General features: G+C 55.1%; 3 protein-coding genes across 5 annotated transcripts in view; 2 read left to right on the top strand and 1 right to left on the bottom strand.

The window, feature by feature from the left end:
- PLPBP (pyridoxal phosphate binding protein) overlaps positions 1-3,303 on the top strand; it is a 12,104-nt gene extending 8,801 nt beyond the window's left edge. For all 3 annotated transcript variants that reach the window (XM_081221139.1, XM_081221137.1, XM_081221138.1), the window contains 3 exons: positions 21-163; positions 961-1,059; positions 1,922-3,303. In XM_081221139.1, the coding sequence (XP_081077265.1) occupies positions 21-163; positions 961-1,059; positions 1,922-2,056 (377 nt within the window). In that variant the 3' untranslated portion in view covers positions 2,057-3,303. The remainder of the gene's footprint in view (positions 1-20; positions 164-960; positions 1,060-1,921) is intronic.
- Positions 3,304-23,641: 20,338 nt separating this feature from the next.
- Positions 23,642-58,775, top strand: ADGRA2 (adhesion G protein-coupled receptor A2). The gene is made up of 19 exons (XM_081221135.1): positions 23,642-24,326; positions 36,621-36,692; positions 46,796-46,867; positions 47,128-47,199; positions 47,333-47,404; positions 47,683-47,846; positions 48,246-48,459; positions 49,109-49,273; positions 49,863-50,061; positions 50,543-50,692; positions 50,821-50,982; positions 51,683-51,907; positions 52,091-52,307; positions 52,873-53,081; positions 53,863-53,990; positions 54,268-54,391; positions 54,832-54,977; positions 55,608-55,697; positions 55,919-58,775. Exons 1-19 carry the CDS (start codon positions 24,064-24,066, stop codon positions 57,186-57,188), a joined length of 4,014 nt encoding a protein of 1,337 aa, XP_081077261.1. The 5' UTR covers positions 23,642-24,063; the 3' UTR covers positions 57,189-58,775.
- A 176-nt stretch (positions 58,776-58,951) lies between these two features.
- On the bottom strand, positions 58,952-63,452 carry BRF2 (BRF2 general transcription factor IIIB subunit). Its single transcript, XM_081221136.1, has 4 exons — positions 63,236-63,452; positions 62,464-62,523; positions 60,989-61,310; positions 58,952-60,156 (listed from the first exon to the last, which is right to left on the bottom strand). The coding sequence occupies exons 1-4, from the start codon at positions 63,387-63,389 to the stop codon at positions 59,418-59,420; spliced, it is 1,275 nt and encodes a 424-aa protein (XP_081077262.1). The 5' UTR covers positions 63,390-63,452; the 3' UTR covers positions 58,952-59,417.
- Positions 63,453-69,124: the final 5,672 nt, after the last annotated feature.

The raw sequence follows: 69,124 nt of genomic DNA, 5'->3' as shown, positions 1-69,124 counted from the left end.
TTCTGTTTCTTTTTGTGAAGGCAAACACGGCCTGCCCCCTGCAGAGACGGTGGCCGTGGTGGAACACATAAACGCCAAGTGCCCCAGCCTGGAGTTCGTGGGGCTGATGACCATCGGGAGCTTAGGGCACGATCTTAGTCAAGGACCAAACCCAGACTTCCAGGTACTCGGGGCCCGGGGTGGGGCGCTGCTCACGTGCTGAGCAAGCATCCGGGGAGGTGCTGGAGCAGGGCTGGCTGCTGCCGTCAACTCCACAGACATCCCGGACGTTGCCTGTCATGGTATATTATTACCCTCTTCTGGCACTCTCCTCATACGGGACACAGAACAGGTCCCCAAACCTCCACAGACCCTTCTCGGCTCACTTTGAACCTGCCTGACACAGTCTTTAGAGAAAATGAGCTCTGACTTCCTCCCCAACGACTGACAGCTTTCTTGAAAAGGAGGAGCATTTGCTAAAAAAAAAAAAAAAAAAAAAAACCCTTTCAGTAACTTCTGGCAATTTTTTTAAAACATTTTTCTTCTATCCTTTTAAAAAATTGTATTTTATTTATTTATTTTGGGCTGCATTGGGCCTTCGTTGCTGCGTGCAGGCTTTCTCTAGTTGTGGCGAGCGGGGGCTACTCTTCATTGCGGTGCGCGGGCTTCTCATTGCAGTGGCTTCTCTTGTTGCGGAGCACGGGCTCTAGGCTCACGGGCTTCAGTAGTTGTGGCGCGCGGGCTTAGTTGCTCCACGGCACGTGGGACCCTCCCGGACCAGGGATCGAACCCGTGTCCCCTGCATTGGCAGGCGGATACTTAACCTCTGCGCCACCAGGGAAGTCCACTTCCGGCAATTTTAACAGGCCTTGAAACCATGAGGAATAAAGAATCTCTGTCAGAGATGTTGAGATTTAGCCGCTTTCAGGCATCCTCAGAGAAGGCAGGGACAAATGGATGTCACGCTCGTCTCTCTGTCAGGTGTTACTGTCCCTCCGGGAGGAGCTGTGCAGGAAGCTGAGCATTCCTGCCGACCAGGTGGAGCTGAGCATGGGCATGTCCGTGGACTTCCAGCATGCGGTGAGTGTCCTCCCCAGTGCCCTCGGGTGCCTCAAGTTCGGGTCCAAAGGGCCCCAGCAAGAATGTGTTTTTGCTACAGAAAATACCTCATTGTAGCGTTAGGGCGCCCAGGAGTGCTGGTTCTCACCTATACTAACATCCCCAGCCCCTTCTTTTTTGAAATGAAGTGTATAGAAATTATAGCCCCACACATAATTGTTTAACTTAATTCCCTAAGTGGAATCTAAAGGAAAGTAAGAAGACATTAAACTACAACTTCTTAAAAAGGCATTTCCCTGTGTTCATGCTTGGGCGTGGTTACATGACAGTAAGTCATGACGAAGTAGTACGATGCCTCATCGTCCGTGTAGATGCACCATGATGGTAGCAGCTCTAAGTATGTTCTCATAGGTGTGCTGTGTTAACAACTCACATCCGTGACCTTCTGGGGCAGTGAATAACTTGATAAAGTGTTCCAAAAATCACACTATAAACCCTCCTCCAGGTAGACAGTAGTAGCTCTTGTGGAAAATAGAATATACTAAAACAATGCAAAAAACTTTGTGTTTATAAGTAAAATGGAATTAGATCCTGTGCTCAGGAGGATCTAAGCCACGCCACATAGCTTGCGACATCTTAGTCCCCTGAGCAGGGATCGAACCCGTGCCCCCTGCAGTGGAAGTACGGAGTCCTAACCGCTGGACCACCAGGGAAGTCCCCTTACTTATTTCTTAAACACCCTCTCCTGGTGAACCACTGCCCCATAGTCCTCTGCAGGTGCGTCATCGTTGTCCTTCCGAGAAGCCCCTCAAATGCGGCGCAGCTTCCGCGTCTGCCGCGTTTCATTATTTTAAACTCAGCCCTCGGTTCTCCTTTCCCACAGATTGAAGTGGGATCTACGAATGTCCGAATAGGAAGCACCATTTTTGGAGAGCGAGATTACTCCAAGAAAGCTGCCCCGGACAAGCCTGCAGCAGAGCTGAAGGCCCCGGCAGCAGAGGTGGCCCGGGCACATTGAGCAGCGGCCCAGCCCAAGGGCCGGGTCCAGGAAGACTAACTATGCACTACTCTGGCCTTTCACTTCCACGTGCCCCACGTCACAGCACGACCACACCCTCCTCGGGACCCGGAGAGAGCACGCCGATGATTATGTGCGTCGATGGAAACCATCTGACTTAGTGTCTGACACAGGAAGCTCACTTCAAGCAGTGACTTTGGATTGGATTGGAGGAATCCAGACTTTCCTGCAGAACAGGTACCTGGGCACTAGTCAGGAGTTGAGTTCAGGCTTGAACATGGCCCAGGAGCACCAACCAACCCATGAATGCCTTTCCCAGGTTACAACTTGGTGGCTAATGCCTTTAATCACCAAAGTCAGAGGGATTCCCACCTGTCACCACTTCAATAGAAAGTTCCCTGTTACCAACTTCGTACAAACCCCACTGAGCAGCCATCTCTGCTACTCCGGAGCAGCATGGTTTCTGCCCCCAGTCTCCACCCCACCCAGTAAACGTTGGTCTCCACTCTGGAATGGCAGTACAGGTAACTTCAGGACCTGCCTTGAGTTAGTCCTCCAGACCCACATTGTGGCTGATGAGAGCTGTGTCCTCGGCCACCGTGTGGTGCTGACCCTGAAAATTACAGGGCAACTAACATAAGCGGTCCTTGGGCCTTTCTAACATCCTCCTCCAGAGACAGGACTTTGAGCTTTTGCCCTGGGCCCTACGGTGATGACCATCAAATGATACGATTGTTCCGCCACCATAGTCCCCATTATGATGATTTCTTATCTCATAGCTCCCCAGATATGAAAGATTCCCTGAAAGCCAGTTCAGGCTCACAGTTTCAACAAAGCCTGGCTTTGAGGTTCCTGTTCCTGGGAGCACTTTTTAGGCATATTTATAGCCTCCCCTCACAACCATGTTTATAAGGCAGAATTTTGCAAGTCTTGACGTTAATAGAGTAGCTAGCTCTTCAAAACCCAGAAAGCACAATTCTCGGACAGTCACAACAGACAGCTGTAGTCTGGGTCGTTGTTTTCTAGGCGGCTTTTTCTTACTTATTCAAGCCCCCGTCTTTAATTTTATGAAACAACTTCCATTAAGCTCCTGCCGAAATGAAATTTTGTAAAACTTAAACCATTACGATTCCTGTACTGTTGCAATCAAAGCTATAGTGTGATATTTCAGTCTATTAAATAAAAAATGTGAGTTTGAATTATGCCATCTATGCCAATTACAAAGCGATTAAAAGATTTATTTTCTACATCTGGTGTAGTGAGTGAGTATAACAGGAGGGGGGCCTTAGACCCGATAGGAAGCCACTGTGCCCGTCACTGGCATCGTACAGCTTTGGAGAAGGGCTTCCTGTGGGTCACAGATACAGCCAAAGCCAGACTGCGGATGAAAGAGGGATTCTGAACTTCTAAGAGCAAGAAAGTGAAATGTTGGCATTTCAGGAACTGCAAGAATAAAGAGGTTGCCTCTTGCTGTAAGAAACTCTTAAAACTGCCTCTAGGTGGCGACATTGGCTAACCTGAGGGGCAAGCTTTGGCGCGCCACTGTCCCCAGACTACTCTGGAAGAGGCTGTCACCCAAAATCTCACCCCTTATTTTTTTTTTCAAATTTGCCTGGGAGGAGGTACAGGGTAGGGGGCCCCGGAGCCCAGGATTGCGCCCCGCCCACTGCTCACAGCATCCGCCACCTCCTCCAGGCTGCCCTCCGGGTTCTCCAGTCGGACGCTGCCGCCCGTCACCCCTTCTTTTAAGGCAGAAACAGAAGGCAGGGAGGACACGATTCTCCCAAGTGATGTGGCCAACTCTTGCAGAGTCACAGGGTTCTTCCAGATACTGCATTTCTTTTCGAACTCTGCTGAGGGTCCTGTGGGGTGACTGTGGAACCTTTGGGTGAGAAACGGGTCTGAGCAAGAGAGCCCTCTGGCTTGTGCCTGGAAATCAAGAATAACGAAGGAGGGGAGCCCGGAGAGATGGACTCAAACCCAGATCAGGAAGGGAAACCAAAGTATGTCTGTCCGGTGTGCCCACCACAGGCCGGGACCTTTTGCAGAGAGAAAACACAGCAAAGTTGTGACTTTGCCTTTGGTTACACGGGCCGGGCATGAGTACTCACAGATTTGCATAAAGCCGTGACAGTATCCACAGCAGGTTTCCTGAGTCACAACAGCACTCTGTCCTGGGTCGGACCCACCCAGGCAGCCTGTCTCTGTGACGATCCTGTCAACCTCCGGCCCTGCTCTGCCGGGTGCCAGACACTCAGAGGCTCCCAGTAATCCATCAGGGCTCTGTCCTCTGGAAGTTCCTCACAGATTCATTGCATCTCTTAACAAAGCAACCTCCTAGTCGTCAAACTGCACTCCTCTCCCCCCTTTTTTAATCATTCGTGGCACATAAAGCACCATCCCCTACATCCGCTCGTATTGCCCTCACGGCAGCTGGTAGGGTGATTTAGGCTGCTGGGCGGCGTCCCTTCGCACACGGCACAGAGGCCCAGAGGAGGTTCAGTGTGCTCCTCGCCTGAGGTCAGAGTGGGTTGGTGGCAGGACAAGAAATAAACTCAAGACCTTTGATTCCTGTTCCAGAGCTTGGTCACCACACCACACCACATTGGTCTCTTCTGTTGTCTCGGGCTTTAATAGTTAGTAAGCGGCATATTCTTAGATTTATAAGCTTCATTTAGTTTAGGGTTTTTTTGGTTTTTGGTTTTGGTTTTGGTTTTGGGTTTTTTTTGTTTTTTTTTTTTTTTTTGCTTTTTTGCTTTTTTCTCAGCAGTGCCACACAGCTTGCGGGATCTTAGTTCCCTGACCAGGGATCGAACCCGGGCCACCACTGGACCGCCAGGGAACTCCCTATAAGCTTCATTTAAAAGAATCTTCTTGGGCTTCCCTGGTGGCACAGTGGTTGAGAGTCCACCTGCCGATGCAGGGGACACGGGTTCGTGCCCTGGTCTGGGAGGATCCCACATGCCGCGGAGTGGCTGGGCCCGTAAGTCATGGCTGCTGAGCCTGCACATCCGGAGCTTGTGCTCCGCAATGGGAGAGGCCACAACAGTGAGAGGCCCATGTACCGCAAAAAAAAAAAAAAAAAAGAATCTTCTTACCATGATAGAAACGTATGTTTTCCAGCCTGCAGTCGTTGTTGAGAACTGACACATCTTGATGCAGAACAAACTTTGAAACCACAAGTAGAGGGGATGAGAAGGAAGGAGAGAATTAAACGCAGCCTGAGTGGAATCAGCCTTCCCCTTCTTTTACCCTATTTCCCCCCAACAGATTCAAACTGTGCCACAGGCTGCAGGGCTCAGGGTGTGCCGGACTGTGTCCTGCCCCCAGGCTAGATGGGCGGTGAATTGTGTTCCCCAAGGCTGGGCCGGGAGGAAGGAGGTCAAACGGGACGTTCTGAAAATCCAAGACATCTAGTTCTTCAGACAAGAACTGGCCCTGGGCTTCCCACCACAGCACTGGAGGAGGAAGGCCTCGCCCCCTGTCCCTGGAGGGCTTCTATGAGGATGGATGTGCAGTGGTGCAATTGAACTGATTCGCTCCGGGAACTGCGGCTCTCTTTACCATGAAATCAGTTGAATACTATTACATCAGCCTCGTGACGAAGAGCGAAAGAATCCAGCCGTCCACGAGGCGTTTTACTAATCTGCTCCCCCCTCAAGAAGCTTGTTTGAGGTAAAGAGAGGGTCCTTCTTTCCCACCCACGTTGCTCCCACCACATCCAGCAGCACCCAACCTGCACCCAGTTTGTAGATACTTGGGCTGCGTGTGGCTGAGAAGCTATTCACAAGGTAGAGTTCTCCTAGAAGCACCTCAAGCTCCCAGGGGACCTCAGAACACTCTTTTTTCTATCAACTGCAGCACAGTGAGCTGACATGGCACGCAGTGAGGACAGAGGTGAGGGGTGTTTTCGGCAACACTCTTGTATTTAAAATGAACACAAGCTCCGGCTCCTGATTTGAGACCACAAAGGAGCAGAAGTCATCCTTGGAGTGCCGACGGCCTTCTAGAAGGTTCTTTCCGTGAGCTGGCTTACTGCGCTCCTGCTGGCGCTCCCCTACCCCTGCACCAGCAGAGGCACGCCGCTCCCCAGCTTCAGAGCTAAGCTTGACCCAGCTGCCAATCTCCAAAATAAAATCAATGTGTGACCTTATTCACCAGCTGTACCGAAGAAACTAACTCAAACTAGGGCCAACTTTGAAGCCAAAAAGGGAAGATGAGAAGTTGGGAGAGTGAGAGAGAAAGAGGAGGGGGGAAGAAAAAACTTGGCTGGACATGAAAGGTGTCTTGTCTGTCTGTTCCCCATTAGGCGCAATTCTCTTGCAATCTGCAGCCTCGACATAATTCTCTTGACCAGAAACTCTCCAGAGAGATAGTGTCAGAAGGAAAAACAAACAGAATAGCGTCTCTGACAGCAAAGTCACTTAAAAACCTATTTGGGGGTGGGGGTAGGGGGAGAGATGTCAGCTCTTAGGAGAGGGCGCTCCTCAGCAGGCCACATGCGGAGGACCACTCGCCCTGGGACAGACAGGCACAGGAGGGGGTGCCCAGGAGAGAGCTGGTGGGGAAGCGAAACCCCAAGGCCTCTGCCCTCCCAGCCCCTCTGACGCCACACGACCCACCTTGCCTGGATTTCTCAACTGTGCACTCAACACAAAACCCCACAGTGCTGGGCTTTGCACAGCCTGCGTTGCACTGAGGGGACTTCAGAAGGATTACCTTGGGAAGAAGTGGTCCCAATTTGTCCTAACTCCACTTCTTGTTTCTGACTGCCACTAGCAGCCAAAGGCCGAGAACCCAGCTATCCCTATAAGCTGGCAGCCAGCTACCCAGGCTGCAGGGCCTGTCCCCCCCAACCCCCTTCGACCTGCCTTTGAGCAAAGCCTTCACGTGTTCAGAGCCCCACCCTTGCCTGCAGGAGCCTGGGGGTTAGGATTCTGGAGTCGGGGCGCAGAGCGGGAGAGGGCACAGTTCTGCACTCAAGTTTCTGAGGCAGGCATCCTGTTATAGGAGAGGGCTTTTTTTTTTTTTTTTTTTATAAGGAAGAAAAACTAATAAGAGGAAAAAAATAAGAGCTTTTCCCCTGCCTTTCGGACTTGTTTATTGCTGGGATATCTGATTTCAGCAGAGGAAGCCGGCACTGAAGCAAGGTTTTTATTGGCCATGAGCAAGAGGCATTCAGGGTTTGCCTTTGATTCGGCTTCTCCAGAACTGGAGGTACAGAAGAGCCCTTGCTGCTTTGATGGAGCAGCTCCATACTTCGGGGTCCCCCCAACTCCCTATTTCTGCAGTAGCAACAAAAATGCCCTTTGGAGGACGACGGTGGAGCGAGGGGGACCCAGAGTGGAAGGTGGCCTCGTGCACATTTCAGAAGAGAGAGCAAAATAGGGGACAAAGGCTTAAAAAGCTCTGAAATTGGCTCCAGGGCTGTGCTCTCTGCCCCCCTTCCCCCAAGTGGGGACCTGGAGGAGGGAAGGTCTGGTTTGCATGAAAGCTCAGTGTCTCTAGCTGACGGGGCTAGACAGGCTGCTCGGAGGGCCAGGCCTGATGGTTTCAATGTGTGGGGAAGATACAGCCAGATCTGCAGAGGGGGCCCTGCCAGCGGCACTCAGCTGGGCTGGCAGGCTCTAGGGAGGGGCTGGCCAGCTGGGCCACAGGCCCTCGGGGCTGCTGCCGATCCCCCAGGGCTCTCCACGGACACCTTTGTGCCCAGACGGCAGCCGTTTGGTGTCTGGAGCTCCAGCCACATTGATCTACCCTCCGGAGCTGGCTTCCTGCCTCCTGCTGGCTTCCAAAGGGGGCACCTCCTCCCTCACAGAAAGAGGGGGTGTTCCTCCACTGGGGGGCCTCTGGGTGAGCCCAGCCCGCTCATTCTCTCCCTTTTTTCCTCCCTGCATCCTACATCTATCTTTCCCCCAGATCCCCCCGCCCACCTTTCCCCCACAAACCACTGGTGATGGGAAGGACCCCGAAACTGAGGACTCTTGAGGGTCTTCGCTTTACTGCTTTAGCCATCCATGGGCAGGAGCTTGCTGCTCCGGGTAACGGGACTTTGGGGCCCGCGCGGATGGTGGAGGGCAGCCCCTCTGGCGGGAAGAGGCTTCTGCCCGGGTATGGCCCGCTTCCCGTTCCAGATCTGCGACCAGAAGGTCCACAGGAGAGCCTCCCCGGGCCTCACAGCATCTGTGTGTGCCTGTGTGACGGGTCGAGGGCCTGTCTCCATCACCGAGCACGTGGCCCAGCCGAGGTGGGCGCCGTCCCCGGCGCGCTCCGCTCACCTGTGAGGTCCAGGCCCGCTTTGGCAGCCGCTGTGCCGTTTGGCGCTCTGAACTGAGGCCCAGGGCCTCCCTCTGGCAGGGGGTGGGGAAGCGGGAACAGGGCTCTCACTGTGTCCGCTGCAAGGAACCCGGGCATCAAAAGGATTTTATGCAGTGAGTTTGGGAACATACTCCCAGGGAGAGGAGCTGCCGGAAGACGTGCAGAGGAACCACGCTGGGGCCGGGGAGTTGTGGGCGCACGCACACGCACGCACGCACACGCATGGCCACGAGGCTTGCTCCAAGATTGACACCCGTCTGTGTCTGAATCCCAAATCTGGTCCTCGCCAGCCAAATTCCCGTGGGCCAAAGACTAACCCCCTTGGCGCCTTGGTTCCCTCATCTGTAAATAGGGCCTCATGGTGTCCTTGTGACCGAACCTGGCACAGCGTAGGCGCTCAGGAGGCATCAGGGACCAGCACTGGACCCAGCCGGCTGGGCTTTGCAGTCTGTTGCAATCTCCACGAATCATCGGGGCAGGACGCTGATGGACGGAGCAGATAAGGACTGTCGGGAAAACTGCCTCCTCCCTTCAGAAATGAAACACGAGCCTCTGAGGCCGAGGAGGAAGGGGACCCTCCGACAGGCAATTAAAGCTCGGAGAGCCCGGCAAGCTTCCCTCGTGGGTCTCTCACCAAGTCCTGCTGACATAAGGAGGCTGGATGGGGGCAGTGGGAAGGCCGGCTTCCCCTTCACAGGCTGGCCGAGCGCGGACACCCAAGCCTCCCTTCCAGTCCCCCTAGCTTGAAAGGAAAAGCCCAGCTGGAGACTGGGGCACAAAAACAGCAGAACCAGCCCAGAGTGAAACCAAAACTAGACACTGGCTCACTCACTCTGGGCGCCGAGGCCCTAGCCACGCACCCTCTCTCTCTGAGTGCAGCCCCTGGACAGGAAGCCCAGAGCGAGGGTCCTGCTACTGCATGTCTCCCCTCCACCCCCATGGGCCTTGCAGGGCCCCAAGGCAGCCTGACAGGTCTTAGAGAACAGAGCCCACCTCTCGCAAAGAAGCCTGACCTTGGCCTTCCAGGGAGAAAGAGAGATTGTATGTACAAAGAGGACAGGAGAGGAAAGGAGAAAGAAAAGCACAGAGAGGGGGAAAGAAGCAGAGGGAGGTGACAAGACAAACGGCGAAGGGCCGGCTCCAGAGCCCCCAGCCCCTGCCCCACGACGGGCCAGCCAGGCACCAAGAGGACAGCTGCCGCAGGGAACTGGGGTTCCACGCAAAGACTGACTTTTCCAGCAAACTGGAAATCCACTCTGCCAGGCTGTGTGTGAGTAACGTTTCTCTGAGGCTCCCCTGTGACTGGAGGGGCTTCCCACGTGCTGCAAGTGGCGGGGAGTGACCCATGGGAAGGGGGAAGTAGTTTTGGGAGAGGGCAACAGTGGCCCAGAGCCTCAGACGTGGGAATCTAAGGACAGACACTGGGTGGGGAAGCTCCTGACAGCTGGATTTGCAAACCCATGGTCACGCAGGGATGCTCTCCCAGGTCCGAGGCCTCCTGCCCCAGCTGCTCCTACAAAGAGCAGAGAACTAAAAGCAGGACTGGGTAACAGCTGCCTCTGGCAGCAGGACTGGAAAGAGGCCCTTGCTTCTCATTATAAGCTCTTCCGTGCTATTTCATTTTTTCACCATATGCGTGTATCCCTTTGATAAAAATAATTTTTGTAAATAGTGGTGAGGGCTGGAAGCAGGCTCAGCTCTAGACAAATGCTTGAGGTTTGCCTTGACCTCAGGCTCCCTGCCTCACGCTTTGCAGAGGGAGAGCCTCCACCTGTCCTAGCGCCCCAGGGTGACCCCAAACACTCCAGGCTAGTATGGGTCGTCCTCCACCTCTCCAGCCACCCAGAATAATGCTCGCGACCTCCTCCAGCAGCTTTTGGCTCCTCTTCTGTTTTCTTCAGCGCCGCTTCAGGCCTCCCTGGGGTGTGATGGGCACAGATGTGTGAACCTCGGTGCTGGGGCGGGGAGACCAGAGACTGACACCCATGCAACTCATCCACCACAGCGCACGGGAGCAGGTGCGGCAAGTGCAGTGAGAGTGGTGTCCGGAGAGCCGGGGCCCAGCCAGGCTGCTCCAGTGAGCGTCCCTGTTACAGCACAGAAAGGAAGAAGACCAGCAAGCCCTCCTGCCACACACACACACACACACTCTCTCTCTCTCTCTCTCTCTCTCTTCTTTTGGCCAGAGCTGCTTCTCCTCCCTCCAGGGCCTGAATACTCTGACCCCAGTGGGGCTCAGGGAGAGGGGTGCTGGCCTGCAACTGGGCCCCATCCTCTCGGCTGCCTCTGGAAAGAAAAGGCTATGGATGGAGCAGAACAGAAGCAAGAAGAACTACAGTCCTGCAGCCTATGAGAGGGAAACCACATTCACAGAAAGACAAAAGGAAACGGCAGAGGACTGTGTACCAGATGAAGGACCAAGATAAAGCCCCAGAAAAACAACTACATGAAGTGGAGACAGGCAACCTTCCAGAAAAAGAATTCAGAATAATGATGGTGAAGATGATCCAGGACCTCAGAAAAAGAATGGAGGCAAAGATCGAGAAGATGCAAGAAATGTTTAACAAAGACCGAGAAGAATTAAACCACAAACTAACAGATGAACAATACAATAACTGAAATGAAAACTACACTAGAAGGAATCAAGAGCAGAATAACTGAGGCAGAAGAACAGATAAGTGACCTGGAAGACAGAATGGTGGAATTCACTGCTGTGGAACAGAATAAAGAAAAAAGAATGAAAAGAAATGAAGACAGCCTAAGAGACCTCTGGGACAACATTAAACGCAACAACATTTGCATAATAGGGGTCCCAGAAGGAGAAGAGAGAGAGAAAGGACCCGAGAAAATATTTGAAGAGATTATAGTTGAAAACTTCCCTAACATGGGAAAGGAAATAGCCACCCAAATCCAGGAAGTGCAGAGTCCCAGGCAGGATAAACCCAAGGAGAAACACACTGAGACACATAGTAATCAAACTGACAACAAATAAAGACAAAGAAAAATTATTGAAAGCCACAAGGGAAAAACAACAAATAACATACAAGAGAACTCCCATAAGGTTAACAGCTGATTTCTCAGCAGAAACTCTACAAGCCAGAAGGGAGTGGTATGATATACTTAAAGTGATGAAAGGGAAGAACCTACAACCAAGATTACTCTACCCGGCAAGGATCTCATTCAGATTTGACGGGCAAATCAAAAGCTCTACAGACAAGCAAAAGCTAAGACAATTCAGCACCACCAAACCAGCACTACAACAAATGCTAAAGGAACTTCTCTAAGTGGGAAACACAAGATAAGAAGAGAACCTACAAAAACAAACCCATAACAATTAAGAAAATGGTAATAGGAACACACATATCAATAATTACCTTAAACATGAATGGATTAAATGCTCCAACCAAAAGACACAGGCTCGCTGAATGGATACAAAAACAAGACCCATATATATGCTGTCTACAAGAGACCCACTTCAGACCTACGGACACATGCAGACTGAAAGTGAGGGGATGGAAAAAGATATCCCATGTACATGGAAATCAAAAGAAAGCTGGACTAGCAATACTCATATCAGATAAAATAGACTTTAAAATAAAGAATGTGGGCTTCCCTGGTGGCGCAGTGGTTGAGAGTCCGCCTGCTGATACAGGGGATGCAGGTTCGTGCCCTGGTCCGGGAAGATCCCACATGCCGCGGAGCGGCTGGGCCCATGAGCCATGGCCGCTGGGCCTGCGCATCCGGAGCCTGTGCTCCGCAGCGGGAGGGGCCACAACAGTGAGAGGCCCACGTACAGCAAAAAAATAATAAATAATAAATAAATAAAAGAATGTTACAAGAGGTAAGGAAGAGCGCTACATAATGATCAAGGGATCAATCCAAGAAGAACATAAAACAATTATAAATATATATGCACCCAACATAGGAGCACCTGAGTACATAAGGCAACTGCTAACAGCTATAAAAGAGGAAATCGACAGTAACACAATAATAGTGGGGGACTTTAACACCTCACTTACACCAATGGACAGATCATCCAAACAGAAAATTAATAGGAAACACAAGCTTTAAATGACACAATAGACCAGGTAGATTTAATAGATATTTATAGGACATTCCATCCAAAAACAACAGATTACACTTTCTTCTCAAGTGCACATGGAACATTCTCCAGGATAGATCACATCTTGGGTCACAAATCAAGCCTCAGTAAATTTAAGAAAATTGAAATCATATCAAGCATCTTTTCCGACGATGACGCTGTGAGATAAGAAATCAATTACAGGGAAAAAATGTAAAAAATACAAATACATGGAGGCTAGACAATACATTACTAAATAACCAAGAGATCACTGAAGAAATCAAAGAGGAAATCAAAAAATACCTGGAGACAAATAGACAACAAAAACACGACGATCCAAAACCTATGGGATGCAGCAGAAGCAGTTCTAAGAGGGAAGTTTATATCAATACAAGCCTACCTCAAGAAACAAGAAAAATCTGAAGTAAACAATCTAACCTTACACCTAAAGGAACTAGAGAAAGAAGAAGAAACAAAACCCAAAGTTCGTAGAAGGAAAGAAATCATAAAGATCAGAGCAAAAATAAATGAAATAGAAACAAAGAAAACAATAGCAAAGATCAATAAAACTGAAGGCTGCTTCTTTGAGAAGATAAACAAAATTGATAAACCTTTAGCCAGGCTCATCACGAAAAAGAGGGAGAGGACTCAAATCAATAAAATTAGAAATGAAAAAGGAGAAATTACAACAGACACCGCAAAAATACAAAGCATCCGGGCTTCCCTGGTGGCACAGTGGTTGAGAGTCTGCCTGCCGATGCAGGGCACATGGGTTCGTGCCCCAGTCCGGGAAGATCCCACATGCTGTGGAGCGGCTGGGCCCGTGAGCCATGGCCACTGTGCCTGCGCGTCCGGAGCCTGTGCTCCGCAGTGCGAGAGGACACAACAATGAGAGGCCCACATACCGCAAAAAAAAAAAAAAAAAAAAAAAAAACAAAGCATCCTAAGAGACTACTACAAGCAACTCTATGCCAATAAGATGGACAACCTGGAATAAATGGACAAATTCTATAAAAAGGTGTAACCTTCCAAGACTGAACCAGGAAGAAACAGAAAATATGAACTGACCAATCACGAGAAATGAAATTGAAACTGTAATTAAAAATCTTCCAGGGGGCTTCCCTGGTGGCGCAGTGGTTGAGAGTCCGCCTGCCGATGCAGGGGACACGGGTTCGTGCCCCGGTCTGGGAAGATCCCACATGCTGCAGAGCGGATAGGCCCATGAGCCATGGCCGCTGATCCTGCGCGTCCGGAGCCTGTGCTCCGCAACGGGAGAGGTCACAACAGTGAGAGGCCCTCATACCCCAGGAAAAAAAAAAAAAAAATCTTCCAGGGCTTCCTGGTGGCACAGTGGTTAAGAATCCGCCTGCCAATTCAGGGGACACAGGTTAAGCCCTGGTCCTGGAAGATCCCACATGCTGCAGAGCAACTAAGCCTGTGCACCACAACTACTGAGCCTGTGCTCTAGAGCCCTTGAGCCACAACTACTGAGCCCGTGTGCTGAAACTACTGAAGCCTGCGTGCCTAGAGCCCGTGCTCCAAAACAAGGGAAGCCACCGCAATGAGAAGCCCGTGCACTGCAATGAAGAGTAGACCCTGCCCACCACAACTAGAGAAAGCTCGCAAGCAGCAGCAAAGACCCGATACACCGAAAAATAATTAATTAATTAATTAATTAGAAAAAATCTTCCAACAAACAAAAGTCCAGGACCAGGTGGCTTCACAGGTGAATTCTATCAAACATTTAGAGAAGAGCTAACACCCATCCTTCTCAAACTCTTCCAAAAAAATTGCAGAGGAAGGAACACTTCCAAACTCATTCTATGAGGCCACCATCACCCTGATACCAAAACCAGACAAAGATACTACAAAAAAATAAAATGACAGACCAATATCACTGTTGGATACAGATGCAAAAATCCTCAACAAGATACTAGCAAACAGAATCCAACAGCACATTAAAAGGATCATACACCATGATCAAGTGGGATTTATCCCAGGGATGCAAGGATTCTTCAATATACGCAAATCAATCAATGTGATACACCATATTAACAAATTGAAGAATAAAAACCATATAATCATCTCAATAGATACAGAAAAAGCTTTTGACAAAATTCAACACCCAGTTATGATAAAAACTCTATAGAAAGTGGGCATAGAGGGAACCTACCTCAATATAATAAAGGCCATATATGACAAACCCACAGCAAACATCATTCTCAATGGTGAAAAACTGAAAGCATTTCCTCTAAGATCAGGAACAAGACAAGGGTGTCCACTCTTTCCACTCTTATTCAGCATAGTTTTGGAAGTCCTAGCCATGGCAATCAGAGAAGAAAAAGAAATAAAAGGAATACAAGTTGGAAAAGAAGAAGTAAAACTGTCGCTGTTTGCAGATAACATGATACTATACATAGAGAATCCTAAAGATGCCACCAGAAAACTACTAGAGCTAATCCATGAATTTGGTAAAGTTGCAGGATACAAAATTAATGCACAGAAATCTCTTGCATTCCTATACACTAACACCAAAAATCAGAAAGAGAAATTAAGGACACAATCCCATTCCCCATGGTAACAAAAAGAATAAAATACCTAGGAATAAACCTACCTAGGGAGACAAAAGACCTGTACTCAGAAAACTATAAGACACTGATGAAAGAAGTCAAAGATGACACAAACAGATGGAGGGATATACCATGTTCTTCGATTGGAAGAATCAATATTGTGAAAACAACTATACTACCCAAAGCAATCTACAGATTCAGTGCAATCCCTATCAAATTACCAGTGGCATCTTTTACAGAACTAGAACAAAAAAATCTTAAAATTTGTATGGAGACACAAAAGACCCCGAATAGCCAAAGCAGTCTTGAGGGAAAAAAATGGAGCCAGAGGAATCAGACCCACTAACTTCAGACTATACTACAAAGCTACAGTAATCAAGACAATATGGTACTGGCACAAAAACAGAAATATAGATCAGTGGAACATGATAGAAAATCCAGAGATAAACCCATGCACCTATGGTCAACTAATCTATGACAAAGGAGACAAGGATGTACAATGGAGAAAAGACAGCCTCTTCAATAAGTGGTGCTGGGAAAACTGGACAGCTACATGTAAAAGAATGAAATTAGAACACTCCCTAAATTGGGCGATTGAGATTGACATGTATACACTGATGTGTATAATATTGATGACTAATAAGAACCTGCTGTATAAAAAAATTAATAAAATTAAATTAAAATAAAAAGAAACATTCCCTAACACCATACACAAAAATAAACTCAAAATGGATTACAGACCTAAATGTAAGATCAGACACTATAAAACTCTTAGAGGAAAATACAGGAAGAACACTCTTTGACATAAATCACAGCAAGATCTTTTTTGATCCACCTCCTAGAGTAATGGAAATAACAACAAAAATTAAAAAATGGGACCTAATGAAACTTAAAAGCTTTTGCAAAGCAAAGGAAACTACAAACAAGACGAAAACACAACCCTCAGAATGGGAGAAAATATTTACAAACGAATCAACAGACAAAAGATTAATCCCCAAAATATATAAACAGCTCATGCAGCTCAATATTAAAAAAACAAACAACCCAATCCAAAAATGGGCAGAAGACCTAAATAGACATTTCTCCAAAGAAGATAAACAGATTGCCAACAAACACATGAAAGAATGCTCAACATCACTAATCATTAGAGAAATGCATATCAAAACTACAATGAGGTATCACCTCACACCAGTTAGAATGGACATCATCAGAAAATCTACAAACAACAAATGCTGGAGAGGGTGTGGAGAAAAGGGAACCCTCTTGCACTGTTGGTGGGAACGTAAATTGATACAGCCACTATGGAGAACAGTATGGAGGTTCCTTAAAAAACTAAAAATAGGGCTTCCCTGGTGGCGCAGTGGTTGAGAGTCCGCCTGCCGATGCAGGGGACACGGGTTCGTGCACCGGTTCGGGAGGATCCCACATGCCGCGGAGTGGCTAGGCCCATGAACCATGGCCGCTGAGCCTGTGCGTCCAGAGCCTGTGCTCCGCAACGGGAGAGGCCACAGCAGTGAGAGGCCCGCGTACCGCAAAAAAAAAAAAACAACTAAAAATAGAATTACCATAAGACCCAGCAATCCCACTACTGGGCATAATTCAAATAGAGTCATGTACTACAATGTTCATTGAAGCTCTATTTACAGTAGCCAGGACATGGAAGCAACCTAAGTGTCCATTGAGAGATGAATGGATAAAGAAGATGTGGCACATATATACAATGGAATATTACTCAGCCATAAAAAGGAATGAAATTGGGGCATTTGTAGAGACATGGATGGATCTAGAGACTCTCATACAGAGTGAATTAAGTCAGAAAAAGAAATATCGCATATTAACGCATATATGTGGTACCTAGAAAAATGGTGCAGATGAATCGGTTTGCAGGGCAGAAATAGAGACACAGATGTAGAGAACAAACATATGGACACAAAGGGGGGAAAGTGGAGAGGGGGTTGGTGGTGCTGGGATGAATTGGGAGATTGGGATTGACATGTATACACTGATATGTTATAATAGATAACTAGTAAGAACCTGCTGTATAAAAAAATAAATAAAATTCAAAGCAAAAAAAAAAAGATTACTTAGAGATAATGGAGATAAATTTAAAATATAGTCAGCTAAAAGAGTTGAAAATAGATGCCTCTGCGCAAGCGGAAATGGGGGAAAAGGTAGTGGACTGCCTTCTGTTTTCATAGAAAACCTTATAATACTTGTTATTTCTTTAAGCCATGCATATGTATAACTTCTGTTTTTAAAAGAATATAAGTTTCCTGATGGCAGGGACAAAAAAAGAAAAAAGGATGGAGCAGCCCCTGGGTCGCGGGGGGAGGTCCTAGAAGAACAGATCACAGACCCCAAGGAGCCCCGGAGCCAGATGGGAAGCCAGGCCATGATGGGCACGGCCGCCCCAGCCTAGCAGAAAAGCCCCTCCCTCCGTGCCCTGACGAGAGGCCTCCTGGGTCCTGATCCACCTGGGAGACCCGGAGCAAGAGAGACGCAACCGTCCTGAGCTCTGAGCAGCCAGGCAGCTCACCGCGGGGCTTCAGGGGCTGGCCAGGGAGAGGCAGGAGCAGAAGGCGCGCCCTCCCCCCTCCCAGCCTCCCCCCTACTCCCTCCAGTGACACAGCACTCTCACGCTGGCCTCGGACATGGCCTCCCAATCCTCGTGCTCCTCCCGCCAGAACCATCCTCCGCCCAGGAGCCAGAGAGGAGATGTAGAAGTCCAATTCAGATGGAACCACTTCTCTTTTCAAACCCTCTAGGCTTCTCTTGTCACTCAGAATCAAGTCCACATCCTTCCTGTGGTCTTCAATACCCAACATGATCTGGACACGAGGTCGGGAGTATTGTGCCCTCTTTCTCTCCCTCTGGCTCCCTGTGCTGCGGCCGCACTGGCCCCTAACTCTTCCTTGACTGATCACAGCTGGCGCTCTCCCACCGTGCTGCCACTTGCCATGGCCTCGGCATGGAGTGCTTTGTCCCCCAAAATCCATGGGCCTGTTCCCTCATTCCTTCAGAATTCTTCTCCAAGAGCCCCTGCTCAGAGAGGTCTTCCCCATCATTCTTTTGTTTTGTTTTTTTTTTGAAGTATAATTGATGTACAATATTATATAAGTGACAGGTGATTCACAATTTTTAAAGATTATACTCCATTTAGAGCTATTATAAAATAGTGGCTCTATTCCCTATGTTGTACAATATATCCTCATAGGTTATTTTATACATAATTGTACCTCTTACTCCCCTACCCCTGTACTGTCCCTCCCCCCTTCCCTCTCCCCACTGGTAACCACTAGTTTTTTCTTTATATCTGTGAGTCTGTGTCTTTTTTGTTACATTCACTAGTTTGTTTAATTGTTTAGATTCCACATATAAGTGATATCACACAGTATTTGTCTGTCTCTGACTTATTTCACTTAGTGTACTACCCTCCAAGCCCATCTACGCTGTTGCAAATGGCAAAACTTTATTCTTTTTTATGGCTGAGTAGTATTCCATTGTGTGTGTGTGTGTGTGTGTGTGTGTACACAACAGCTTCTTTATCCTTTCATCTGTTGACGGACACTTAGGTTGCTTCCATCCTCCCATCATTCTTTGTCCCCTTACCCTGTTTAATTTTGCTTCATTGGTCTGATCCCCACCCACTAGATTATACATATTTATTGATGTATTTACATATTATCTGGTTCCCTCTGCTATAACGTTAGCTCCATGAGACCACAAACTTTACCTTCTTTGCACTGACTGCTGTATCTTCAGTGCCCGAAACAGTATCGGGCACATAGTAGATGCCCAATAAATGTTGTTTAAATAAGTAAGATCTCAGGAACACTTTGTTGAACAAGTTAATTAAATGTCTCTTCTATTTGTCGGGCACTAAAACTGGCTGGGATTCATAGAAATAAGGAAAATACTAGCTCTTCTGGGACCTTCCATCCTAGTGGAAGACTCAAATATGTAAACAGTGAATTATAACACAGGACAAAACTAAGCAGGTATCAATAACAAAAACAGCAGCAGGCCCTACTAACATTTACTGAGTATGTGAATGTGTCAGGCTGGAGTGTTTTCTGACTCCAATCAACTCTCCCATTCTCCAGCACCTACTAGGTGTCCTATAATTTAATTCGATTTTGACACCGACTGCTCGGCACAGACCACACAGGCTAAGGGCTCAGTCCCACGAGACCGCCTCTACTTCAGATGCCATTTACGAGTCCTGGGTCACCCTCCTGGCTTTAAATCAGAGATTTCCATGACCCCCTCTTCAAGTTTGATAAGTTGCTAGAACGGTTCACAGAACTCAGGAAAACACTTTACTCACATTTGCTGGTTCATTATAAAGGATACAACTAAGGAACAGCCAAATGGAAGTGATGCATAGGACAGGGTATGGGGAGAAGGGGCGTGGAGCGTCCATGCCCATCCTGGGTGTGCCACCATTCCAGCACCGTGACTGTTCAGCACCCCAGAAGCTCTCTGAATCTCAGTGTTCAAGAGTTTTTATAAAGTTTAATCTCCAGTTCCCCCATCCTGTTCCCAGAGGCCAGTGGGTGGGGCTGAGACTGCCAACCCTGGAATCACTAGGTCTTTCTGGTGACCAGCCCCCATCCTGAGGCTAAGAGTACCACCCTCATGAGCAGAAACTCCGGTGTGTCCCAGAGAGGCTCCAGGTGAAGAACAGAAGATAATTCTGTCATTCAGGAATTGCAAAGGGTTTTAGGAGCTGGGGGTCAGGAACAAAGACCAAATATATTTTTATAGTATACCACACAGGCACCGTTGACATATAACTGACATCATCATCACAGTCCTCTGAAGTAAATATTCTTTTTTTATCCCCACTTCACAGATGAGAATACTGAGGCCTGGGTAAATTAAGTGAGTTGCCCAGAGTTATGTGATCCATAAAATGGAGCGCCCAGGATTTGAAACTTCAGAGTCTCATGCTCTTAGGCACGGCACTCCTAGTGCAGGAGGTTACCCATCATCTGGGTGAATATGAGCAGATTTCACTTGAAGGGGAAGTCATATTTTCATGGAGACAGAGATTGTGATGCCCTCCTATGAGAGCGTCTAAAGTATACACAGGTACCCTGTATGGGGTGGAGTCTGATCTCCAAAGGGAAGCCCTTGCAGGCCCCAATATTTATCTCGGTAGCTTCCCACAATTCCTATTCATTCCTTCCGGTTGAGGCATGGGCATTTCTCTGCCCTGAACGCCCAGTGTGACTGTTCCAATAGGACAGGCAGCTTAGCATAGTCCCCCACAGGGAGGAGAAGACAGAGAGCTCAGAGGACCACCCAGGAGAGCCATGGGGGTGGGGGGAGGTGGGAGACAGGGGTGGGCTTCACAGGTTCTGTGCCTCCGTGTCCTTCTAAAGTAAAAGAGCTCTGGAGGGCTGCCACGTTTGCATGATCGATCCAATTATGGGCCATGAGCTCATCCACTGTTACCCTGGGTCTGTGTTAGGATCCTGCCTCTGGAAGATGAGAAGGCACAGAGAGATCCGGGAAACCTGATAATTAAATGTGAACATCCCCGGGATGGAGGGCACCCTGACAGCCAGGAGAAGAGACCAGGGCCTGGAGCTGGGCGGTGTTAGCTACTGCTGGCTCTGATTCTATACGTGTTTATAGTCTCTCATAGTCTTTCGAGAGAGACTATTTTCTTCTAGCTGAGGAATGGAACTCCTTGGAAAGCTTTTGCCTTCCTGGACTCTGCTAGAAGAATTAGGGCTGGGGGCCCTGTTTCTACCACCAGCTATGGTTTGGAGGTGGACATCTGTAAAGGTTCAGCTCAGAGAGGGCCAGGGAATCAAAATGAGAAAACCTCAAGGGGAAGTGAGGGAATTTCTTGGGGGTGATTATTGAGAGTCCCCTCCTCCCCTAGACATTATAGAGCACGGCAGTTAAAACTGGACTCTGGAATCCGGAGTTCCTGGTTCAAATCCTGGTTCCATCACTTCTGAGCTGTGTATCCTTGGGCAAATTACTCTTAAGGTGCCTCTTCCCCTCTTGTCTGTTAAAGCAGCCATCCTCACCCTGTTGTGAGGAAAAAATGAGCTAATTCTTGTAAAACCTAGTCACAAGTGCTCAGCAGGCAACAAGCACTCAGTAGATGCTAGCTGTCCTGGTGTGCAGGCTGTCCTGACGTGCAGGCTGTCCTGTGCTAACTCTGCTCTGCTGTGGGCTCAGAGGGAGGGGACACCAACCATGGCCCCATTTACCACTCTCAGCTGTCCCCAGTGGAGGGTCTGGTCAATCGTGGGGTAAGAGGCCGCAGCCACTCCTTGACAAAGGGGAATGGATCAGCTTTGAAGTTGGAGGCGAGACAGACGCTGGCAGCTAGCACCCCGCAAAGGCCAACTTCTTTAGAGACAGCATAAGGGATGTGAGTCCCCCCAGGCCCTTAAGGGGACAGTTATGGTCTAGTAGAGTCAGGTCGGTTACACTTCTGTGCGAGATTGGACTAAAGCTTTTGGTAAGCCCCCCTCCCTTGCTTCAGGCAGGATCCTTATATCATGGTACCTTATCCATAATTCAAGGAAGAGTTTATCACACGCGATCAGGGCCAGGGTCAAGCTTCCTAACCAGATGTCGTGAGGGTGGGAATTAAGCCTGAGTCATCCTTCTATTGCAGACAAACTTCAAAACGTGTAGCCACTCATTCATTCCACCCTGCATCTCTGAGAACAGATAACCAGGAAGGATTTTTATGCGAAAAGTTTTGAGTGGCTCAGAGAAAAGAGCATTTTAAAAGGGATCGGGAGGAAAAGTTCCCAGCCCTGTCTCTTTAACTCTCAGCGATTTGGTTTCCTCATCCATGTTTGTAAAATGGGGAAGTAACCCCTGCTCCACTCACCTTCCTGGATGAGGATAGAGACCAAAAGTGATGACCAGCAGGACAGGACAGTGTTTTGTAAATGTCTCCACCACGCACCTCATTCCCACCTGTGGGGAAGCATCGCCTCATTAAATGTCATTTGGCCTTGATTCAGCCTCAGAGAGCCAGTGTGTTCAGTGGAATTCCTTTCCGTACTTAGAGTGTCTTCGTTTAGCAAAAAAGAAATGACGGGGAAGCTGTGTGACCCAGGCCAGAGGCCTCCTCTTCTCTTGTCTCTGAGAACTTCCCTGGCCTGTGAACAGGATGGTTGGCTGGCAGACTGGCCTGTGGGGCCGCAGCGCTGTGAGGACCCATCCTAGGAATGCAGGCCCAGCCCCTGTGCCCGCCCTGCGGAGGGCTGCTGCTGGGGGAGGCCGGTCTCCTTCTTCCTTCTTCCATTCGCAATCACTATTTATTTATCTTTGAAAATTGAAGGAACCAGAGCCTGCAACTGGGAGAGACTTGTGGAGCCAGCAGAAGCCAGCGTCTGGGCTCAGTGTCTGCCGCCCACGCAAGGGAAAGAAGCCATTCCCAGAAAAAGGGGGTGGGGACCCGGCTGAAAGGCCACCGTGCTGGAAAAGGTGCCACACACACCAGCAGGGCCAAAGGCACAGAAAGAAGGTGGCAGTCACCGGAGGGACAACTTTGGTGGCCCAGTGAAGGCTGGGGAACAGGAGCCCTGCCCAGGGATCCCTCAACCCGGGCAGCCTGCGTCTCCCCAGCAAAGGTGCTGTGGCATTAAGCGGCAGAAAAGGCCACCTTCATGGGCAAACTGAGGAAGCAGACACACTGGGCCACACTTCACTGTCCCCTCTGTCCCCAGACCGGTTCCCAACTTGCATTGCAGCCCATCTAAGACCCCAGGCAGTTTTCATCCCCATCCGGGTGCCCCCCCATCACTCACTCATTCTCAGGCCACAACTTGCAGGCAGGCAGGGCCTCATTTTGACCCCCGAGATTAGATACCCCAGGATGTTAGGGGCTGTGTCCTTTGTCAGCGCTGCCGGGCCCTCCTGACTCAGCGCTGTGCGCCTTCCACACCCAGCGGGAATCCCGGCATTTCCCTCTGTGTTCCCCTCATTCCCACCTACCATCAAACACACACACACACACACACACACACACACGGATGTGGAAAAGGTAGGCAGCCAGATCTGGAAGACCTGCCTCGGCCTTTGACCCCTCCTTGGCCGAATGACATGCACCCCCCGCTGGGCGAGGTCACCCAGAGGGTCTGAGCCTCCTTAGCCTCCGCCTTGTCTCCTGCAGTGGCTGGAGCAGGGCTGTGAGAGTGAGCCCCGGCTTCCAGACTGGCCCATCAGGTCAGGGGGTCCAGGGAAGCCGAGTCTCAGCAGCCTCAGAGCGGTGAACGAAGTTCAATACAAAACATGGGCATCTCTGGCCAAGCCCGCGGGTCAATGAAAGCCCCAGAAGCATCGGGAGGTGCAGGCTGGACGGCACGAGGGAGGGAGGGTTTTGTGGAAAGTGACAGCGGCTGGCTTTGAGGTCTGAGGTGGGTTATGGAGGAAGATTCCTGGGTGGGGGGAGAGAGGCGCGAGGGAGAAGTCTAGGTTCAGGGCGGGTGCAGGGGACACGCGGGGCCTCCAGCTGGCTGGCCCGCTCTTACTCCGAGGAGGGCAGCGGCCTGGCTGCGCATCGGGAGGCGCTAGGGCCTCGCGGACGGACGAGCTGGAGAGGGGAGGGCGCCCTCTCGGGAGGGCGGGCGGGGGCTGGCGGCGGCGGGAGCGGCGCCGAGCCGAGTTGCCTCCATCCATGGCACGGAGCGGCGGCGGCGGCAGGAGCCCGGCTCGATCCGCTAGGTCACAGCCCCGCGCAGAGCGAGCAGACGACGAGGAGCGGCCCGGCCTCAACCGGCCCGGGAGCCCCACGCAGACAGTCGGGCCGCGCCGCCGGGGGCCGCCCGCGCTGCGCTGACAGCCGCGCCCGCGTCCTCCCCGCCGGGGCGCTCGCCGGACATGCCCCCGGGGCGCGGCGGCGGGGACCCCGGGGCTTGCCTCCGCCCAGGGCCCCCCGCTCCGCCCTCGAGCGCCCCGGGCCCCCGCTGAGCACGCCTCTCGCACGCCCGGATCCCTCCGGCCGGCGCGCAGAGGGGCCCCAGCGCTGTCGGTCCCCGCGGGGCGATGGGCTGATGGGCGCCGCGGGACGCAGGATGCGGTGGGCGCCCGCGCGCCTGCTGCTGCCGCTGCTGCAGTGGCTGCTGCTCTCGGCCCCCGAGATCCGCGGCGCGCCCGGCTGCCCGGTCCCTATCCGCAGCTGCAAGTGCTCGGGGGAGCGGCCCAAGGGGCTAAGCGGCGGCGCCCCCAGCCCGGCGCGCAGGAGGGTGGTGTGCGGCGGCGGGGACCTCCCGGAGCCTCCCGAGCCCGGCCTCCTGCCTAACAGCACCGTTACCCTGTAAGTATCCTACTTGGCCGGCCCGGCTCGAGCCCCGACGAGGGGACGAAAGGAGCCCAGACGGGAGGGGTGGGAAATGGGGGACAGAGTCGACGTGCCACTTCAGAGACTCTAGGACAGGCCTGAGTCCAGAAGCCGAAAAGGGAGGCTTGAAGAGAAGTAAGGGAAAGATTAGGGCTCCAGGGGTGTGGAGGGAGGAAGGAGCATTGGGGGGCGGGGGCGCCCCAAAGTGAGGCACCGCGGGCGCCCCCTCACCTGCACAGGTGACAGGGAATGCGCGCTGGCGGGACGCCCGCGCCCCTTGAGTTTCTAGCCAGGGCTGGTGGTGCGGACCTGCGGGTGGTGGGAAGTGGGGAAGGCTCAGAGAAGACCAACGCCCGCGGCCCAGTAGATGGCTGTGGTCGTTACCACCGCGGACGCGTCCCTGGCCGCACTGGAGGAGTCTCCCGGCTTCGTGCCGCCGGCCTGGCTCCTCCAGTTGGGGGCGCCCCATCAGGGCCGGGAGCCTGCCAGCCCCGCTTGCAGCCCGTCTCTCTAGCGCTGGCGGGAGGGTGGGCTCGAAAAAGCTTGTCCTTGGGGTGCAGGCACTTCTGGTGTGAATGAGACCCCGGCGTCCCGATTCCCACTAGGACCCCTCTCCCGCCGTGCGCATTTGTGAATTGAGCTCTGCTCTGGATCCTGCAACCCTCCCTCTTCCTCCCCTCCTCGGATATAAAGACGAACTTTGGCTGTTTCTCGATTGATTTCTTCGCAAAAAGAGTGCGGAGAAAGAAACCCGGCTGAGGGGAAGGAGGCTGCCTCCCAGCCTCCTTCCGTCATACCCTTTCCCTCCTCAAGCCCGGGGCTTATTAAGCCCTCACTTTGCTGGCAACCAGCGCGGCCCGTTGCGCCCGCAACCCGACCCCAAGCCTCCTCGATGGGGGTCCGAAGTCCCCGCAACTGCAGGAGAATTAGCGACCCCTCCCCACCGCAGAGATTTCCTGCGCAGACCACGTGCTTGGAGCTCCACGCACGCCGTGGACTGGAGGGTCGGGCCCTGGCGGCGGCCCCTTCCTCTCCTGTCCTGGATCCAGCCTCCAAGCCGCTTCCCCTTCCCTGTCCTCCTGACCCCAGCGGCGACCGTTTCCCCACGGCCCCTTGCCCAGAGTTGGAGCTGGCTCACAGTCTATCCGATTGTGTCCAGAACAATACAGTAACGCCTCTGGTTGGGTGAGTTCAGAGGCTGCCCGCTTCCTGACAGGACACGACTGGTCAGCCTCTGACGTTGTCCGCCTGGCCTGCACTTTCCCCAGCTGGGGTGGGTGTGTGCATGTGTGCATTAGGGGGGTGGAAGCCGTGTCTCTGCTCTCTCCCACGTCCCAGCAGCTCAGGGATACAGCCATGGCCTGGGAAGGCAGCTGTGGCAGCTGATTCAGGTCCCTCTGAGTGTCCGCTGGGGTTGAAGTGTCCAGACAGGCCTGGGCATTCCCCAGCCCACTCAGTTCTGGAGGAGAAAAATGCCTGCTGTGTGGGATGGCTGGGCTGGTGTCTGTGTGAGTCCCCGCTGGGCCACCGTCATTCAGTTCGGAGAGGAGCGTGTGTGCCCTGGATCCTGCAGCCGAGCTCACACTCCTGTGCTGGGATTAGGGAATCCTAACATACAGACGGCAGAAAGAAGGGGGGAAACATTAAAAGGTGGTTTTGCAGTACATTTTAGAATGATTTGGTAACTAATGCTTTCCAGCCACAGCTAATTCCCTTCGACGCCACTCCAGGGAGAGAGCGGGGCCAACTCTTGGCGAGAATATATCAGGACAGGGTGGCAGCCAGCAGGACTGCTAGCTAGCTCACCTTCCCATCCCAAACCATCCCCAGAGGAAGGGCCCTTCTTTTGTCCCAGGCCACTGACCTACCTGGCTTAAGATACCTTCCAAAAGAACAGCCCCCCCACCCCGAGCCTGGCTGGACATCTCCGCAGGAAAACAGACAGGGCAGGTCGGGCCGGAGCAACCCCCCGAGAGCCCGCTGGCCCATCAGCCGGGGGTGTGACTAGAAGCAGCCACAGACATATGCCTTAGGCACCCCCCACAGGCTCCACCTAATCCCCATCCTGACTGCAATCCCTCCCCCAAGCTGGCTTCTGAAGGAAAAAGAGCGCACGATCTTCTTCAGCAGAAGCTTGGCAGGGATTCTCTTCTAGGGGCTCCGTCCCCCCAGCAAACCCACCCCTACCCAGCAAGCATCTCGAGGGAAGAAGGAAAAGACGGGCTGGGAAGGGGCTTCTGCCGCTCCAGCACGGCAGCAAAGAGAGGCTATGAGCACAAAAACCTTCACACTCTCCCAAACTCCGCCTCCTTCCTCGTTTATTTATTTTTTTCCCCAAATGTCCCCTTTCCCCTTTCTGCCCATCACCTGGTGCAAACAACAGGACTTGGGCCAATAGTCTTTGCGTTATTGCTTTCCCCTCCCTCCGCCTCCCCTGTTTTCCTCCAGAATGGACCACCATCTCCCAGTCCCCTCCACACACCGCCCTGCCCACGTGGGTCCTGGGGGAGTTGGGGGAGAGTCAGGCCTTTGCTTTGGGAAGCCCGGCTGACTGTTCAGGCAGAGAAAGTGCTAGATAAGGTGCCTGTCTGCAGAGAGCCTCCGCCGTCTCTGCTCAGGAAGCCTCCAAGCCGTGGAGGGCAATCCTGTGGACAGCCCTGTGCACCTCACGGAAAACCCTTCCACCTCCACTCGGTTATCTCGGTTTCTGCCCTCTGGTTTTGTAGACTGCAGGCCCCCTCTCCCCACGCTTGGCTTTTTTTTTTTTTTTTCCTCTAATGGATTTTCGTTCGCAGTTTTCCAGGAAAGCTGAACTCTTGGCTTCCTTCCTGATCCGCCTGCCCCACCCCAGCCCCCATTCTCGAGGCCCAGTGCACAGGGCAGCTGTGGGCACGTCCTGTCCAGAGCAGGAGCCTTTATGGGCCTTCCCTGAGGGGCAGGGTCTCAGGGGCAGCGGGGTGGAGGTGGCTTAGCACAGGGAGAACCCGGGTGGAGGAGGGAGACGCAGACCACTGTCAACCGCCCCAGCCCCCCCACCCGCCCTGGCAGCAGGTGATGGGCCTGCCCTCTGGTTCTGGGCTCTGGGAGTTCGAGTGAGGGGATACTAAGGAATTCCAGGAAAGGGCTGATAATGGATAACTCTAGAAGGAAACCTCCTATGAGGACCTCCCAGGACATCTGAGCAGGCCCTCGGAGGATACCAGGCAGTGTCATAAATTCCTGGGCCCCTGGGCCGAAAGGGGCCTTAGGGACGCCCCTAAATCAGCGTCTGACAGCTGAGCAAACTGAGGCCAGATGGGGAGAGGGCCACGTCTTGCCAAGAGTCCCACAGCTTAGCTGACGCCAGCGTCAGGATTAGCTGGCTGGGTTCGTTTAGTTTTCCTCTCAGGTGAGAGACTCACTGTTCACCTAGCTGGACTTGGGACCCAATGGACACAAAGCCTGCTTTAAAAAAAACCCGGTTCCTTCCCAGCAGGACCCAGGCCCTTTTGACCTGGGAACATTCCAAGGCTGGGTGGGGAGAGGGGCAGGCATGGGACTGTCCCTCCGTCCAGATTCTCCCAGGGCCCGCAAACCCTCATCCCCTCAGCCTCCCATCTGGGGGAGCTGCCCACCACATAGGCTGCCCCCATAGGGGAGAAGGAGCAGTTTCCACACAGATGTGCCTAGCGGAGGCCGGGGCCCTTTGCTGGGAGTTTGGTGGTCTTTGGGAGCCCCGGGGGAGGGGAGGGGGAAGGGGGGAGAGGGAGGGGAGGGGAAGGGAGGGGAGGGGAAGGGAGGCCCCTTCCCAGCCCCACCCCCCGTGCTTGGCCCAGCAGTTCTTGAGCACAGACGTCCCTCTGGACCTCCAGCTCTGGACTGGGCCCACCCCTCAGTGCCCCTCATCCCAGCCCCCAGGGTCTGCTTAGGGGGAGTTTGGGGCAAAGTGTGCCGACCGCCTGCACAGAGCGCGAGCCGAGGGAGATGGTGGCTGGAGGGGCGGGCCGCGCGGCCTCCCCACCCCCTTCCCTTCCACCCTCTTTCCCCATATGGTTCTCATAAGGTCTGGGCTCAGAGACAGCAGCCAGAGGAAGTGGCCGTGTACAGAGAGCTTTTGTGCGGAGCGGAGGGGGAGGGGGAGGGAGCGCGGAGAAAGAGGGAAAGGAGGGAAGAGGCTGGAGACTCCAACGCACTCGCCCTTACGCTCCCCACGGTGCCGGGGGAGGGGCGGGGGGGGTCTCAGCTGCAGCGCCCCCATGTGGGCTCCCGGACCCCCGCTGGTCTGAAGGGAGGGACTCAGAAGGAATAGCCCCGACTGCCTACTGGAGGAGCTGGAGGCCACCAGCCCAGGTTCCAGGATTGATCAGCCCCTTCCTGGAGGTGTTAGGAGCCCCGCCCTGAGAGCTGCCCCTTGTGCAGGACCTCGGGACCCAGGGGCCCAGCTCAGGAGAGCACCAGGCAGAGAGCGGAGCCCTCCGTGCTTCACCGGTTGAGTCCTTCTTGCACCAGACAGACTGGACCTATAATTCAGGCCCCCCGTGGGACCAGGACCCAGAATGGGTTATTTGGCCTGAATTTTTCAGAACCCGTGCAAGAACCCAGCCACTCCTGACCCCTAAGGAAGTCCCTTCCTGCCACCTACTATGGATCACCCCTCTGGGTTAGGGTTGGGAGGGGTGCAATCCCTAGTCCTGGTGAGTCTGCGAATTTCCCCCAAAGGCACCGGGCAAACCGGTGTAATTTGAACCTCACCGTAAATTGACCCTTAAATTTGGGGTCATGTTTTTAAAGGGAGCGAGTGTTCCTAAGTTTATGTCACATGGGAGTCATTGGGATAAGAACTCTTTCCTGAAGGAGCAAGAGTTCCAGCCACCTCTGAGTTGATCTCTGTCCTTGCATTCAGTGAGCTCCCCTCGCCAAAGCCCAGAGAGGGGAGGTGAGTTCCCTGTGCCACGCAGCCTGGACCAGGACCCCTCACTCCCCCATCACCCTGAGGTAGAGCCTTCGCCCCCGTGGGACCAGACAGAGAAGAGGGGAGGGGAGAGGAGGGAAATGGCCCTGGGCTGAGGAACCAGAAGGAAAATCCGGTTAAGGGCTAGGAAGGGGCTGTTCAGAGGGGCTGTTTATTTTCATTCCCCCAGCCCAGCCGCTCCGTTCTATTTAGAGCTCAGACACTGACAGGACAAAGCTGCCTCCTCGCCTTCCTCCCTCCTCCGGGGGCCCCCATCCTTCCCAAACTCCAGAACATTCCTTTGCTTTTAGAACTGGGTGATGGGGGTGGGAGAGCAGAGACACTGTGGAGTGTAGCTAACACGGCAGCCTCCCAGGACCCAGCTTTCCCAGCCCTGGGAGTGGGGAGAGGCGGGCTGGGGGAGCCGGGCTGGGGGACCAAAGGGTGTGTAAAATGGATGGGACCAGGTGAAGGGCAGGGGACCAATCTGTCACGGAGGAGCAGGGAACCGGCCGCAGAGAGCGGCCCAGGAGGGAGTTCCAGCCTGAGCTTGAGGGGCCAGACATCTCCCAGCTGGAAAGCAAAGGGGAGGTCGAAGCTCCCTCCTCCCTGTCCTCTCCCGGCCCCCCCTCCCCCAGGGCGCTTTGCCTGCTGGGAACTGTGTGTTGGAGCAGAAACTCTAGACTTCAGGAGACTCGGCATCCAGGATGGGAAAAGCCATCAAACGTATGGAGTGGGAATCTTCGGTCCAGACCCTTCTTTTACCGAGAAGAAAACCCCCAGGGAGGGGCTGACTTGCTCAAGGTCACACAACTCCTAGCCAGACCCTAGGGCTCCCGCTCTGGGTCAGCCCGGTCCCACACTGACCAATCAGAGCCGTCCTCCCTGGGGACGGGGCAGGGACGTAACCAATCCGCTTCCCCCACGTGGATAGTGAGCCGGGGAAAGGGGCGCCACCCGCAACGATACATGTGTACTTAGGGGACCACTAAGTACAAAATCACTTCACAGAGGATTTGGTGGGAAGTGGAGGCAGGAACAAATGCCTCCCGACTTGGGAAAAGCGTGGTTCCTGGACCAACCCCACCTTCCCTGGAGCGCTGCCCCTCCAGACAGCCACCCACCCACCCATTCCACCAGTGCCTGCTGTGAGGTGAGAGAGCTGGCCTTGGCCTCTCAGGGGCCTTGCAGTCTCACCATGGAGACTGAATACAGGCTCACAAAGCAGGACAGGAGCAGGGCCTCCAAGCTCCCAAGGAAAACCTCTGGGCTGGAAGGATTAAAGGACTAATTTATACTTAGGTATAAAAGACTGATGACAGACAGATCCTTTCAGGTTTATTTGTATGCTTAAAGAAACCTACTCTCTTCACCTAAAAGCTTGGATCCCCCGTGGTGAGATTTTAGGCTGTGGGTGCAGGAAGTGCTTAAGGTGGATTGGGAGTGATTTCCCAGCTTCCTCAACCCCCGGGGACACACGCACGCAAACGGTCCACCCAGGGTGACACATCTCCCTTCACCTTCCACGAGTGGGAGATGGTAAACACCAGGTCTCATTTGTGTTTGTAGTACTGATGTGTTCCACAAAGCCGAGCACACAGTAGGTGTTCACGTATGATTGAAGACCAAATGAATGGATGGGTGAACAATTAAAGCAGAATCAATTCCAGTGCTGGGGGCCCCCAAATCCCCATCAAACCACACTGACCACCCACCATGAACACCAGTAGGTTAGTCCTTCCCATCCCCGCCCCAATTTCTTGGTTTCTGCCTAGTGACCACCAAGATGCCGTGACCTTGCAGAGAGGGTAGAGGAAAGGACCGAAGGAAGGCCCATATGCAGGAGCCGTTGCAAAATAGTTTTCCCTCCTGACATTGACCTCAGGCCTTGCCTGGACAGCCCGTCTTCAAGGCTGAGGTCAGAGGCTGTCTCAGGACATGGTTCTCTAAAGTCTGGGGAAAAGATGTCCCACATGGGTGCTCTCCTAACCAGAGGGAGGCTGACGGACAGGCTTCCAGCCAGGGGAGGGATGGCAGGAGGTGTGGGAGTGCTGTGTGTCCTCTCCAGCATTTATGTCCCCTGCAGTCAGGCTCGGTACACATGAAGGGCAACCTTTAGCCTGAGGTGTGTGTCAGAGCAGGGCCTGTGGACCGGAGGTAGTCTCCTGTGTGGAGATCCCACTGTCTTATCAGTCAGGCTAAACTGCATGCACAACCTTTATGAAGCAGAACAGTTATTGCTAATTGGCGTAACATGACATCTGGTAGTTCTATAGCTAAGCCTTCATTAATTTATGTTTGTAGCATTTATATATATATATATATATTTTTTTTTTTTTTTTTGCGGTACGCGGGCCTCTCACTGCTGTGGCCTCTCCCGTCGCGGAGCACAGGCTCCGGACGCGCAGGCTCAGCGGCCATGGCTCACGGGTCCAGCCGCTCCGCGGCATGTGGGATCCTCCCGGACTGGGGCACGAACCCGTGTCCCCTGCATCGGCAGGCGGACTCCCAACCACTGCGCCACCAGGGAAGCCCTGTAGCATTTATATTTCAGTGGTGATTTTGTTTTTCTTTTTTTAGGTTTCAGATACCCTTGTGGGCCTTGGAAATGCTCCAAGGCCCTGGGTACTGTGCCTGTGGGCAGGGCTGGGAGTATAGTCTCACCTTGATGGTGCAGCTGGTAATGGGCCTGAGGCCCTTTTGGTGTTAGCAAGCAGACCACCCTCCTCCCCCCATCTGATGGTCTCCCGAAGACACTGCCAAGGTGCCAGCAGCAGGTGCTGGAGACGGCCCCTCACAGCCCAGAGGGCCTTGGCAGTGGCCTAAATTCCAGGCTCAGAATTCCTGGAGAGCACGGGGCCATAGTGTCCAGGCCTGTGGTCCTTGCATCTCTGTGCTGGGGTGGGCTGGGGTGTCGGTGAGGGGCTGACATGTATGACTCTCCCTGGACATGTGAGAACCCTTTTGTTCGGGCAGGTGCTGGCCCCGTGCCCAACGGGGCGGTGCCCACGTGACCCCTATAGGGTCATCTTTGATGTCGGACTGGGATCTGGCGAGCGTTTGCGGCTGCCCGGAGGCCACAGGGCCTCTGCAGACGCCAGCCACTCGCTCCTGTGGCCTCCAGCCTCATTAGTGGTCACTCTGCTTGCTGCTCTTCCCTAAAATAGGACCCGAGCCGGGAGAGAGTTCTGGAATGGACTCAGTGTGCCCCCTCTCCTTGGCCAGATTTCAGATTCTGGGGTAGAGAACAGGGGCCCCCAGGGACTGGCGCCCCTCCCTGTGAAAATGTGATGTTGGGTGGTAGACACGGGAGGGAGGGAGGGAGAAGCCGAGGGTGCTGGGTTGGGTGGGCCTGGGGTCTGAGGGATGGGAGGCATGGCTGGGAAGCAAACCCACCTGGCAGGCGCCCTGTGCTGGTGCTGGGGGGGAGGCCGGTGGGGTTGAGGCTCTCTGGGCGGGGTTGGGAGGCGATTAGGAGGGGGCAGAGACTGGCGTTGTGTCTGCGACTCTGGACAGAAGCATGGGGCTGCCCTGCCTGTTTTCCTCCCATGAGAGCCTAGCGTGGCGGGAACATTTTTCTTCCTATTGGATGAGGCCGTGTGTTTGTGTGTGTGTGTGTGTTTCACCTACCCCATTAGCAGCCCCGTAACTGCCAGCTTCCTACCTGCCCCAAACACTCCGCCAAATCCCTGCCCTCGCCTCCAGAGGACTGAACCTACCAGCATAATTGAGGCCATTCTCCCCCTAATCTAGGTCTGAAGTAAAATTTCCTCAGCCCGATCTAGATTGTTAAGCCCAAAAGATCCAGTTCTGGGTATCTGGGGACTAAACCATACCGATAGCTGCTGAAGTCTGTCCAAGAACTGGAGACGCGGCAAGACGGGGCCCATTGCAGGAGAAGGATGCAGCACTGTTTTCCTGGTGCCCCCGCTTTAGTGAGTGGCTTAGAGGGTGGGCGATCAGGAATGTGTTCTCACAGTGAGAAAAAAATCTCATTTCAAGACTCTCCAGGATGGAGTTTACACTGGGCTGGCCGAGCCTGCAGCGTGGGCAGCAGCCGACCCCAACGTCACCCTGCTCTACCCTCTCTTCTGCAGCCCAACAGAGGCTGCCTCAGAGAACGCGGGCCTTGGGGTGGCAGCCAGGAGATGAGCTGCTCTGGACCAGAGGCTTGTCCTCGCCTGCCTTGGGGGCTGGTCCCCATCCTTTGCTCTGTTCCCAGGCCACACACACACACACACACACACACACACACACACACGCACGCACACCCAACCCCAGGCCACCTGAGTATCTCCCCAGCAGCCCAGACTTCCTCCTGGGGAGGTGCTGGCTACAAGGAGACTAAATCAGGGATAAGACTTAAAGCCACCAGCCTCATGTGGCCCTGAGTACTTGTGATGTGGCTGGTCTGAGTTAAGTAAATTGTGCTGGAAGAGGAGAATCCACACCAGATTCTGAGACTTAGTACCAAAAAAGGGAAAATATCTCATTAATAATTTTTGTTATTTATATAATTTATAATATATGTATATTTGTAATATATATTTATTATGTGTTGAAATGATAACATTTTGGGTGCATTGGGGTAAAGTATATTATTAAGATTAATTTAATTTTTAACTTTTAAACAATGTGGGTGCTAGAATATTCTAAATTACGTATGCAGCTGGCATTGTACTTCTGTTGGCCAGTTCTGGGTTAAATTTGGGGTATGTGAAAGGTGTTCAAGGGTTAAAGGACAAAGAGTCTGGAGAATGTGGGGTACCTATACCCCCAACACTACCACTAGACTTGTCCGGATAGGGTTCTCCAATTAGGATCCCAGGTTTTAATATCGGGGATTTGGGAGTTGGAGAATTTAATTTTCTCTTTTCAATTCAATGATCTTTGAGCAAAAAATTTTTTGCCCATAATTTTTTAAAATTTCTATTTATTTTATGTATTTATTTTTGGCTGCGTTGGGTCTTCATTGCTGCGCACAGGCTTTCTCTAGTTGTGGTGAACGGGAGCTACTCTTCATTGCAGTGCATGGGCTTCTCATTGCGGTGGCTTCTCTTGTTGCGGAGCACGGGCTCTAGGCGCGTGGGCTTCAGTAGTTGTGGCGCATGGGGTCAGTAGTTGTGGCTCGCGGGCTCTGGAGCGCAGGCTCAGTAGTTGTGGTGCATGGGCTTAGTTGCTCCGCGGCATGTGGGATCTTCCCAGACCAGGGCTCAAACCCAAGTCCCCTGTATTGGCAGGCGGATTCTTAAGCACTGTGCCACCAGGGAAGCCCCTTTGCCTATAATTTTGAGATAATTTTTTACTAGAAGGTATTTTCATAGTGTAAGATTTTCATTTCTAAAGTCAGTGTTTCTCAAACTGGGATCCTCAGACATATTTGCAGGAAATAAGATACTTTTCCCCTCCCTTTAACAGGTCCATACTCCACTCAAGTTTGGGAACGTTCTCAGGCTTCTCCCTTCGTGCACGGGGCTGTGATTACCTGGCTCCCCCTGTTCCTGTAACCTTCCATACCCCCTACCTCTCCCCTGTGCCCCCCCATCAGCATCCCCATCCATCTCCCTCCCAAGACCCAGGGAGGGGCAGTCCCTGGGAGAGACCCTTGGGGTTTGGGGAGGCTGAAACAGATGCCCTTTCTCACCCCTCTTCCTGACATTTCAGGACCCCTCCCGACATTACTAAGGATACTGAGGGGTCCTCTCGCCTTCTCCAACATTTAATGCAACCTCTGAACCTCAGGCTCTGAGGGTGTATGAGGGAATGAGCAGCAGATGAGGTGGGACGGGCTTCGATTTAAAACTCACACCATCAAGAGCCTGTCCCCACCCAGGGGGCCATCGCAGCCCCACCAGGGCCTGAATGAGACTATTCGAGGCCCTAAGAACTGACAAGATTATTTATAATTGGCCACCACGGGTAACGTGAAATAAAACTATCCTAACCCATAAAATGAGAATAAAGGGGTTTGAGAAAGTTCTAATTATTCATATGTTGACTACTGTGACGTGCTTGTTGAAATATCAAGACAATGTGTGTGTGCGTGCGCGTGTGCGCGTGTGCGTGCGTGCGTGCGTGTGTGTAGCACCTTGCTGGGAAATGTCACCATTGGAAGGACAGTGAGGGGGGGACCCGAAGGGGAGGAGAGCCCTCTCTGGAGCGGGGAGAAGGGAGGAAGGAGGTGAGGCGTCCACGTCTTCCCATTGACCCACAAAGCCCCCTTCCACCCTTGCCTCCGTCCCGGCCATGGTCTGTTTTCCATGTGCCCTTGAACGTGGTGTAGCACGGACGTCTGGGGTCCTCTCACTGCCGGTCTGGTTTGTGCACCCACCCACTCCCATTAAGCTTTGGGGCAGAGCCCTGACAGCCCCTCCCGGGCCCTGCCCCCGCCCCCAGCCCTCTCCCTTGCTATCCAGCCCAGAGGCTGCTCACTGGAGGCGAGGCCCGAGGCCTGCACCTCTGGCCTTCCCAGGTCCGTTCTCCACCATTCAGAGCAAGATGGGAAAACCGTTGCCTCAGCGCAGGGCAGGCAAGAGCTGGAGCTGAGAGGCTCATTAAAGCTTTTTAATGAGCAATTAACTCAAGGGATGAGCCCTCTGGCTGGCCTGGCACTCTCTCCTCCCAGCGGGGAGCCTGACAGAGAAAGGCTGAGTGGGTGGGCAGAGTGGGTTGGGTCAGGAGCTTGGGGCCCCTTTCTGCGTCCACAAATACAAACGAGTAAATAAACAAGACTCCGAGTGGGCAGAGGCTGAGGCCTGGGCTCCCCCCGGGGGCCGAGGACTCCATCCGTTTCCGGTCAAGGCTATAGACAGGCTTGGGGACGCATGGGCACTCCGTCCCTCTGAGTTGGGGGCCTTTGAGGGGAGGGAGGGGTCCCCTTCTGGTGAGGTCCTCAGCTCCTGGAGTGATGGAGACCCCGAGGAAGGGCAGGTCTCCCACCTGCCTGCCTTCCTCTTCTACCTGCCAGACCATTCTCCCCAGCACTGTCCTCAGATTACTGGGCCAATGGCTTGAGCAAGACAGAGCTGTGGAGGGCAGAAAGGGGGGTGCCATGGGCTCGGCCCTGTGGTTCCAAGGCGAAAACGGGTCATCACAACTTCACACCTGCTCAGCTCACCTGCATACAGAGCCTAAGTCAGATCCAGGCTGTGGGGAGGCCCAGGGCAGGTGACGCGTCCGACCTGGCATTCCGTGGGCTGACCAGTCTGCCCGAACCGTTCGCGGGCCCCTCCCCGTGGTCTCCCGGAGCCCAGGGTGGGGCTGCTCCTCGCCCAGCTTCAGGGGGCGCCGCTTACACCGAAGGCAACACTCTCCCCTCTGTGTTCTCCCCTTTCCTCCAGACTCTTGAGCAACAACAAGATCACTGGGCTCCGGAACGGCTCCTTCCTGGGACTGCCCCTGCTGGAGAAACTGTAAGTGCTTGGGCAGGCTGGGGTGGAGGTCACGGGCAAGAGGTCGGGCCAAGGAGGGCGAGGAATCCTGGCTGCTGAGGGGCCCGGGACCTGCTGGCCGAGCAGGGCCCACAATCGGACTCGACCACCAAGTGGAGGGCAGAGGGGCTGGTCCGGGAGAGAGAGACCAGTTCCCTCACCAGCCACAGCACAGAGAAGTGGGGCGCTGGTCCAGGCAGGGATGGGGCTGTGGGAAGCTCATTAACACTCTTTAATGAGCAATTAGCTATGAGGGCTGAGCCCCTTAACTGTCCAGAAGCTGCCTCCCCGTCCCAGCTGGGGGCCCAGCCTAAAGGGCAGAGGGAGCGTTTAGTGCGACTGAGGCCTCTTTGCTCCTTCCCTAATAAACACAGTCGACAAACAAAGCTCCAAGGGGCCAGAGCCCTGGGCTGAGGGTGGGGACAGTGGGTCACATCCACTTCTCCCCCTCCCTCCATCCCCACTGCCCTGGATTACAGCTGCATCAGCAGCAGCATCCTCGGCTGCCCTGTGGACGGACGGCAAGGGCCCTGCTAGCCCGAGAGAAGCTCCTTCCCAGAATTGGGGACCTGCCTCGGTCACGGGCAAGTCCGTGCCAAAGGAGGGGTTGACTCAACCCCTCTCTCGATTCCCCGTTCAGCTGGCAACTCCCGACCCACAGCCTGTACAACAGCTTTGGGTCCTGTCTCCTCCACGGCACCCCTGGGCCTCCGGTCCGTCCTGGAGCCGGACCCTTGCCATCCCCCCGACGTCCCAGCCCCTGTCTCCTAGTTCTGCTCCCACCCGCTGGGCGTTCCCAAGGCCTCCAACAGGGTCCTGCCCCCTCTAGTACCATTTTGCCTGAAAGGCTTGAATCAGAGCAATGGGGGACTCGAACGAATAAGGCAGACGCCTGCTCTCAAACAGCCAAAGGGATCACAGTGTAGTGAGACCACAGACCTTGCCATATATATAGGAAGGAAGTAGGTCGGGGTTTCTGTAAAGTCCAAAGGAGGGAACAGCGAAGGCTAGAAAGTTGAAGGGTAATAGAGATGCAGTACCGACATGATGGAGTGCAGATCTTCAACCAGGACAACAATCTTACGAGGTTGTCTCTATGACACCCACTTCGCAAGGGAAGGGAAAGCTCTCCCCCAAGCCGCCTGTGGGGAGAGCTTGGTGGCCTGGCTGGGTTGGGGGCGGGTGGAAAGGGACACAGCCACGTTTGGCGTGGAAAGGTGGAGCACGTTCTGTAGGATCAGGGCATGCTGGGGGTGGGAGGGCTCCCGGGATGTTAGCCTCGGTGCGCGCAGACAGCCGTGACCGGGTCCCGCTGACTCTGCCCCGAAAGGGAGGAAGGGCTGCCCCCGAGCTGCTACTTAGAAGACTCGTTAGGTACCAACATGCTCCTCCACGAGCAGCTAAGCACTCAGGAGCTGTGATTCCTACGCTCAGCCCAGGCTTGGTCTTAGAGGGCTGAGTTGCCAGAAAGCAGACGCTCCCTCCTGGGATCTTTTGGAGAAAAACTAACCGCAGCTGCCCGCAGTCCTTTGGCCCGGCCAAACCAGGGCCAGTCACCGCCCAGCGTCCGTCTCTTTTCTCCTTAGCACAAGCGAGAGCTGCCCAGAGCCTCCTGAGGCCTCTGGGACATCTTTCCCATCTTTACACTCTCGCCTCATCTGCCCCAAATCTGCTGGGTCTGCCCTCTCGCTGGGTCTGCTGGGTGGTCCTTCAATCTCATGAGGGTAGATTTTCTGGTGAAGATGAGACGATGGCCTTCTCCTTCCCCCGATGCAAGCCTACCCAGCTGGACCCCTCCCCACGGCACCGGGACCCAGATCGCCACCCTGCAGGTGCACTCAAACCACGGGAGGCAAACAGAGCAAAGTGGGAGAGGAGACGGGAATAACGACCTATGCTGAGGGAGGAGAAAGGGCGCTAGATTGAGAATTCTAGGTCCTGAGTTGGAGCCCCTGCCCTGTTAGGAATCATCTAGTCGTTCACTCTCGAGATGTTTCTTGAGCCCCCCCTCCGTGTGCCAGGCTGCGTGCTGGGCATCCAGAGTGAACGCGGTAGGCCAGGTGCCTGCCCTGGGGAACTTACCTGCCGCTGATGGGACCCAGAACGTAGCAAAGAAATGTATAATAGGTCAGGAGACCGTAAACACTGCAGAGGAAAACAAAGCAGCAGGGGAAGGGGGGCAGAAAGCACTGGAATGGGGGCCGCTATTTTATGTAATGAGGTTAAGGCCTCGCTGGAGGTGATGGAGCCCTAGCCCTAGGGAGGGAGGGACCTGGCGGGCAGGTAGTTGTCTAGAGGCAGAGGCAGCAGTGGGGGAGGCCCTGGGGTCCAGCCTGTCTGGTGAGCTTGAGGTGCAGAAGAAAGGCAGCGTGACTGGGGAGTGGTGGGAGGTGGGGTCAGAGGGATGCCTCACTTTGGGGCCTCGGTTTCCTCATCTGTTAAAAGTGGGGGTGGTGGGGAGTCCCTGGCGCTCCAATGGTTAGGACTCCACGCTTCCCTTGCAGGGGGCACGGGTTCGACCCCTGGCCGGGGAACTAAGACCAAAAAAAAAAAAAAAAAAAAGTGGGGGGACAGGGCAGTTTGTAAAGTGCACTCTGGATTTAAAACTCTATGATCCTTGGGTGTGTGTGATACCCACAGAGCTGCAGGAGAAGGAAAAGATCAAAAAGCCCAGTGACACGGCCGGGCTTTCAGAGGAGGGGAGGCTTCTAGGCAGAGGGGTGCTGGGTTCAGCATCCCGGCCTCGCTTCCCTGGGACGGAGAGGCAGTGCAGGGGCTGGAGGAGCCCAGGGTCTCCAGCCTGGCTGGTCACCAGTGTATCAGTCAAGCTTCTCCAGAGAGACAGAACCAATAGGAGATGTATGTGGCTGTGTCCTTATATAAATATACAAAGAAATTCTTTCTTTCTTCTTCTTCTTCTTATTTTTGGCCTCATCACGTGGCTTGCGGGACCTTAGTTCCCCGACCGGGGATCAAACCCGGGCCATGGCAGTGAAAGTGCCGAATCCTAACCACTGGACCACCAGGGAGTTCCAAGAAATTATTTCTTTATAATGAAATTTCTTTTAAGGAAATGGCTCATGTGATTGTGGGGACTGGCAAATCCAAAATCTGTAGGACCAGCCAGCAGGCTGGAGAGTCAGGCAGGAACGGATGCTGCAGTCTTAAGGCAGAACTTCTCTGGGAAACCTCGGGTTTTGCTCTCCGGGCCTTCAACTGATTGGGTGAGGCCCACCCATGTTAGCAGAGGTCGTCTCCTTTATTTAAAGTCAACTGACTGCAGCCAGTAACCACATCTACAAGATACCTCCGCAGTAGCACCTAGATTAGTGATTGATTAAGTCACCGAGGGCTATAGTCTGACACATAAAACTAATCATCACAGGCACTACCCACTACCCCAGAGGTAGGGAGAGGTCCTGGGCCCCGTCCTGAAGATGCTAATTCGTCAGGTCAGCAGGGGCCTGGGAATTGTTTACAAGGTATGCGGGCAATTCTCATGCTCATTGGGGTTGGGAACCAGTGGACCAGATGACCCCTGCACTGTGGGCCTATTCATTGCAAACGAGACGCCGTGGCTTGGCGTGCAGTTGGTGCCAGGAAACACTGATCTCTCTGTCCTCTTGGACTCAGCCGTCCAGGCTGGGGCGGCTGAGCCTGTGGCAGCTTCACATCCCACAGTCCATGCAGCAAGTCCCACGGGAGTTAGCGGCCTGTCTGATAACTGAGTAGATGTGGGCTGCTCCAGAAAGTGCCGGCATTGCCTGCCCTGCTGAGCGCCCCTCTGGCCTCTGCAAACAGGTGGGGTGTAAGTGTGTGTGGGGGGTCCCCTGTTGTGCAGTGCAGGGCCCTGAGGCCGGGAAGGGGGCACAGAGAGGGCCCCGAGAGGGAATGTGCCTGAGATGATCCCACGGGAGGACCCGCGCTCCAGAGAACTGGGGGGTGAGGTGGGATGGGGGAGGCACACCTTTATCAGCCAGGCAGGCTGAACTGGAGAATCTGAAACAGTCCAGCAGAGTTCAAGGCCAGCCCAGGAGTGTGCCGAAGGGCCCAGAGGTGTGTGAGGCCCTGTCTCTGAGCCCTCCTTTGTGTCCCGCCTCCCTCAGCGTGGACGAGCCAGACGAAAGGCTTTTGGAGTGCAGGGGCAGGCGATGAAAGGGCACAGGACTTCACCCTGCAGTGAAAAGAGACTGGCATTGAATTCCACCTCCATTTACCTTCTGGTGCCTGTTCAGGCTCTCACCTGGAACAAGGGGCAAGGCACGGCTCCCTGACAGGTGGCCACGGCGGTAGATGAGTTCACCCAGGAAGAGAGCAGGGGACACCTCGGCCTCTCAGTAAACGGCCGTCCCCTTCTCCTCGGAAGAGCTGCAAGTGGCAAGAGGTCACACCGGCCGCCCCAGACCGCTTAGATTCGTCCAGAGCCCCCAGCCCTAGGCAGGCGGTCTTGTAGATGAAGTCTATGGGCGGAAAGGACTCGCGGATGGATCATTTCTCGGGTCCCTCGCATCTCTGCCCGGATCCTCCCTGCGCATTCAGCAGAGGGCTGGCCACCCGAAGACTTTCCTGGACTCCAGGGTGACCCAGTCACAGTGAGAAACCCCCAGACCGTGGACCGAGCCGGCCACAGGGCAGACAGCCCCCAGGAGAGGTCAAGGGAGCCCGGGACTGGGCGTGCAGGCCTGCGTGTGGAACTGTGTGGACACACGCCCCCAGAGGCCTGTGCACGCCTGGAGGAGAGGGCCCGGGGCGGGAGCCTGGGCAGCCCCAGGATGATTTGTCATTGCCTAATGAGATTAATGAGCCCCGGGGGCTGGTATGCCGCGGTGCTGGGGCACTCATTAGACGCAGATGCTCACGGGAACGATGCGGGGGCCTGGGGGCGGGGGGGGGGGCGGTGCGTGCGGCGTACCCGCCAGGTGGTTTCCATTAATCTGGGGGCGGGGCCGAGGGTAAGGCGGCGGGGTTGTGGCCCTCCCCCTCCCCCGCCCCTCGACGCTGGAGAGGAATGCCGCGCCGAGGCAGAGGGCGCGGAAAGGGAGGCCGGTGGGTCCGGGGACAGCCCTCCTGCTCGCTGTTGTAGGCCCAATGCCTGGCACCGGGTATGTGCTCCATAAATACCTACTGGATGAGATCAGAGACAAGAGGGGCCCGGGGCGTGGCGCTGCGAGGGAGCCTAGGACCGCCTGGGGTTTCCTCCTGGTCCCCACAGTCTCTCCGTTTCCCCTCCCCCTAGGCAACCCCTGGACCTGCGGCGGGGGGTCCTGCCCACTCCTCAGCCAGCGCCCCCCCCACTTTCTAAGGAACCCTGAAAGTCCTGGAGGGCCCAGGGGAGCTGCTGTGCGGCCTCCAAACCTATAATTCGGTTTTCAAACCCACAAGCAGGGAGGTCTTTGGGGGCCAGAGGGAGCCAACTTCGTGCCGCCCCACCCTGCCCAAGCGTGGGTACACACTCACACACACACACGCTGTCATACAAACTCACACACTCACTCTTAACAGCTTTAGTGAGACATAATTTATATACCGTAAAGTTCACCCGTTTAAAACGTAGGATCCAATGGTTTTGAGTATATTTACAGTTGTGCAATCATCATCATAATCTAATTTTAGAACATTTTCATCATCCCCCAAAGAAATCTTGAATCATTAGCAATCACTCCCCGTTCCTCCCCCTCCCCCACCCCCCCCCCGCCCATTTCCCAGCCCTAAGCAAACCACTCCTCTACTTTCTGTCTCTATAGACTTGCCTATTCTGGACATTTCATATAAATAGGAAGCACACAGTATGTAATCTTTTGTAACTGGATTCTTTCAGCAAGCATAGTGTTTTCAAAGCTCATCCATATTATAGCATGTATCGGCAAGTCATTCTTTTTTATGGCCAAATAATATTCCATTGTATGAAGATACCATATTTTGTTCACTCATTCATTAGTTGATGGACATTATGAATAATGCTGCTATGAAGATTCCTATATGTGTTCTTGTGTCCATGTATGTTCACTTCTCTTGGATTTGTACCAAGGAGTGGAATTGCTGGGTTATATGGTAACTTTAACTGCCAAGCTGTTTTCCAAAGTGGCTGCACTATTTTACACTCCCATCTATAATATATAAGGATTCCAATCTCTGGTTTTTTTTTTTTTTTTTTTTTTTTTTCTTTTTGCGGTATGTGGGCCTCTCACTGCTGTGGCCTCTCCCGTTGCGGAGCACAGGCTCCGGACGCGCAGGCCCAGCGGCCATGGCTCACGGGCCCAGCTGCTCCGCGGCATATGGGATCCTCCCAGACCGGGGCACGAACCCGTATCCCCTGCATCGGCAGGCGGACTCTCAACCACTGCGCCACCAGGGAGGCCCCAATCTCTGTTTTTTAAAGCATAGCCATCTTAGTGGACGTGAAGTGGTCTCTCATTGTGGGTTTGATCTGCATTTCCCTAATGGTGTTGAACACCTCTTCATGCATTAACTGGTCATTTGTATATCCTCTTTGAAGAAACGTCTATTCAAATCCCTTGCCCATTTTTTTCAGCTGGGCTATTTGTTTTTTTATTATTGAGTTGTAAGAGTTCTTTATGTATTCTGGATAGAAGTCCCTTATCAGTTATATGATTTGCAGATATTTTCTCTCATCCCAGGGGTTGTCTTTCAACTTTCTTGGTGGTATCCTTTCAAGAGCAAAAGTTTAACCTTTTCAAGTCTAACGTATCAATCTGCTCTTTTTTTATTGGCTGCGTTGGGTCTTCGTTGTTGCACCCGGGCTTTTTCTAGTTGCGGCGAGCAGGGGCGACTCTTCGTTGCGGTGTGCGGGCCTCTCGTTGAGGTGGCTTCTTTTGTTGTGGAGCACAGGCTCTAGGCGCGCGGGCTTCAGTAGTTGTGGCACGCGGGCTCAGTAGTTGTGGTCTGTGGGCTTAGTTGCTCTGCAGCATATGGGATCTTCCCGGACCAGGGATCAAACCCGCGTCCCTTGCATTGGCGGGCAGATTCTTAAGCACTGCGCCACCAGGGAAGTCCTCAATCTGCTCTTTTATTGCTTGTGCTTACACACTCAGTCTCACACATTCAGCTTCCTGAGCTGCTTTTTGCCCAAGAAGGACATAGGGCAAGATTTGCTCCCAGGGATCCCCTGCCCCCCAACTTCTGCCATAGGGTGTCCTTCCCCTCCATGTGGACATAGGTACAGGGAGAGGGGTCTATCTTGATCTAGGAGCCTGGTCTGGATTAGGCGAGGGGGTGTAGGGAGGGAGGCTCCACCCATAAGCTGCATTTTCTCCAGGTTCCAAGACCAGAGGTCTGTGGAAGCAGACAGAGAGCAGGAGATTCCACATCACAGAAGCATCTGTGCGTCCTTGAGACCTCACCTAAGGAATGAAGGAATCCAATGAGCAAGTCCAGAGCAGGAGTTTGTAACCTAGGTTCCACGAGCCCCTGAAATCAGATGCACAATACTGGGGGTAGTGCCGCCTTCTAGGGCAGGACTCCATAGCCCTCATCAGATATTCAAAAGGATGTGCTGAGCAAGAAAGGTGCAGAACCACCAACCTATAGGGGCCTCGCAGGTCCACAAAAATATCCAAGTTCTATGGTAGCATTTCCTCCTACCACTAGGGAGGGTACAGCCCCAGAGCTGCGTCCCCCACCTTAGGGACCAGGAGGCCTCAGCTGCCCAGGGGCCAGCCCGTATCGGGCTACCAGCTCAGCCAGGAGCCGCCCCTGGCCTGTGCCCCTCCGGAGAGGACCCAAGACTGGTTGGTCCAGGCCAGCAGGCCATCTCTGAGGGCACTCCTTCTGAGGGCTGCCTTGGTCACCCCGGAAGCCTCTCTGCGGGCGTGAGACAAGAGGTCAGGACCGCCGACACTTGCTGGAAGCTCCCCTTTCAGAAGGCCCTGGCTGGCCCGGGCTGCAGGAAACCCAGGGCAGGAAGGGGCTGGGCCCGAGCGGGCTGCCTTGCTCCCATCTGTAGAGCATCAGTGGGGCAGCCGGGCGGGGGGTTCTCGAGGGGGGCCAGGGAGGAAATGAGAATAAACATAGTGAGCGGAGAGGGAAGGGGTGGGGGGCTGCAGCCTGGGCCCCTTGGCAGCCCATGAAGGGAAGTGACACAATGAGGAATGTGTTTCCCTCTGCTCGTCCCCCACACGGGTGGGAGGCGGAGCCCTGAGCATGGCCAGAGCCCAAGAGGGGCCGGGGGCACGGGCTGGAGCAGCATCGGAGGACGGGGCTGTGCTGGGGGGGGGGGAGGGCAACCCTGGGCGGGCGGGCGCTCTCCCCGCCATCTCCAGCCTCCACTCTGCAGGAGCCTTCTAGGGGCTGCCTTCTCGCAGATTCCCTGCCTGCACGCTGGGGATGGAAGTCATGCCTCTAGGAAGCGGTCCTTCCGGGGGGCTTCCTCTTCTTTCTCAGTGGGGCGCAGGGTTATGCAGCCCAAGTCCTTGGTATGAGCCCCGGCCAGGGGCAGGGCTGCGCAGGGGATTTGTTGCATTTCTCTCTGTCTCTCTGTCTGTGTCTCTCTCTGTGCCTGTCTGTCTCTGTCTGTCTCTCTCTGGGTGTTTTTGTCCCCAGCTGGGACTGTCTGCGTGAAAACAGGCCCCCTGCTGGGGTGGCACCTCCCCATCCTGGACGCCCATTTCCTCTCCCCCCAGAAGGGAGCTGGCTCAGTTAACCCCCTGCTGCCCATAATCCGGAGTTGCCCCTGAGACTCTGGCCTGCAGAGCCAAGAGGGCGGGTCTGGGCCAGGGAGGTGGGGTGGGGGTGGGGAGGGCCTTGGAAAGCAGGCTGACCCCACAGGCCAACCTAAGTTGGTTATTCCGGGAACCCCCCACCCTTGTCCTCTGCCTCATGATCTCCTGGGTGCTTGGGTGGGCCCGAGAGGATGTTGGAACGTAGGGAGCTAGCCAGGAGGCTGCGGCCCTCCCCGCCCCCAGGTGGGCAGTGAGGCTCCTGGTAAGGTCTCTGTGGGCCGCCAGCCTGTTCTGGTTTGGCTTGGGAAAGACCCAGGTAGGGCTTGGGTAGGTGGGCAAAGGTTGGGTCAGCCTGGCGCCCCTCCCCATGGCTGTGCCCCAGAGAGGACAGGGTGCTGGGGCAGGCCAGGGGGCCGGCCATCGCCTTGGGCCTCAGTGGTCCCAGAGGGCTTCCGGGTCTGGTGGGGGGCTGGGGCCATGTGGGCACCGGCCGGTCCCCGGTGGGCTGGGACTGTCCCTTCGGCCTGCCCCTGCTGCCCCTGGGAGGATGTGACAAAGGGGAGGGAGGGTGGCACTCTGACCGTGTGATGGAGTTTGAGCCACCAGAGCCTGGGACAGAAGCTACTCTGAAAACTTCCCTGCAGTTCGTCCCTCCTGGTGGGTGACCCTTGGCCCTGTGGTGCCTGGGGGCCAACTGCCATCTTCTGTCCAGTCTGTGACCTGCCGGAGCCCAGCCCGAGGTGGCACTTCCCCTGCCACCTTCTCTCTGCACTAGGGGCTCGAGGAGGCCTGGGGCGGGGCGGCAGGTGACCCCTTCGGCTGGGCTTCCTCATCTGAGGGCTGAGGGGCGGGGCCAGGTGATGGACAACCCCCCCGGGGCAGCATCCACACGGTCACCAGCCAGCCCGGGACCTTTCCTCACCTGCCAGGTGGAGCGTCCGCCCGATGGCTCTAAAGTACCTCCCAGCGGCCAGGTTCAAGATGACCTAACCTTTGTGTAGCAGTTGGCAAAGGGCCGTTACACCCATTTTCAAAGGATTCTACAGCAGCCCTGAGAGACTGAGAAACTCAGGGCAGCTCGTGGGAACCGGGAACCGAGGCCTCCTGACTCCCGGTTCAGGGCCCGCTCCTTTCCCGTTTCCGCCACGTCGGCCTCCTCATCCGAGGCCCTTCCCCCGGATCTCTCGGTGTCTGCATCCTCCCTGACCAGGGAGCCAGGGAGGCGGAGGGGGACCCATCTGAGAGGCCAGGTCCTTCCTCCGGCCTCCCAGCCGCGCTGAGGCGAGCAGGGACTTAGGAGGGAAACCGAGAGCCCAGCACTGGCGGCGCTGAGGACGCCCGCCCGCCCCGGGGAGCCGCGTGGCCCCGGAGCGGGCGAGGTGTGAGGCCCCTGCTTGCTTCCCACAGGGACCTGAGGAACAACGTCATCAGCACAGTGCAGGCGGGCGCCTTCCTGGGCCTGGGGGAGCTGAAGCGCCTGTGAGTGGCCTGTCCTGACCCCACGCCCCAGCCCCCTCATCCCTGGAGGCGGTCCCGTGGGAGCCGCCGCCCTCCCACTCACCCTCCCTCACTGCCTCTCCTCCCCGCACGCCGCAGGCTGGGGGCAGACATTTCACGCCCCAGCACCGTCTCTTTCTCCGCTCCCGCCCACAAGCCCCGCCCACACGCGTGTGTCCGCCACAAGCGGATCCGTGCGCTACCACGTGGCCGACTTGCTGAGGTTGTGTGTGTCTCTCCAGAGATCTCTCCAACAACCGGATTGGCTGTCTCACCTCCGAGACCTTCCAAGGCCTCCCCAGGCTTCTCCGGCTGTGAGTGAGGGGCAGGGAGGGGGGCAGAGGGAAGGCTCCCCGAAGCCTCACGGGTCCCCGCGTTCTCGTCACTCACCACCCACCTCCTGTGGCCCAGGGAGAGCCTAAGATCCCCTCTCCCTGTTCCCTGCAGAAACATATCTGGAAACATCTTCTCCAGTCTGCCACCGGGGGTCTTTGATGAGCTGCCAGCCCTTAGGGTTGTGTGAGTATCCTTCCCCAGCCCCAGCAGTCAGGCCCCTGCTTCCTTCCGCTTCCCAGGAGGGAGACGCATAAGCACCGAACCCACGTGGCCAGCCTTCCGAGGAGGTGGGGCAGACGATGGCTGAAGCTCCGCCACACGCGCCTCCCCGTGCTTGCGTGGCGGCCATGGTGGCAGCAAGGCTCGCGTGCACAAGGTTGCCCTCCCCGGCCCTCTCCAGCCCCACCCCGGGAGCCCACGCTCCCTCTGCTCTACCCTGTGGCCCCTCCACCCCCCTGCAGGGACTTGGGCACCGAGTTCCTGACGTGTGACTGCCGCCTGCGCTGGCTGCTGTCCTGGGCCCGGAATCGCTCCGTGCAGCTGTCGGAGCGCACGCTCTGTGCCTACCCCAGCGCCCTGCACGCCCAGGCCCTGGGCGGCCTCCAGGAGGCCCAGCTGCGCTGTGGTGAGCAAACCCGCACCCTCAGGCTCCCTCCTGAGGGGCCCCTGCTGGCTCAAGGCTCTCTGTGCGCTGGGCTTGGTCTCCAGGGCGTCCCCTCCCTCAGATCCCACTGGGGGCCGGTCCTCCATCTGCTTTTGTAAACTTCCTTTGGGGCCGCTGCTTTGTTTATGTTTTCATCTGGTCCCACCTCTTGGGGTGACAAGTGTGCAGTGGAAAGAAGCATCTTGATTCGTTCGAAACCCGCCTGCTCCTCTCCTGCGCTCTTATCTCCGGAGACTCTCCAGCCCCCCCCCTTCTCCTTCCGAGCTGGGGCGGGCTCCAGACCAGACACAGGGGCCTGGCCCTGCCCCCACTGGACCCTCACCCGTCACTCAGCCTCACTGCCAGTGTCCCCTCCCACAGAGGGGGCCCTGGAGCTGCACACACATCACCTCATCCCATCCCTCCGCCAAGTGGTCTTCCAGGGCGACCGGCTGCCCTTCCAGTGCTCGGCCAGCTACCTGGGCAACGACACCCACGTCCGCTGGTACCACAACCGGGCCCCTGTGGAGGGCGACGAGCAGGCGGGCATCCTCCTGGGCGACAGCCTCATCCACGACTGCACCTTCATCACCAGGTACAGGACCTGCGGCCCCTTCTGGGCCCACGGCGCGGGCGGGGGTGGCCACAGTACCCTCACGCACCCCGCAAAGGAGGTGGCCTGATCTGGGAATACGTGCGGGCGTGTGGACGCAGATCCAGGACTAAGTCAGAAATGGTCTGGATGAGGGACACAGGTTGAATGCCTGATAGAAAAAAAACGATTATATCTGACATTTCTTCTGTGCCTTTACAATGATATAGCGGCTCTCACCTGTATTATTGGACTTGATCTCTCCAGTAGATTTGCAAGAGAGGTAATATGATCTCTGTGATAAAAGATGGGGAAATTGGGGAATTTCCTGGCGGTCCGGGCGTTAGGACTCAGCGCTTTCACTACCAGGGCCGGGGTTCACCCTGGTCAAGGAACCAAGATCCTGCAAGCCGCACGGCACAGCCAAAATAAATAAATAAATAAAGGGATGGGGAAATTGAAGCTCAGAAAAACACTAACGGAAGGCCAATCAGAGTTCAAGAAGTATGTACGTGTATCCCTGGCTCAGTTAAAGAAATGAGCCTGAAGCTGATGCCCTGCGTGCCCCAGGGCGGCCCCCAGGCGCTTGGGGAGGGTGGCGTGGCCGCCAGGAGCGCCTCCAGCCAGCCCTCGCCCGCCCACCCGCCCACAGTGAGCTGACCCTGTCTCACATCGGCGTGTGGGCCTCAGGCGAATGGGAGTGCTCCGTGTCCACGGTCCAGGGAAACGCCAGCAAGAAGGTGGAGATCGTGGTGCTGGAGACCTCGGCCTCCTACTGCCCCGCTGAGCGAGTCGCCAACAACCGCGGGGACTTCAGGTTCGAGACTCAGGCCCCGGCCCACACCCCGCTCCTGCCCCTGGGACCGTGACCAGTCCCCCACCCACTCCAAGCTGGAGAAGACACTGCCTTCTGTCATTCAGCTCCAGGTTCCGCTGGTGTATTTATAGAGACCGTATCCTTTTGTATAAAATCACCCTCTGAATGTGCCGTGCAGAACAAAAAGGTGTTTTTTTTCTTTTTCTTCCTTACATGCGTAGTTGACAAAGCTCTCCCACTACGGATGCCACACTTTCATATCCCAGTGGCCTCTCACTTAGGCAGGGGAGGAGTTATTCTCCCCATTGTACAGCTGAGAAGACTAAGGCCCAGAAGGCATAAGTGACTTGAACTCAGGACTTCAAGTCCAGCCTCGCAGCACCAGTGACAGCACTGTCCCAACAAACACAGCTTTAGAAAGAAGGTGGAGCTTGGGAAGCCCTTGAAATCCAGTCCAAACAAACACCCTCTTCTGGACCCTTCCTGCAGCTCCCAAGGCGTCTGGCCTCACAGTTCTCAGGGCAGGCAGGGGAGGGACTCTTGGCCTGAGAAGCCTAGGTCATCGGCAACTTCCCGCCTCTGCCCCCAGGTGGCCTCGAACTCTGGCTGGCATCACAGCCTACCAGTCCTGCCTGCAGTACCCCTTCACCTCGGTGCCCCTGAGCGGGGGTGCCCCTGGCACCCGAGCCTCCCGCCGGTGTGACCGAGCCGGCCGCTGGGAGCCGGGGGACTACTCCCACTGTCTGTACACCAACGACATCACCCGCGTGCTCTATACCTTTGTGCTGGTGAGGCCAGGAGCCGGGGGGGGGCGGGGGGGGGCGCGGGAAAGGGGGAGGGGAGAAGCCTGCTGGCCTCACGGGCTGTGCTGCCTCCTTGGGAGGCACGGTGAGGGGCCATGGGCACCGTGTCTCATGCTCTCCTCTGGCTTTCCCTCTCCCAGGGGACTCAGAACCCCAGGGCCACACTCGGGACATGTGGGCCACCCCAAGGTCCCCAGTACAGCAAGGGCAGCCTTAAGCAGAAAGCAGGGACAGCGTGAGGTCGTCCCGTTGTCCTCAAGCGGTGGCATAACCGGTGGGCGGCCCTGAGTTCGGAAGGGCTCACTCCTTACCTTTGCCTCCTGTCTGGATCAGACCCAGCTGTGGGCTAGACCCTGCTCCCTAGGCCCCGTTGCTCTGAGCATCAGCACAGGGGAGGGGGCCCCCGGGCTGTTTTGGGGGAGAAGGAGCCAGATTAGACGGTGCCCTTTCCTCCCCACACCCCCAGATGCCCATCAATGCCTCCAACGCGCTGACCCTGGCCCACCAGCTTCGAGTATACACGGCCGAGGCCGCCAGCTTCTCCGACATGATGGACGTTGTCTACGTGGCTCAGATGATCCAGAAGTTTCTGGGTTACGTCGACCAGATCAAAGAGGTGAGATTCGATCGGGCCCCTGGGGCCCCTGGAAATCACCTGCCCCCCACCTGCTCAAGCCGGTCTCGCCCCAGCCTCTGGGTCCCCAGCCCCCCTCCTGCCCTCAGTGACTCCGCCCCCGCCTCCAGCTGGTGGAGGTGATGGTGGATATGGCCAGCAACCTGATGCTGGTGGACGAGCACCTGCTGTGGCTGGCCCAGCGCGAGGACAAGGCCTGCAGCGGCATCGTGGGCGCCCTGGAGCGCATTGGGGGGGCCGCCCTGAGCGCCCACGCCCAGCACATCTCTGTGGTACGGTGGGCCAGCTGGGAGGGTGCCCTGCCCAGGGAGGGACAGGGAGGGGCCTCAGAGGTGACGGGGGCCAGCCCTTGTCATCCAGGAGCAAGTCCTCCGAGTGTGCACCAGCCGTGCGCCCCGTTAGCGAGAACACCGAACGTGACTAGGGTTCCGTTCGTGTGGCATCAAATTCCAACTGGTCGGGAGCAGGGCAGAGGAGAGGGAGGCCAGCAACATCGGAGCAGTTACACAGGGCTTCGTGCGGGGACCCGAGCTGAAGGGCTAGCCGGATGGAAGCACGTGGGGGTGGGAAGGAGGAGGGCTGGGAGGAAGGCTTGGGAGCCAGGCAGCAGCACTGGGGGGAGGAGGGGAAACAGAGACTTCTGTTCCCTGAGAAGAGGGGGAGTTTCCAGCGGGGGGTGGCGGACCAGTTAACAAGCAGCACACGGCATCTCCTCTGCGTGAGACCGTGCTGGGTGCTGGGGGAGATACGAGGCGGGCGAGGACCCTGCTCCCGGCATAGCTGGGGCAGCTCCAGGACGGGGTGTGAGCGAGTGGGAGGAGGGGCCGAAGAGCAGGGGTTCGGGGGACTCCACGGCAGACGTGAGGCTGCCAGGCCCTGAGTGATGAGCAAGGATGGCGGGTCGGCCTGAGCAGGTCTGCGGTCTCCAGCAGGAGAAGGCCAGGAGAGGGGTGACGAGGTCCCTGTCCCTAGAACTCGAGGAACGTGGCCTTGGAGGCCTACCTCATCAAGCCGCACAGCTACGTGGGCCTGACCTGCACGGCCTTCCAGAGGAGGGAGGCCGGTGCGCCGGGCACCCGGCCCTTGGGTCCCGGCCAGAACCCCTCCCCGGAGCCGGAGCCCCTGGCCGACCAGCAGCTCCGCTTCCGCTGTACCACGGGGAGGCCCAACGTTTCTCTGTCGTCCTTCCACATCAAGGTGGGCGCCGGGGGAGGGAGGATGCTGAGAGGGCAGGTACGAGGTGCGGGCGCCTGGTCAGGTGGATGGTGTGAGGGGACGCAGGACTCCGACAGGGGGAGAGGGGACGGAGGAGGAGGGGCTGGAGGACAGCGGGGCCCCAGGGACCCCGGGTGTCTCTGAGGAACTCCTGTTTCCCCCCAGAACAGCGTGGCCCTGGCCTCCATCCAGCTGCCGCCCAGTCTGTTCTCGTCCCTCCCGGCTGCCCTGGCCCCCCCGGCCCCCCCAGACTGCACCCTGCAGCTGCTCGTCTTCCGAAACGGCCGTCTCTTCCGCAGCCACGGCAACACCTCCCGCCCTGGAGCCGCTGGGCTTGGCAAGAGGCGCGGCGTGGCCACCCCCGTCATCTCTGCGGGAACCAGTAAGGGCCTGCACCCCACCCGCCCTACCGCGCCTCCCGGGAGCCCTCCCCCGCGCCCCCGGCGCCCTGCTGGAGGTGGCCGGGGGCGGTGGCCCTGCACTGTTTCCGCGGGCGAGGGGCAGGCATGTCCCGTGAAGGAAGGGACTGGTGGAGAAAAGGCTCAGGAGACCCTGGGTTTCACAGCCCAGATTCGTAGATTTCCAAAGGGCTACAGCACGGACCCTCCACCCACCTGGCCCTCCTTCCGTCCCCCTTCGTCACCTGGTGCCAACGTCCCCCTCAGGGTGCCCTCCTGAATCCTCCCTTCACCCGGGCTCCCGCTCCCTCCGCGTCACCTTCCACCTGCTCGTTCCGGACCCCAGAGTCCTCCCTTCCTGGGCATGTCGCCACGACTCATTTGGCACTTAGGTGGGCCACCACCTCCGGGTGCCTTTATTTTGATTCATCCTGTGTCTCCCCAGTTAGGCTGAGGCCCTGGGGGGCAGGCCCGCACTTGGCATCTAACTCTATTCCCCAAGCCCAGCGCTCGCCCCGACCGAGCCTGAGTGGACCCCCTCCCCTGTAGGTGGCTGCGGCGTGGGAAACCTGACTGAGCCGGTGGCCGTTTCGCTGCGGCATTGGGCTGAGGGGGCCGAGCCCGTGGCCGCTTGGTGGAGCCAGGAGGGGCCGGGGGGTCCCGGGGGCTGGAGCTCTGAGGGCTGCCAGCTCCGCTCCAGCCAGCCCCACGTCAGCTCCCTGCAGTGCCAGCACCTGGGCAACGTGGCCGTGCTCATGGTGAGGGTAGCGGGCACGGGGGTGGAGGGCAGGGGAACGCAGAATGGGCGCCGGTGGGGGGACCAGGGGCACTCTGAGCACCTGGGACCACAGAAATCCTGAAAAAACAGAGGCCTTATCGGGCCTCGTGACGGTCAGGACTCGCAGGGAAATAAGTGGTCCTCTGGTCTCCCCCATACCTCTTCATCTTTCAGAAGACGGGCAGGTCCTCAGGCCCTCTATCAGGTCATCCCCATAATAGCAGCCCCAGAACAACAACAACAAAAAAGACAGACAGGTCCTGCCTTCACTCCCATACTGAGAGAGACGGATCAGAGACCACCCAGCCTGGTCTCCACATCCTGCACTCTCTGACACCCAGATCGTTAAAGTAAAAAAAAATCTGGGAACGTTTCTCCTTCCCGGTCACCCTCCCCACTCACCCCTGTCCAGCCCCCGTGCCCGCACCACACTTCACAGCCCGCTCTTCCAGATCCTGAGCAGGCACGCAGCTGTATGACAGACAGAACCTGCCCCTCTTCCCTCCTCTCTGATTCTCGGGCTGGGAACCTGAAAAGTTCCCAGAAAGGCAGATCATTAACGCCACCTAGACCGACCTTCTAAGAGAGGGTGTCGTGGTGCCTACATCTTTGCTACCCAGATGGACCAAGGGCCAAAGCTGGGGCCCAAAGCTGACTGGGCTTGGGAAGAGGAAAACTGGCCTGGGGGACCGGCCAGGACTCCACAGGGCGGCCTCTCCACTCCCGGCTTCCCCTTACTCACTTCTCTCTGCTCTTTCCAGGAGCTGAGCGCCTTCCCCAGGGAGGTGGAGGGCTCAGGGGCAGGCCTGCACCCCGTCGTGTACCCCTGCACAGCCCTGCTGCTGCTATGCCTCTTCTCCACCATCATCACCTACATCCTCCACCACAGGTGAGAGCTCCTGCGGGAAGGGAGGGCATGCTGGGTGTCACTAAGTGCTGGCAAGGTGACAGTGGGTGTTCGTTTTCCAGGCTCTTGCCTAGCCTTTCCTTCGAAGGTTCTGCAGTTGGAAAATGCGTTTGGGGGTTAAGGTGTCCATCCCATTCACGCCCACGCGTGCACACAGATATCTGCCTTCTCCTCTTTGACTCTCCCAGTGGCCTTGAGACCCCCATAGGCCTGGCCTTGGGTTGGGTGGCCCATTTGTTAAAGACCGTTTCTGTGGCAGCTCCATCCATGTGTCCCGGAAGGGCTGGCACATGCTGCTGAACCTGTGCTTCCACATGGCCATGACCTCCGCCGTCTTTGCGGGAGGCATCACACTCACCAACTACCAGGTGGTCTGCCAGGCGGTAAGCAGGAGAAGGGCTGGGGTGGGGGGTCTCCAAGATCGGGGACGGCAGCCTCGGATACAGGAGGGAGGCACGCGGGAGGAAGGGGGCTCACGGCAGTGGGCTCCCGCTCTGCTGTTCCGTGCCCAGCCTCGTGGGTGAGGTGGGCATGAGAGTAGGGGCGGTGAGAAGCAGAGCCACTAGGAGACAGGACACAGTGGAGAGGGGTCCCACGATGGAGAGAGGTCGGGGATGAGCCAGCAGCAACGACAGGGTCATGGAGAGTCCCTGGCATGGGCGAGAACCCGGGGCTGGAAGTAGAGAGGGTACTGGCAGGGACAGAACCCTGGGGAGGCTCTGGGTGGAGCTGGAGGCCGGGCACAAGGGAGGCACGGAAGAGCACTGCGGGGCTGAGGCTCTGGGACGGCCAGTCCCCCAGCCTCAGTGCCTTGACCCTCTAGGTGGGCATCACCCTGCACTACTCTTCACTGTCCACACTGCTCTGGATGGGGGTGAAGGCCCGTGTCCTCCACAAGGAGCTTACCTGGAGGGCACCACCTCCACAAGAAGGGGATGCTGCCCTGCCTGCCCCCCGACCCATGCTCCGGTATGTCAGCTCTGCAGTGGGGAAGGGCTCAGGTGTCGGGGGAGGACACCAAAAGCTGTTCTCCCAGGGTGGATGCTCTCCCAGGGTACAAGGTCCTGGGAGATCACACTCCCAAGACAGAAGAGGTGGGGAGTTCCCTGGGGGTCCAGTGGTAAGGACTCAGCACTTCCACTGCAGGGGGCCCGGGGTTCAATCCCTGGTCAGGGAACTAAGATCCCTCAGCCAAAAAAAAAAAAAAAAGGCAGAAGAGTCAAGGCCCTGGGTGGCACTAGGTTGCCCAGTGCCATGGAGGGGGTGCATCCTTGGGGTTTTCAGGCATGACAAGGCCAGGAAGGGAGCGACTTCAAAGGGCATTGGGCAGGGATCCTGGGAACCCAAGTGGCACCCCTGGCTTCTGCACTGTTTAGGGTGACAGAAAGCAATTCTGGCCACTGTCCCTTAGAACAGTCTTGGCCAAATCCCTTAGGGACCTGCTGACCTGCCCTGGAGGGGCATTGCATCCCTGGCAAACAAACTCTGACATAATTTCTAGGGGAGAGGACAGGACAGAGACCCCAAGGTGAGGGTTCTGAGCACCTGGCCCACTCCTTGTTCCCCAACTCTCTGACCCCCAAACCCATTCCTCTCCAGGTTCTATCTGATCGCGGGAGGGATCCCACTCATTATCTGTGGCATCACAGCCGCTGTCAACATCCACAACTACCGGGACCACAGCCCCTAGTAAGTGCGCGGCCCGCCTGCCCCAAACCTCCCCGCCCTGCCCCGGATGCCTCCTACTCCGCCTCGGCGGCACCCTCGGCCCACCCGCCCAGCCCGTCACCCAGCGCCAAGCCCTGCATGCTGACTGAGCCGCTTCCGCCTCTCCACTCACCATAGCCTCCCTTCCCGCCCACCCAGCCTCCGCGCCCCACCTCACGCGTGCCGCCTGTGTCTCCCCTCAGCTGCTGGCTAGTGTGGCGCCCAAGCCTAGGAGCCTTCTACATCCCGGTGGCTTTGATTCTGCTCATCACCTGGATCTATTTCCTGTGCGCGGGGCTGCGCTTACGGGGTCCTCTGGCACAGAGCCCAAAGGGGGGCACCAGCAGGGTCTCCCTGGAGCCAGGGGAGGAGCTGAGGGGTTCCACCAGGCTCAGGAGCAGCGGCCCCCTCCTGAGTGACTCGGGTTCCCTTCTGGCCACTGGGAGCGCAGGGGTGGTGACGCCCGGGCCCCCGGAGGAGGGTGACGGTCTCTATTCTCCAGGAGTCCAACTGGGGGCGCTGGTGACCACGCATTTCCTCTACCTGGCCATGTGGGCCTGCGGGGCTCTGAGCGTGTCCCAGCGCTGGCTGCCCCGGGTGGTGTGCAGCTGTCTGTACGGGGTGGCAGCCTCCGCCCTGGGCCTCTTCGTCTTCACCCATCACTGTGCCAGGCGCAGGGACGTCAGGGCCTCCTGGCGCGCATGCCGTCCCCCCGCCTCGGCCTCCCGAGCCTCCCCGCGGGCCGCGCCCGCCGCCCCCGAGGACGGGTCCCCGGCGTTCGGAGAGGGGCCCGCGTCACTCAAGTCGTCCCCGAGCAGCAGCAGCGGCCCCGCCCCGCCCCCGGGCCCCTGCAAGCTCACCAACCTGCAGCTGGCGCAGAGCCAGGCGTGCGAGGCGGGGGCGGCGGCCCGCGGGGAGGCGGAGCCCGAGACGCCGGGCCCCCGGGGAAGCCTCGGCCCGCGCCACCCGAATAACTCGCACCATGGCCGCCGGGGCCACAAGAGCCGGGCCAAGGGGCATCGCGCGGGCGAGGCCGGCGGCAGGAACCGGCTCAGGGCGCCGCGCGGGGGCGCGGCCGGGGCGGCCGAGTTGCCGTCGGGCGAGAGCGGCAGCCCGCACAACAGCCCGTCCGACAGCTACCCGGGCAGCAGCCGCAACAGCCCGGGCGCCGGCCCCCGGCTCGAGGGCGAGAGCACGCTCACGCCGTCGGAGGGCAGCGACACGAGCGCCGCTCCGCTCCCCGAGGCCGGCCGGCCGGGCCAGCGCCGCGGCGCCGGCCGCGACCACCTCAAGGGCGGTGGGGGTGGCGCGCTGGAGAAGGAGAGCCAGCGCCGCTCGTACCCGCTCAATGCGGCCAGCCTGAACGGCGCCCCCAAGGGCGGCAAGTACGACGACGTCACCCTGAGCGGCGCCGAGGCGGCCGGCGGCGGCTGCATGAAGACGGGGCTCTGGAAGAGCGAGACCACCGTCTAGGCTGGGGGCGGGCGCCGCTTCAGGACGGGCGGGCCACGCGCGCAGGAGCCCCCGCTTCTAGGGGGCCCTCAGAGACGTCGATCGGTACGTCCCCAGGATTGAGGTAGAGGTGCCTCGCTGCGCCCGGGCTTGCCAGCTTTAGTCCCGGAGGCTGGGGAAAGGACAGGCAAAGGCCCGCCACCGCGAAGAGGGCCATCCCTCTGGGGTAGCGACAGACAATCCCCGAACCGCAGGCGGGATACGTTTCCGTCCCAGCGCGGGCTGGTTTCGGCAGCCCCTGCCGTCCAGGCTCGGGGGGAAGGTCCTGTGGGGCTGCGGAGTGAGCAAGAGCGGCAGGGACAGCACAGCTCAGGCGGGCTTCTCCTAAGGTACTCCCCGCACCTCCCGCCCCGCTCACGGGCGGCCATCAGCCTTACCGGGAACACACGGGCGATGGGGGCCTGAGTAAGGTGTTCTCTCCTCACTGCCCTCCTCTGAATCAGTCACCCACCTGTGCCCAGATCCTAGGGCCTCTCCCCCACCCAGTTCTGGCTAACTAGGGAGCCAGCCTAGCAGATGAGCCAGGTGACCAGGACCAGTGGGAGGAAACAAGGTGCTGCTTTTCGGATCAACTATGCAAAAGGAGAAGGTGGGGCAGGGTGAACGGCAGCTGCAGGGATCAACCAGCCCTCTGGAAGGGGGGCAGGTGGAAAGGTGCACCATCAGGGCTGGAGGCCATTCCCACAGGACTGGGACACACACCACACGGCAGGGCTCAGAGGTGGCACTTCAGGACAAAGCCCAGGCCCTACACCTAAGAAGCTGCCTGCCAGATGCCTGGAGATGATATGATGAGGGAAGCAGAGTTAGTGCTTAGATCTGGGGCTGAAGCTAGTCCTGCCTTAAACCTAATCCTATAAAAAAACAAAAAAACTCTCTGAAAAGGGGCGCCACCGCCAGGCTGCAGGTGGTGCTGGAGAAGCACTTACTGTCCAATCACAAGCCCATATCCCCAGTCTCAGCCCTCCACCCCGAGGGACTGACAAAGACCACTCCCTGCCTACATGAGGCCATAGAGGAGAACCGTTCCAATGACTTGATCTCCAGCTCCATATTAGGGAGAAACCTCCAAAACATCAAACCAGCTTCCTGCCTCCCGGAAGCCCAAGCCAAGTCCCCAGGGCAGTGGGGCGGGGGGGCGCTGCAGCTCACCTGGGGCCTGCACCTTCACTGCTTTTAAACACCAGCACGCGTATTTCTCCCAAACTAAAAAGCAACCACCAGCCTTTGGTTACAGGATGCAATGCGAGTGGAGGAAACCCTGGGCCTCATGAAAAGCCACAGGGAAACCCGGCCCAGTCTCCATATCACCCCAGCCTGAGCACCAAGGCAAGAGAAGACAGAGGGGAAGGGAGAAAACCCACACGCCTTGGGATGCATCCTGTTATTTATGCTTGCTGCACAGACAATATTAGACAGAAAAAAAAAAGGCAAAAAAAAAAAAAAAGCTTCGTATTATTCTTCCACGTACGCTGGCTGCTGTTTACATACCCCGCCAATGCCTTAGCACTGGAGAGCTTTTTGCAATACGCTGGGGAAAGGGGAGGGAGGGGATGAAAAGTGCCAAAGAAAACATGTTTTTAAAAGCTCGGGTTTTATACAATAGAATGTTTTCTAGCAGATGCCTCTTGTTTTAATATATTAAAATTTTGCAAAGCCCTTTGAGCTATGAGCTTACTCCACCCCCGGTCCTTTTGTTAGGAGGGAGAGGATCTCTGACACTGTACACACGAACCCGCTACGGCCTGTGAATGGACGCAGGGCCGAGCGCTGCCCAGTTCCACCCTCTGAGGGCTGATACCATCGGGAATGCACACTGCTCCACACCAGCAGGGAGGCCCCGCCAGCCCTGCAGCTGCGGTGTATCCAATCTGAACGGAGAGCAGGAGAGCACCTGGCACTTTCCCAACAGTCCAGGAGAAAGCCAGCCCACAGGAGTACGTGCGACCACTGTCTGGGACCTGGGACCGAGGGATGGGACTCTCCAACCGAGGCGTCCCCGCATTCCTTCTGACTTCGACTCTGGGACCTGGGGTCCAATAACTGCAGAGCCCCTCTTGGGTCCCTTAAATGAGAAGGGTGATACCTAAGGACTTGTGTACACTGATTTCTCTGGCTACATCAGGCCTGTTAGCAAGCCGCCGTCAGATGGGGTTAAGCACCCGCCCCCCACCAGACCCCGGCTGTGCATCAGGGAGGGATAGGAACCCTTGTGGCAGCCTGTCCAGCGGCCTGGGCTCTCTGGAAGTCCCTCACTTCCTGAGGGGTGCGCAAATACTGCTCGATCTCACTATCAGAAATGTTCTCATCTCCAGTGACTGTGGAGACGGGGGGTGTGGGACAGATCCGCTTTGGGGGCTTCAACATGCAGGGTGGGAGGAGGAGGGCAGGGCTCGCTGGTCGCTTCCCTGCGGGCAAATCTACAGAGCCGTCGCCCCGGTCCTCTTTTCCCCATCCTTGCCCCTGGCCCAGTCCCTGCAGCTCCTTCTCCTGGGCGTCCAGCGCGTCTGGCTCTGCTGTTCCGTCTCGAAAGGCCTTGCGGACCAACATGTGGCGGTGCTGGAGAAGGTCGCCAACGTGCGCAACCACAGACCGCTTGTCAAGCTTCAGGACCTGCAACCAGGCCAGCTGCTCGGCCAGCCGCAGCAGCACAGCCAGCAGCTCCTGCAGGCGGGAGGAAGCGGGGTAGGGCAGGTCCACGCTCGCCAATTTACAAAATCGGGCAAGGGAACACGTCAGCCGATCTGAAGGCCGCAGCGACTGCCAAGCCAGGAAAGTGGCAGCGGTGATGACAGGCAAGGGATGCCGCCCGGTCACCAGCCACGTCTCATCTGCCAGCTCCACCAACTGCAGCGTTCGCGATAGCATCTTCTCCTTGTCCTCCACGTACTTGGCTGGCACAGACGGGGAGGCTTCAAACAGTTTGAAGCTGAAATAACCAAAATGAGGGCCTGGTCTCAATACCTCTGGGGGACCACTCTTTCAAAGCACAGAAGATGAGCAAGCTATGCTATCCTCCCGGGAACACTCAAGCCTGCTGGGCAGCAAGTTTATCCAGGTACCGAGAGAAGACAGGGTGAGTCTCCTGCTGAAGAGGTAAAGGGCAGGAGAATGCAGAAGGGAGCTAACATTTCTTGACAATCCCCCTCCCCCCACCCCATCAGCCATCATTCTGAGGGCTTCACAAATGTTCTCCTTTAATCTACTCCACAGCCTGTCACGTGCATTCAGAGTCAAAAAACTTGCCCATAGTCATCCAGCTTGGAGGTAACCAAGCTTCACACCCAAGATTGTTTCACACCGATAGTCTTTGCTTTCTACCATATTTGTCAGAAAAAAAGAACACAGCTACTTATTTAAAAAAAAAAAAAAACAACAACAACTGGCTTCTAATTCCAGCTCCGTCATTTACTAATATCCTTTCAGCTCTAATCACACATGATCCTGTCGAGGCAGGACTGTTCCATCTAGCCAAGTAGGCCACACACAACGTGAGTGGTGGAACACAGGAGCCCCGTGCCAAGGCTAACACCATCCTTCCTACATCATTAGGTTGCTGTAAGGGCAGAGGGATTTGAAAATTATAACATTCCAGAAATATAAAACAGGATTAACCTGATTAGTGCTATGCACAGGAAAGGGAGAAGACTTTTTTCTCCCACATCCTTGTAGAATGGGCTTTGGTCAAAAACAGACAGCCAGAGGTAAAAGGATTCAGGTCTAAACCCATCCCATCCCCGTGTCTCCCACTAGGCAGGTACCTGCTACAGTAAGTCTTCACCAGGTCCACCAAGCACAGAGATGGCACATCCAGCCCCAAGAGCTTCACGATCTGCATGTAGGTGCCAGAAAACACATCCAAATCTGCATACAGCAGGGTGCAGATGGTTCCCATGGTCAGGGGCCAGTTACGCTGCCGGCAGGTGATTAAGACACAGCACCCGACCAACACCTCCTTCTTCTGCAGCCTGGCAGCACGGATGCCAGAGTGCTGGTATGCCTGTTGGTAGTAGGCAACTGCCGTGTCCTCAAATGTTGGTGGCAGCTGCAGAACTCGACAGAGGTCTCTCACTCGGCAGAGACCTAAGAAACCCACAGCAGGAGTTAGAGGGGCCCCAACAACACCTTAAAAGGATCATACACCATGAGCAAGTGGGATTTACCCCAGGGATGCAAGGATTTTTCAATATCTGCAAATCAATCAGTGTGATACACCACATCAACAAATTGAAAAATAAAAACCGTATGATCATCTCAATAGATGCAGAAAAAGCTTTTGATAAAATTCAACATCCATTTATGAGAAAAACTCTCCAGAAAGTGGGCACAGAGAGAACATACCTCAACATAATAAAGGCCAAATATATGACAAACCCACAGCTAACATCATACTCAATGGTGAAAAGCTGAAAGCATTTCCTCTAAGATCAGGAACAGGACAAGGATGCCCACTCTCGCCATTTTTATTCAACATAGTTTTGCAAGTCCTAGCCATAGCAATCAGAGAAGAAAAAGAAATAAAAGGAATCTAAATTGGAAAGGAAGAAGTAAATCTGTCACTGTTTGCAGATGACACGATACTGTACATAGAGGGGTCAAAGAAGCCACCATGCAGCTCCTAGCAATTTCTGTTCAACTCGCCTCAGATACCAGAGGGACAAATAATGGCACAATTCTACAATGACAAGAGTGACACTTGGTGAGGTCATTCGAAAGGCACAAAGACACTTGTGAAAGGAAGTCACACTTCAGTGCCCCATCTTCTGGAGGCTGGTTTGATTTGTGGCCAAGCCAAAGTTTGATCTGGGTTCCTTGAGTCTACCTCAGACATACCCCCCAAGCAAACCTAAACCTTCCACCTAATTGCTACCTGTCTTAGAACCATCTCCATCCTTTACTTCTAATTACCATTCTCTTCTTCTCTACCTTACCCAGTAATGCTGAAAACAGGAAAGACAAGCAGATGGGCCAGACAGGGGTCCCCAACCCCCGGACCAACCACTACCGGTCCTCGGCCTGTTAGGAACTGGGTGGCACAGCAGGAGGTGAGCAGCAGGCGAGCCACTCCCCATCGCTCGCATTACTACCTAAACCATCCCCCACCCCCAATCCAGTCTGTGGAAAAACTGTCTTCCACGAAACCGGTCCCTGGTGCCAAAAAGGTTGGGGACCACTGGGCTAGACCATCAGGAGAACTTTCTTTAAAGCCACTGTGTCATAAAAGGTTGATACTCACCTCGTTGCTGGCTGCGACTAACTTGCTCGTTTTCTCCTGTGCTTCGGGAATATGTTACTTCTGTAAGATAATGAACAACAAATAGCTTGTTTAGCCTCTATTCACCAAATCCCTGCCCTCCCACCACACAAAACCGGGGAGCAGAATCCCAATCATCATGCACCCACTCCTTGTCTCACAGAAGGTGCCCATCTTTGCAAGTTAAAGGTCCACCTGGTTTTCCATGACCACAAGCAACACCAAATACACAGAGACTAAAGAGGACTAGGACTGCCCTAAAGCAGCTCTAAGTGTTCCAAATTTCCAGCCGTCCCTCCTGTACATCCAGTTCAGGCAATTCTCCTGCCTGCAGATTTTGAGGGCTGCATTGCTTAGGGACTTGGAAAGCAAAGTAAAAAAAAAAAGATGCTTTTGCCAATTAGTGCTCAAAACTACTTCGGGATAATAGTATTTTCTGTATTCGTAAAGAATTGATCTATCAATATAATTCTTCAACCATGCCCAGACTAGGTAAACTGAGTGGAACTCTGTTTCTGTTTCATTTATTCAACATTTGTTAATACCTACTACATATACCAGATATGGTGCTAGAAAAACACAAATGAATGGCTGTCCCTGACCTTCTGCAGCTCGCTAGTCCACTTTAGGCTGTTTTCTCTCATATTTAAGGGTGCACGTGACAGGGAGAGGGCAGGAGATAAGAAGAATCTGACGTCAATCCCTCCACAGCCCCAGGCTGTACCCACGGCCCCGGAAAAGCCCGCAGAGGTACCTCGGAGGTTGCCCTCGTCAGTGAAGGTGGTAGTAAGGACTCCCTCGGTGACCACACAGCCGCAGTCGGAGCACACAAGCTGGTTCTGCGAATAGTGCGAGTCTTCCACGAGCTCAGTGGAGCCGCAATCGGGACACCGGCCTCCGCCCGGCATCTCACAACCCGTCCAAAGCCGAGGAAGCTGTCCGCCAGCCGCCCCTAACGTCGACAACAGCAACTGTGCGGAGACAGGAAGTAGGAGCGGAGCCTTGTAAGGTCTGCACCTTTCTCTTCCGGCCAGCGAATCAGCTGCACTATAGGTATTTCCTCCGCGGCTGCGCGTCACTTCCGGTCCGTCCTTTTTGGACTCGGGTAGAAACGTGATCTAGGAAATAGGTTCCTGTTCTGGACTGTGTCTTCGGCTTTCCCGCAATCTGTAGTTACTTTGAGGTGGGTCCGACTGGGGGTTGCATTTGAGTGAGCGTTCTACCTGCATGGACACGGATAACAGACAAGAAATTTTGCCATCCGCAAACAACTCTTCTTTCTAAAGCGCTAGGGGAATCACAGATTCTCCATTTCTCTTTGGTGATGGATGTTGATTTTGGCCATAGTACAAAATCTGTGTCTAAAAGGGAGAGTAGTGTATCAAGAGAGCAGGAAATCGTGCTCTTTACAGAGTGGCTTCCCCTCAAGCAAGTTGTTTCCTCTCTTTGCAGTCTGTTTTCCTCCACTGTGGAATGAAGGAGTTGAATAAAAATCCAGACTGGCAAGCTTGGATGCTTTCAGAGGCTACGCAAGGAATGTCTAAGGGAGTTGGAGAGAGAGAATATGCGGTGGTGAGGCCCTTGGCAATCTGAAGGGTTCAAGCAGATTCGGATGTTTTTAAACCTGAGCTTTAAGATGCTCCAAGATTCTAGCTCCAAAGTTCCTAGCATGGGATAGTATAGATCAAAGAATCTTGAGCAAAAGAGTGCCTCTAGCAAGCTTACACATGAGAGGTTTTGTATGTCGTGTTTGAATATAAATTAAACATGACGAAAGAGAGTGTTCTTTCTCATAAGTAAATCCTAATTGCACTCATCAAGAATACAGGTTTTTGGGAATTCCCTGGTGGTCCAGTGGTTAGGACTCCATGCTTTCACTGCCGAGGGCCTGGGTTCAATCCCTGGCCAGGGAAGTAAGATTCCTCAAGCTGCATGGTGTGGCAAAACAAAACAAAACAAAAGGTTTTAACACTTGAAAGTTTTAGAATCAGTTGTGTCTGAAAAATAAGAAAATTGAGTTAAATGACAAAGAACCAAAGGCCAGTCCCTTCTGACTCCAAGACAACAGGTGGAAGTCATCATAGCCAGTACTGAAAGTAGGTGGGGAATTTCTGCTTCTCAGTCTGGTGGTGGAGAATTTCAGGCAGCTCCGGCATTAGCAGATCTTGGGAGCTGTTGTGGGCTCAATTTCAACCGTGCACTGGGACTTGGGGGTGAACGGTGAGCACTTCCCAATGAGAACAGAAAATGATTGGACAGCTCCGGCACAGACTGAATTGAGGAAAGAGGGTGTCTTGTCAGCCCCTTAACAGATAGGGATGCTCCCTTGAGGATTAAGACACAGGTCACAGCAGTCTTCTTTAGAAGACCAATAAAGTATGCATCCTAGAGCTGAAAAGTTTTCAACAGAAAAATGGCACTTATTAGTATGAAGAGATGAGGTGACATAATGACCATGTACCCAGTGAGTCCTCAAACAGAGGATTTGAGCCTCAAAAATAAAGGGTTCTGATCAGGCAGAGCTATAGGTTCTTTTGAAAGAGCTACAACCAGTGGTCAGGTACAGAGGACTCTATGCCTTAAGAGACTGTGAGTTCTCTGGACCACAGTGCAGAACAAGAGCATCTCTGACCAAAGTAAGATTGCCTCTTGTCTGTAATCCACGCAGCAGCCTTCTCTGCTTCAAGTGCCACTTTCCTCTAATATAAATTGGGAGAGAGGTGCTGTACCTTTCAAGAATTGTCCGTTCAGCCCCTCTGGCTTACAAGTCCCTCCCCTCTGCTCACGGCTACTCCAAAGCCTCCCCTCCCTTCCTACTGCGCAACAGAACTTCTGGCACCCTGGACCTCAGTGAACTGTCAGGATTCCAGGTATTAGCTGACCAATGAACACAGAGCAGCTAGACTTCCATTTTTTCATTTTCCACATCAGCATCACATGAGGTGGTTAATGGGCTATACTGAAGGGTTGAAGAACTGAATGTGATTATAATATAAATGAAAACATATTAGTGATACGGAAACTTTCATAAGATTCCCCTCACAGTCAAGAGGAAAGCATTAAAAACCAATCAAACCAAACAAAAATACCTTCAAAAGGTGTCAGTGCCTTCTTTCCCACACTCTCCTCGAGTCTCTCTCCTCAATAGCCACATCTAAGGGTCCCATCCGGTCCCCCAGAGACTGCTTTCTCAGAGCAAGAGAACCGCTCTCCTAGAGAAATCCCAACCGCTACCACAGGGCTTGGTCCCATTGGAGGGATCCACCCCCTCCCCCAACCAAGGGCTGCAATAATCTCTAACAGTCCATCCCCTGAGGTGTGAATTACTCACTTTAGCCCCATGTCATGCGAGGGTTTGAGTGGGCTTTGGTGCCCCAAGTTCCCTCTTTCCTAGACTTCCCCACTACTGTGAGGTATGACAGGATTTATTTCTGGTTGTCCAGCAGATCAACACTGGGGACACACTTGTGTGCTCATGTGTGCACACACAGCTCTCAGAGACATCTGTTAGTTTCAGACAGTGCAGTCGACATCCTTACTGGGGATGGGAAACAGGTCCCTAAAAGCAACATAACTGGCACTGGGAGTAGGTGTTTTTTGTTTTTAATTAATTTATTTTTTTGGCTGTGTTGGGTCTTCATTGCTGCGCGCGGGCTTTCTCTAGTTGCGGTGAGCGGGGGCTACTCTTCGTTGCGGTGCGTGGGCTTCTCACTGCGGTGGCGTCTCTTGTTGCGAAGCACGGGCTCTAGGCGTGCAGTCTTCAGTAGATGTGGCTCATGGGCTCAGTAGTTGTGGCTCGTGGGCTCTAGAGCGCAGGCTCAGTAGTTGTGGCGCATGGGCTTAGTTGCTCCGCGGCATGTGGGATCTTCCCAGACCAGGGCTCGAACCCGTGTCCCCTGCGTTGTCAGGTGGATTCTTAACCACTGCGCCACCAGGGAAGCCCAGGAGTAGGTTTCTTTTTTTTTTTTAACTTTTTATTTTATATTGGAGTATAGGTGATTAACAATGTGTTAGTTTCAGGTGTACAGCGAAGTGATTCAGTTATACATGTGTCTCTTTGGGAGTAGTTCTTTACATTACCGTACAGAACAGCATCACACTCCTCTCATCCCCAATTTTGTGTAGATCTTGAACTGAACTGCACTTCTTTAAAGTGTGATTTTACTACAGAGTCATCTACCTATGACAGAAGCCCCGAAATTCTGCTTTCCCCAACACTACTCACAGTAAAGTGGAAGAGCAGCTTTAAGATTCTCCTACCAGCAAGTCTAGAGGTGGAGGGGTGATTCTCTTCCAGCCACAAGTATGTGATAGTGTAAGATAGCCTCGCCCTCAGACACAGACAGGCTAGGAGGTGGGCAGGACCCAGGCCAGAAGATGGCGCGCTCCACTAAGACATGCAAGTCTGGGGTTCACGTTCTCAGGAAGAAATCTGTTTATTTAAGAAATTTATTTGCCTTCCTCTGGGAAATCAGGACAGATACATCAGCCTCCGGTGCCTTTCCTGCTGCTACAGACTCTACGGAGAGTTACCATCATTCAGTGATAGTCATGATCTGTTGTTGTTTTTTTAAGGGATATTTATTTATTTATTTTTGGCTGCACTGGGTCTTCAGTGCTGCGCATGGGCTTTCTCTAGTTGCAGTGGGAGGGGGCTACTCTTCGTTGCAGTGCGCGGGCTTCTCACTGCGGTGGCTTCTCTTGTTGCGGAGCACGGGCTCTAGGCGCGCGGGCTTCAGTAGTTGTGGCATGCGGGCTCAGTAGTTGTGGCGCACAGGCTTAGTTGCTCCGCGGCATGTGGGATCTTCCCGGACCAGGGCTCGAACCCGTGTCTCCTGCATTGGCAGGCAGATTCTTAACCACTGCGCCACCAGGGAAGCCCATGATGATCTGTTTAACAGCTGTTCCTCCAACCTCTCTCCCCTACTCCTCCCTGAGCCTGTGAAGCTGGAGCCATGCTTCTTGTCTGTAAGGCTGGAGCCCACATGGTACCTGGCACGTAGGCTTTTGGAATGCTGAGTGCCCAGGATGGGCTGGATGAGAGCAGAAAGCTACTGGGGAGGGGCGGCCATTGGAAAGGATGCCTCAGACGTGGTCCAGAGTTCTTTCTAGAGAAGAGGCCAGAGAGGAGGGCACTGGTGGCCTGAAGGAAGCCGCAGGCCAGTCGTCCCTTGGTGACATGTGCGTATGTGTTAGGGATCTACCTGTCTTTGTTACAAGTCTCCCTGGGAATGACCTGGCTTTCCCATCCCTGTGTCCTGGGAGTGCCTGCTACGCTCCGGAAAGGCTGTCCAGCTCCGGTGGACACCTGTCCTGGGTGGGCCGGTCAGAAGCAACACATAGACGGGATTCCTCAGAGACAGGATCATTTCTAATCTGGGGCAAGTAACCAGTGGGACTTGGGCTGCCCTCAGGGCCTCCCCCTGGGCTCCTTCCAGCTCAGATGATTCTAACCCAGTTCCACTCTGAGCCCAGAGGACCCCCTCTCCTCGTCATAATGAGTCTTGGAGCCTTTCTGACTGGGTCCCCATCACCTCAGCTCTTCAGTAGACACCGATTCTTCTCTGACACACAAGGGTGACACAGCCTCGGTACAGGGCATGGCCAGGACTTCCTAAACCCTTGTGCCAAGTCCCTGCCCTCACTCACATTCACTTTCCCCTTTCCTGTTGTTTATTGTGTGACCCCAATACATGTTCCCTCCCCGGGCCTGAGGACGGCTGTGTCCGGTTTCCTGATCTCCCAGGAACAAAGGCACCTGGTAACTCTGAGAAGGAGATCACAGGCCTAGAGCATGAACACAGTCGCCTCAGAGGGACCTTCCCTCCTCGGAGCCGTGGCTCATCGGGCCTTGTCTTGAGGCCCTCCGTTTTCCCTGCCCATCCTCCAGGATGTCAAGTCACTCAGAATATTATCTCCTCCGCCCCCAAGGCTAGAGGAGACTGGGGCCTCCTAGTCTGGAGGCCTAGACTAGAGGTCAGCAAACTTTTCCTGTGAAGGGCCAGAGAGCAAATATTTAGATTTGGTGGACGAGAAGGTCTTTGTTTTAAGCACTCAAGTCTGCTGTTGCAACGTGGAAACAGCCGTAGACAATTACCTAAATAAGCACTGCTGTATTCCAATACAATTGTGTAGACACTGAAATTTGAATCTCATGTAATTTCCATGTGTCATGAAATATTATTTTGATTCTTTAACTGTTAAAATGTAAAAATCTCCAGTGTTCAGTGCGGTGTTGTTGAGTGTGGTCATCATTCCGGCCACTTGTTCATCCCACATTAAAAAAAAAAAAAAAGGAAAAATCATTGTGTTTGTTTGTTTTTTTGCGGTACACGGGCCTCTCACTGTTGTGGCCTCTCCCGTTGCGGAGCACAGGCTCCGGACGCGCAGGCTCAGCGGCCATGGCTCACGGGCCCAGCCACTCCGCGGCATGTGGGATCTTCCCGGACCGGGGCACGAACCCGTGTCCCCTGCATCGGCAGGCGGACTCTCAACCACTGCGCCACCAGGGAAGCCCCATCATGTTTTTTGTTTGTTTGTTTTGGCCGTACCGCATACAGCTTGTGGGAGGCTTGTGAGGTCTTAGTTCCCTGACCAGGGATTGAACCCAGTGCCGCAGCAGTGAAAGCGCAGAGTCCTAACT

Source organism: Mesoplodon bidens, assembly GCF_964165515.1.
Source record: "Mesoplodon bidens genome assembly, chromosome: 20".
In the NCBI taxonomy this organism is placed as follows: Eukaryota; Metazoa; Chordata; class Mammalia; order Artiodactyla; family Ziphiidae; genus Mesoplodon; species Mesoplodon bidens.
This window is presented reverse-complemented; position numbering and strand designations above follow the sequence as displayed.

Excerpts from the sequence above, each read along its gene's own strand:
- BRF2 (XM_081221136.1), bottom strand. The coding sequence starts at position 63,389 with ATGCCGGGCGGAGGCCGGTGTCCCGATTGCGGCTCCACTGAGCTCGTG. Across the intron at positions 62,524-63,235 it reads TGACGAGGGCAACCTCCGAG|AAGTAACATATTCCCGAAGC; the intron begins GTACCTCTGCGG and ends ATTATCTTACAG. Across the intron at positions 61,311-62,463 it reads TAGTCGCAGCCAGCAACGAG|GTCTCTGCCGAGTGAGAGAC; the intron begins GTGAGTATCAAC and ends TGGGTTTCTTAG.
- ADGRA2 (XM_081221135.1), top strand. The coding sequence starts at position 24,064 with ATGGGCGCCGCGGGACGCAGGATGCGGTGGGCGCCCGCGCGCCTGCTG. Across the intron at positions 48,460-49,108 it reads GACTGCACCTTCATCACCAG|TGAGCTGACCCTGTCTCACA; the intron begins GTACAGGACCTG and ends ACCCGCCCACAG. Across the intron at positions 52,308-52,872 it reads CGTCATCTCTGCGGGAACCA|GTGGCTGCGGCGTGGGAAAC; the intron begins GTAAGGGCCTGC and ends CCTCCCCTGTAG.